This window comes from Lissotriton vulgaris, chromosome 3_1 (genome assembly GCF_964263255.1).
Source record: "Lissotriton vulgaris chromosome 3_1, aLisVul1.2, whole genome shotgun sequence".
In the NCBI taxonomy this organism is placed as follows: Eukaryota; Metazoa; Chordata; class Amphibia; order Caudata; family Salamandridae; genus Lissotriton; species Lissotriton vulgaris.
This window is the reverse complement of record NC_141689.1, coordinates 1,725,988,815-1,726,060,903: the sequence shown is the minus strand read 5'-3', so window position 1 is coordinate 1,726,060,903 and position 72,089 is coordinate 1,725,988,815.

Sequence of the window (72,089 nt, the reverse complement as noted above, 5' to 3'; positions counted from 1 at the left end):
CCCTTGTGTTTCTGGCACCTCCATTGTATCATCGAGATCTTAAATTATTCAATATTATTACTTTAAATCGTTATAAGAGGACCTTGAAAACTGATAATGTAGATCAAACAGATACTAACCTGCAACAATATGTAGATTTTAATTTAGGATTGTTCTTCTTTGTAGGTGTATTAAATAGTAGAAAAGTGCGACGATTAACCAGAGTTGTAGAAGCTGTTACAGATCAAGCAGCTGTAGCCCTAGGAAACCTCACTGAAGAATTGCAAATTGCTAGAATTGTTGCTTTACAGAACCGAATGGTTCTAGATGTTATGTTAGCAGATAGAGGTGGTGCATGTTGCATTATAGGTCGTATTTGCTGTGTGTTCATCCCAGATCATATACCATCAGTGTATAAAGCGATCAATAAACTTCATAAGATCGCTGCAGACCTTCATATAGAGAATGGTTCATGGACTTTTGCGGGATGGTTCTGGATTTTACTTTCTGCCTAGGGCTGGAAAGTACTAACTGCTCTATGTGCAATAACTGCAATAATCTTCACCTGTTGTGTGTGTTTCCAGTGTAGTCCGATGATATGTTCTATGTGTATTACTGCTTGCATACCGGCCAAAGGAAATGTTGCAGAAGTCAAAATGCAGAATAATTTGAACAAGGAGATATGATGATCGTTGATATAAGGGATGAGTATCTAGCTTATCCTAGGAAATCGAATGTCTTCAGCTAATGCTGAAAGGGTCGTCTGTTGTAAATCAACTGCGATTAGGTTAAGCATTAGCAGAAGACATGCTGTATTTGACCATTATCGTAGCAAATGAACCGACTCCATTTTGTATTCAGAGCAGCCATTTTGTATGCCACACATTGCCATGTGCTCATCATGTGCTTTGTCCTACCTCCTTGTTAACTGCGCCTAAAATCTGCCCAGCAACAGGCTATATTTAGCATCCGCCGCTTTCAACATACCCAGGCATGCCCAGTACAGTCTGAAGCTGTTACTAATTAATTCCAGATAGGAATGTGCCTTTGGGAGTCTCAAGAACCGTTAACTCCACCCATGTATCGATTGTGTTCAGAAATGGCCTTATATGGTCATAAAACTGCTCTTGTATTCTGTACTGCCTTCTTTTGAGCCCCTCATTGTGTATAAAAGGGGCCATGTGCTTTAGTTCGGTGTGCTATTCTATACAATACTGAAGGGTGTTGTGTGGACTGTAGTACCACCTTTAAAGGTTTAATAAACTATGCTTTTGTATTTTCCATTTTCTGTGCCAACTTCTTCCTATGGTCTGAGGACTCTGTGCAGAGAAGGGCGAACCCCTTGCACTAGTTGGCCTTGCTGAGGCTTGCTTACTTCACTCTAAGCAGGCCTTACTGCCCACAAAGCGGTATGAATGATATTTAAAAGTAGGACATGTACAGTTTGTATGTTAAATATGTCTTTAAAGTAAAACAGCCTGAAAATATATTTTCACTTTAGTGAGGTTAGCTGTTCCATTGGGAAGAACTGAGATGAAATATTAAACTTAATAATAGTATCTCCTGTTATGAAATACTTAGAAATTTTATTCTTTGACTGTTTGTTACATATATTAGTAACCCAACTCACTAGTGAAGCCAGATTTTGTTACATATCATTTAAAAAGTACTTTTTCACCTTTTAGGTACCCAGAGCCTCTGAAGGCATATTTGCATTAGCTGTCAGATGCAGCCCTGTTAGTGCTTTACCCTGAATGAGGTGTGGAAATTCTTCCAGTCTTGGAGATAAAGACTTGAGTGTGGGGAGGTATTCTGTTACTCTGTCAGGATGACCAAGTGGGCAGGTCCTAGGAACTTAATTAACTTCAAATTGCCTCCCCCGTCACAGGCGGATGTCTGACACCTGCACAGGTCCTTTCTTTGTTCCTCAGTCAGCCTGACTCAAATCACAATAGGGAAGGAGCCAAACCCTAAAATAGTTTGAAATTACAACAGAAGCGGAGTTGCTCATTTTCCTGGCAACACCTCTTGGGTGGGCTCACAGGCTCTACATTAGAGTAGAAATGTTTCACCATATGGGGTACACAGGAAATGCTCAAAAGTGAATTGGGTTACCGCAGGGATCTTTTACCTGGTTGGTTAAGGAGGAGCTAGGAGTCATTCACAACCAGAGGCTGATGCCATCCATAAATGTGTCATCAGAAGAGGACTGAACCTGCTGTCTGAGACTTTTTGAAGAGCCCTGGAGGACTGGTCCTGCCCTCTCTCTTTTACCCATGACACAGACGTGAACCCTGGGGGTCTTAAGTGTGACCCTCTGTTGAAGGTAAACAAACACAACAAGCTACAGCAGGAACCTGGTGAGAGGGGGAACATGGCGGCCAGCTAGAGAGCGCTACTGCGACCTCCGACACTCCAGCAGGGAAATCTGCATTTTTTATATTATGAGCAAAATCTAAAACATTTAAAACCTCCAACACCTGAGCACGAACACCTGGCATTAGTTTATGGCCCTTATTTTTTGTGGTTCTGTGGGACTCGACCTCGGCCCCTCCGCTGCTCTGGAGTGCTCGGCTGCACTGCCGGGGGTCGGCTCTCCTCTACTATGTGCTGCATACCAGCTGTGGAGAGGTCGGCGGGCAGCAGTGCGCTTGGGATTCTGGGTCGCTGATCGTCCAGAGCAGTGGGCGCTGTGCTGGAGACTGGGAGGAGCCACAACATTGATAAGTAGGTGAGGGGGATGAAAAGGGAAATAACCTCACCGAGAGGTCATCTAGCACTCTAGGCCCCAGCCTAGAGGAAGTTGCCAAATGGGTGGAACTCTCGTGCCTTAAACTCAACGAGGATAAGACCAAGCTTATGCTCCTTGGCAACTCCCCCTCCTTTAATCCTGTTCTGCTCTGGCCTAATTGTCTTGGTCCGGCACCAGATCCAAAGATCCAGATTAAGAACCTTGGCATGTGGCTTGATCACTCGCTCAGTTTCGATCACCAGGCTGCTAAGGTCTCAGCCAAGTGCTAAGGCCTTCTGAGGATGCTTCATAAGATCCTACTCCTTCTCCCTTTCTAAGCGAGAAATCCAAGTTCTCATCCTCTCTCGCTTGGACTATGGGAATTACCTCTATCTGGGAGCTCCCCAATCTGCCATCCTTAAGCTTCAGATCATTCAGAAGTGTGCTGCTCGCCTGCACCTTCAGATCCCTTGTCAACAATCTTCAAAACCAGCACTAAGGAGCCTTCATTGTCTGCCTATCAAGGCAAGTATCCAGTTTAAGGTCATGTGCCTGACTCACAGGGCCTTCTGGAAGAAGGGCCCAGCTACAATCCAATCCATTATTACCCACAACCAACCTCCCAGAGATCTCTGCTCTATGTCCTCATTCCTAGTCGCCAGACACAGGATAAGGAAAGCTAGATGGGGTGGGCGCCCCTTCTCTTATAACGCTGCTAACTCTTGGAACGCCCTCCAACTGAATCTGCGGAAGAAGCCTAACTTGCCGTCCTTTCGAAAGCTCCTAAAAACCGTTTTTTACAATGACTGTACCTAGTCCTCTCCTTTTCTGCCTCGCTGTGTTCGTCCGCAGCGCTGGGAGGCCTCAGGGTAGCCATTGAGCTACATACATTTTATTTCATTTAATTTCAAGTTTGGAAAGGGGGAGAGTGAAACAGAGCAAAACTGCTCAGTTCCTGTATTTAAACCAAAAAGAAAGGCTTGACAGCCATATGACCCCATAGAAAGGTAGCAGAGATTGCCCTAAGAAGAAAAAGAGTCTTCATAAGGCTGGTGACTCAGGCTTACAAAGAAAGGTCGTAGCAGAGGCAGGACACGATCAAATAAGCACTGACATAGTTATTAACACTCCAGGGCTTAATATTGCAACTGAAAACGTGGAAACTGTTAAAAATAGGTATTCCTTGTGAAAGACATAATGTATACATGCATAAGCTCAAGGAAAGGGGAAACCTAACAAGGATTTAGGGGCAAGTGTAACACTAATCTCGCCCCACCCCCCCTGGTAGGGCAAACAAAGCCTGCTTCACTGCAGCAAGACAACAAGGGTAGATGGAGAAGGATCTAAGGAGAAATAACATTTACCCAGGGATACCTAGAGTCACACCATCTTTGAGTTCATATTTTAAAATAAAAGAAACAGAACCTCTAAAAAAAAAAAAAAAAAACCTTGCCGGACCCCCAAACAGCTGAAGTAATCATGGCTACTCTAATCCCCTCTGCCGATCAGCAGAAGCAGTCAGTAGCCTCAACCGACCTCCCCATTTCTAACAGGTATACTGCTTTGTTCGAAGACGACCAGGTCGGGGAGACGAGATTCCCCTGACACATACTCTTTTGGAAAGAGATATAGTCCCCAGTGATCATACAATAAATGAACAACTGTAGCTACAAACAAATGCACAGATTCCAGACAGGGGATTGATGCTAATCCAGGTTTCAAAGGAGATTAAAGATAAATGTGCTATTTCAGAAAGCAACCAAGTAAAAATACAGGAGTCATGTAAGAGTTTGGTTGCTGAAATGGCAGATATAGCATAAAGGTTAACAGCAATGTAGACAGTGATTGGAGGTTTGCAGGAGGAGGTTAAGGCTAACCACAGAGAGATTCAAACTCTAATAAGCAGTGAAAAGGAGATCAGAGATATGCTCAAGGTATTAGAAAATAACTCTAAGCGGAACAACCTTAGGCTACTAAATGTTCCGGAAGGACTTGAAAAAGCAAACTTGAAAGACTTTCAGCCCGATTCATCATTGTGAAGTTTTGCGAGTCTGAAATAGCGATTAATAAGGAATCGCTATTCCCGACTCGCAAAACGTGATTCATGTAGGAATCGCAATATTTTTTGCGATTCCTACTGGTTCCTTATTTGCGATTAGCTAATTGCTAATCGCAAATAAGGAATAACTCCCCATTCATTCCTATGGGCCTAAAGGCCCATAGGAATGAATGGGGAGTCATTCCCTATTTGCGATTAGCAATTAGCTAATCGCAAATGAGATTGCGATTTCAAGGGTGCAGGGGTGTCCAAAGGACACCCAGTAACACCCCTAAAATGTAGATTCACACAGATGTTACACACACACATGTCCAAAGGACATGTGTGTGTGTAACATGCAACTTAGAAAAATGCATTTAAATGCATTTTTCTAAGTTTTCGCTATTTACCACGAGGTTTGACTTCGTGGTAAATAGCGGTTCTAAATTGCGAATTCGCAATTTTTAAATGTTTCAAGAATAGCATTTAAGGAACCTCTAATAGCGATTCCTTAAATGCTATTCCTCGCAAATTTGCGAGTTCTTAAATAGCAAATTTTGCATTTGGGATGATGAATAACAAATGCAATAATTGCACTCGCAAAGGGCCAGATTCTCAGAATCTGGTCCTTTGCGAGCGCAATTTTGTTTCATGAATCGGGCTGTTTGTGGTAATATTTTTAAGGAGTCAATGCCAGAATTTTAAATGTCGGACTTGGAACAGGACATACAAAGAGTGCATAGAGATCCGTTTAGACAGGAGCCAAAAAGAGATAAACCAAGGAGAATTCTCCTGAAGTTTCGCACCTACATTATAAAAGAGGCAATTCTCTCAGCTGCCCTCAAAGCAAAAATTTTCCAAAAAGATGATTGGTCCCATACCATAAGATCAGATATAGCGAGAACAATACAAAATCGCCAATGGGAGCTTGGAAAGCACATCAGAACCCTGGAAACATTGGGGGCAACAGCAAGGCTGAAGTTCCCTACCACTTTAAAAGTTATGTGGAGAAATAAAATGCATAACTTTAGGGAGCTTTCAGAAGTCTAAAATGTGATTGATTACATAAACGCACAAAAGGTAAAATAATAGGTACATGGAATGGGCTGGAGCGTCAGAGCACCAGGGGGGCAATGTGCTATCCCATTTGGAGTAAGGGAGGGTTCGGCAGGGTAGGGGGGTGGTGGGTTAAAGTTCAAGGGTTGCGCAGTTTCACTCATAATTAAGGTCACTGGGTAGGGAGCATTAGGGGAAAACAGAAACAAAAAGATCCTCATAAATGACATTAGCAAATACACTAAAAGGAGGCATCAAAGGCAAGGGGGAGAAGAACATGAATACAATTAGAATACTATCTTGGAATGTTAATGGCCTGAGGGTACATAGGAGAAGGAGAAAGATTCTAGAAATAATTAAACTCTCTGAAAACAGTATAATAATACTGTAGGAGACACATCTTCAACAAGAGGAATGGGAAGGGGTTCTCAAATTAAATAAGTGGATAACACAGTTGGAGTAGCTGTATAATTCAAAAAATCTGCAAATACAAAAATAGAAAGTTACAAGGTGGATAGAGGGGGTAGATGGGCAATAGTCAAGATTAAACATCGATAAACTAGGACTTACATTGGTAGGATACTATAGTCCCAATGTGGATGACCAGTCCCCCCTCAATGAGCTATATAGGCACCTCTTAGACGCCAAGTATAACATCATCATGGCAGGGGGCTTTAATATTTGAATTAATCTTGCCCTCGATAGATCATCAACTAAACACTGGGGGCCCGATTCACAGAACTAACTTAAGACAAAATCGTAAACTTACTACCATTTTGGTATTCACAGAAGGCACTTACTCATTTTAGTATTAACAGAAGGCACTTACTCATTTCGGTATTCACAGCAGTTAGTCCTAACTTTAGGACTCCTAAATGCCTTCTGTGAATACCCAAAGTCTTAAAATTAGGATTTTTCTCAGTTTGGGAGTAGTACAATTTGGTCTTGAACGCTGTTCAAGACCAAACTTTTGCAAAGGAAGTATCTAAATGGTACTGGATATTGGTGGAAACAGAGGATAATTACCAGTGCCAGAGGAGATATGGAGATCGAACATGCCAGATTCAGATATACAAAGTCTATGGCAAGTATCAAATGCTACACTTTGGTCAACTGTCAGACCTGCACCTTTGAGAAGAAATCATAATTTTACTCTATACAGAGCCTATTGGTCTCCGAAGAAGGTATCTAAGATGGGTGGAAGTAGGAGAAGACAATGCCCCAAATGCATGCTGGAAAACGCAAACGATGTTCACCTGCTTTGGCAGGTGCGAGGTGGGTGAGTTTGCCTCTAGAACGCTTGGGGCCAAAATAGAGGTAAGCCTTGAAATGGTAATATTTGGAATCACACTTAGAGGTGATAAAAATTATGTGCTGAACAAATCCCAGACACATCTGTTATTTGAATTGATGATTACAGCACACAAAGGAATTTGTACGAAACGGGTAGTCCAGGTTGCACCGTCACTAAGAGAGTGGATTGTATATGTAAGAAACGCCTGCTGCGCCGACTGCATAAGGGGGTCCGTTAAAAGAAAAACAATATGGGGCCCAATATGGTCAATCTTGACAGAAAACATTGAATGGGGGAGTCATGATGGGGAATATAATTGAGATGTCACCCAACATGTCCGACGATTAAGGCATATCTAAACTATGTTGAAGAATGGTGAGATCATGTATATCTCCAGATATATAGTTGGAAAAAGGCAATACGGATCTTATAGACCAAGCTACCCGGTTTGTCTACCCCAGTGAGATTGTACACAGCTTCAGATCTTGGGCCAGTGAGTTGTATGAGGACAAAACATATTTTTTTTAAAAACATAACAAGCTACAAGTGGAAATCGTGCAACTGGCAAGTTGAAGAGTTGCAACTGAACTTGCAGGGGACCCTGTCTCTGGCTTCTGCTGGAGTGAGTCTTGACTCCAAAGTGCTGCTACTGACATCCTGGAACTCTTGTCTATGTCAAAGTGTACTCCTCTTAAAACCCTAAAAAACCAGGGATGTAGAAACATTTTGAATTCAAAGGCCTATGAAGGACTGGGACAAACTTACCAAACCCATCATACGAAGTTGCTTTGCTACGGGCTGAAGATTAAGGTTTCCTCTACTATTAACTTTTCCACAGCAGCAAGTCTTATTCCACTGGACCGTGCAGAGAAGGTATGGGGCCTTGTGGAGCCCTCTCCATCTACAGGCTGATCCCTGCCCCACTATAGTGATTTGAGCAACAAATTGTAACTAAGTGCGAATGAAGAAATATTCACTCGCTGAAGGTGCCAATAGTATCCGGCCAGCAGGGCACCTTCCTCGGATCTGAAATTCAAATTTCTCCCACATTATGTGTTCCCGCTCAAAGTCAACTGCTTCTCTGGGACCCTGCCTGACAGTTGTCTTACGTTGTGGGGGTCCTCTTAATCATAGCCTGTTGTCTTGCCCAGCTGAAAATGTTGTACTTCCATTTCAGAGACTTAGGGCCCGATGTAGGTAGGCCGTTACCGATCGGTAACGGCCGAAAATACCGATTTTCGGCCGTTTCCGATCGGTAAAGGGCTACCGAGATGTAGGGGCACATTTTCGGTAATTTTACTGAATCGGTATCATTACCGAATCGGTAAATATACCGATTCGGTAATATGTACCGAATCGGTAAAATATTTACCGATTCGGTAATATTTACCGATTCGGTAAAATTACCGAAAATGCAATGTAGGTAGGCAATGTACCTTCTGCACATGGCTTACAGAATCGGTATTTTACAAATCCATGGTAAAATACCGATTCCGGTGTGCATGCACATGTGTGCATGCACACCTATGTCATGTGACAGGCAGACCTGCCCTTAGGGCAGGTATGCCTGCCACATGGCACCTGTGCCTGTTTTGGGGGTGCCAGAGGGTGTCAAAGTGACACCCCCTGCACCCTTGTGAATTCTTTAATTACAGATTCGGTAAATACCGAATCGGTAATGCCTAATCATTCCTATGGGCTTCAAAGCCCATAGGAATGAATGGGCATTACCGATTCGGTATTTACCGAATCGGTAATTAAAGAATTGTTAAGGATTCGGTAACGAATCCAGATGTTGGGACCTACATACCATTTACCGATTTTGAAATACCGAATCGGTAGGATTCGGTATTTTAAAATCGGTAAATGGCATTTACCTACATCGGGCCCTTAGTGTCTAATTCGGATTTTAGTGGATTGGATGCTCTGTATATTCCGTCTGTCATACTACACTTGTTGATATGGCAAATGTTTGTGACAGTATCGCCTCCGCCAGACTAAAAATCAGGCTTTGAGATTATAAGCGCTAGTGCCCTTGCTGTTCTGGGACGACTTTAAACAGGAATTATGCAATCTGCGGAGAGATGTTAAGGTGTGATTATCAGTCATGACGCAATACATACAATTAGTTGTTTGATTGTATGTTGAAAAAAAAAGACGCTGTTACAGAACTCCTTGGGAGGCGTGTTTCTTTGCATGCACTTGGGCTTAGGAGGACGCTACTAAGTCCAATGGCAAAACTTCCAACTCGGTTGAACCTGATATCTCTGGCTGACCAGCACTTCATTGCAGTCAGTCACAAATCATGTCTAAGTCCTGGTCCATGGCAACAGTTGATCGTTAACACTTTTTGGCACTATTTGTAATTAAAACTTTCAATTCCATTTCTGTCAATTTGGTGTTGTTTTGTTTCCTAAAAGTTACTATATTTTTCTAATTTGGTTTGGGATTTTTTCTATGCTGGCTTTTGACTTTAATATTATTTTTGTACTTCATTCTTTCTTTACACATTGCTTCTAAGACAAGCCTGTCCGGTAAATGCCATAGCAACGAAGAGGCACAGGTTTGTTTAGTATCACTGGTGGTTCCCCCTGACAAGGATTCTTATTAATACTTGAGGTAAGTAGTTACCCCCAACTAATACTTCAACTTCTTACATACCTTGATACATTTATTGTGTACATTGCTATTTTCTGCCTTCATTGACACGTTTTGTCTGAAATGTTTGAGGCGCATCATCATTATTGTAATTTTATGTCGTTTTACGCCAGAAGGTTCCTTGATGTCCAGTGCTAGAAACTCTGTCAGCATATTGAAGAATTACATATGTATAGCCCCATGCTTTGACCAGTAGTAACGCTTCATTTTTTTATTTGCTTTATACACTGTGCATGGATGTTACACGCTTCAGTCACAAAAATTTAAAATATCATAGACAGCTATTCAAAGATTTTTTTGGGTAAACTTATCCCCTTTAGCAACCCATTTTTATCAATTATTTTAGAACATAAACCCATTATAAGCTTCTTGTGTTTCGAATATTGTCATATCTACAAGTGAATCTCAGGTTTGCTTACACCAGAGCAAAGGATAGAGTGTTGGGTTTCTTTCCGTTAATTCTTCATCACTAGCTGACAATTGTATTATTCCAATGCAAATTGTACAATGTGTGTTTTGTTTCGAAATAATCCATATATAATTACATCACGTAGGGCTATGTCACTGTCTCTAGCAATACAGATGGCCTAGAGAATTTTTTTTGTATTTGTAGCGAACAGAAATGATGAAAGACAACATTCATTAATTGCATGATAAACTTCAATATTAAGAATATTTCTTGATGAAACTTGATTATATCCTCCACAAATTAAATTCCATCTCTGTTTTCTATGGCCCCATACAGATTATCAACATTGCAGATGAATAAACAGTATTCAGGTTGTATCGCAGCATTTGTAGTAGATTTAAACAATGTGTTGTAACACTAATGAGTGACAGTATAAAAGTTAGAAATCGTTGCAAATGATAATGTAACAAGCAGAGAATCATTTACAGAGACGATAAGTTGTAATGGAAGGTGAATTATACGTTTATGTATTTTTAGTAAGCAATTTTATACCTGCTTCTGCAAAAATTCTGTCATCAAGAATGACGCAGCAGGATAATATTTTTTTCTGTGGTTGTTTTGTGATACCACTGATTACTTGCTGCATCTATGCTGTCATACTGTCATTCAATCATAAATATGAACTTTTCTGTAAATAAGGTTGCATTATAGATATGCACTTTTCCCAATCCTTAATGTTGGACTGTTAGACATGTCAGCCTCGGGGTGATCTTTCCCCAAACATTTTGCCTTCTCCCCTCCTGTTTTGCTGAAAACATTTGTGTCAGACTTAGGACCCTGTGCATTTTACCGATGACAACCAGTGCTAAAGTGCTTGTGGTCACTCTCTAAAACATGGTAAGTTTGGCTTACACCTGATTGGCACATTTAGTTTACTATTAAGACTCTAGTAAAGCGGTATACCATATACATGCTGGATATGTAAATGCTCCTAATGTCCCTGCATCACTTACGATGCCAGCCACTTACGTAGCCTAATAAGATATGTCCCAGGCCTGCCATAGCAACCTGTGAGAAATTTGAAATGGCCAAACCAACCTCTACTCTCCGGGACCCTAGGAAGTGGTGCTAAAAGTGCCCAGATAACCCAAATCCTAATCTTGGGACTTAAAAAATCTTCAGCCTAAAACTACTCTGAGAACAGAGAGGAGACCGAGACCCACTTGATCTGCCCAACATTCATTGCCGGTTGACCTGACTTCGCAGCAACTTCCACTATGTTCTTATCTGCTGCAGGAAATCCTGTTCCAAGGCTTCTATTAAATGGGGCATCCGGCCTCATGGAACACTGATCTACAGCCTGCAGCTTCATCCCTTGACTTCCATAAAAAAGACTAAGTCCGAGCATAGAAATCTTCACTGCAACTTAATCCCGTAACTGCCCAGTTGTGAGTCCTTGTCCTCTGACACCGCCGGCTGCCTTGCCCCTCCGACCTTTCCCTGTTCTTAAAAGATTCTTCTTAATCCAAAGGTAAGCGGAGTCCGGATTCAATCCATTTCATATATCCAAGCCACACTTAATTCAGGTCAGTCATACCTTTTGGCTTTGTTATGGTCTCATATGACTTGATCTAGCAGTTGACACTTTTATGCGCTATTTTTCACTAGAACATTTAAAAATTCCTAACTCCCATCCTACTGGTTGGATGTCGGTTGTTTTGGTGCTAAATAATTCATTAAGACTTAATCTATTTTTCTCCATTAGCGTCTGATATTTGATGTGTTTTCACTATATTACTGTTTAAGTGCTGCATAAAAACTTTCACATTGCCGCTAAGTAAAACCTGACTGCTTTTGTTCCAAGCTACCAGAGAGTTAGGAACAGGTTATTTCAGTGACTCTTTGTTGTTCACCCTGGCCAGGATTGTGACTGTTGATTGAGTAGTGTTTCATCCCCTCAACCAAGAACTTAATTTCTCATAAGGACAACTACTCTACATTTATGTTCCTCTTTAAATGTTATGCTTTTGTCAATTTAAGTGATTCAGTTGATCAAGTTCTTGTTCATTTATGTTAATTCTGACTTTATTTGATCTGCCTCACTACAGCTTGTTCATAAAGTATTACCCCTTATTGCTAATTTTTTGCCAACATTTTAAAATAAAACGTTTTTGGCCCCAGGCAGGGTGGCTGTGGGACCTCACCAACAGGCCTAGGGGGGTTGATTGATGAATCACCCCGAAACTTTACAGACAACAGCTGAAGTGACTGGCATATTAGTTTTGAACATTTTGTGATGATTCATCAAACCGAGCCAGAGTTACCAAAACAAAAAATGTGTTGTGTACAGAAACTAGGTCCTACCTATAACTACTGCCAGAAAGTAATATATAGCCTCCTTGCACAGTCCATCATTCATTACAATTTACTCATCTGCTCTCCTGGAAATTATGATCCAATTTTCTCATTCGTGGTTGGAAAAATATATTACAAACATATTGTTTAAGGAGAAAAAACATATTTGGAGTTAGTACTCTTCTTATAGTCCATTGAAGCAGATTACATGAGATATCTTTTAAGGAAATATGGATATGCACAGGATCTCGTTCTTACATCTTGTTTATGGGTGCAAGAGCTGGTTTGTGGAGTGGTACTAAACCTGCATCCTCTTGCTGCTGTTACTTTTTTGTTTGTATCATAAACTGCTCTTTGTCTCATATGACGGCTATGGTAGCAATGAAAAATTAATGTTGATAGGACTTTTACAAAAAAGAAGTAGTGGTAAAATGATGCCAGAATGAAGACAATACAAATTCTGAATGAGTCTACTCAGAAGGCACTCAAATACCATACCATGTTACTCCTTGGCAACAATTAAAATCTTTATGCCCCAGGTAGCACCTGTGGAAAATGTATTTTAATTTAAATGTTTAAAGCAATTAATAAAGTATGTTAATCCACTTTTCTTCCACTTAAACTGATTAATCAGCTCTGCAAAATATCTCAAGAGTTAGCAAATGAAAAATGTTCACAGTTTATCATGGAAAATATCTGAAACAAGAAATTCACCCCTGGGCAACAAACTAAAAAATAAGTATTAGTTGTGTGGGAAAGAATAACAAGCAGAACTCACAATGGCACAGGTTTTCAGCATGGCTGGCAATGTATTCAGTTATTGTTTGATTAGGAGCACTAAACAGGCACTTCATAAACTAGTGTGGAAATAGCAGCAAAAAAGGAGTTCAGTTTCAAGCCGTCAAGTTAGCCACCCACTAAATTGAACAGTGTAATGGGATGTTATTTGTGAGGATTTTGGGTGTACTATTTGATATGGCTGAACCATGGGTAGTTGTAGCTCCAAATCATCAGGCTTAGCAAAGGAACCGAGTGGCATATTCACAAGGAGCTATCGCCGAATTAACCGCAGTTTATCGCAGCCAAAGTCGTGACAAATTTACAAGCTGGTGTTAACAGCTCACAGCACCAGTTACCCGGGATAGCAGCCGTAAAAACCATCGCCATAGAGGACCCCCGCAACTATTGCTAATGAGATGCAGAGTAGGCGTTCCTCTGCTAAAAGCAGCGTCAACAAAACACCTCAACATTCTCAACGGAGCAGACAGATTGGCGATAAGAATATAAAACACGCGATAAAGCTGGTGTAAATTGGGACAGCAGCTTGCACCACAAAAAGGAGCCCAGCCAGGGCGTCATCAGAAGGGCAACAGATGCCATGGAGCCACTCATCATGGAGCCCGGACACCCAAGAGGTCCACAACACCCACCGCCACCACTCCAGGACCCCAAACACCCCCGACCACTACTGAGGCAGCGCAGACAAAGACAGCGACCCCCAGGAAACGCTACTGCCTCACAGACCCAACATCTGACAATGTCACTGTCCACTACAGGCTGAAAGGGACAACCATCCTACGCATCCTGACCATCACCGCCTAACGGGCCTACGGCACCAACACAACGGACAACCAACATCCCACCACACACCAAACGGCTGACTGTGCTGCACCTGTTGGCCCCTGGCACACCACAACCAACAACTGCCAGAGTCGGAGGAGTCTCACAGCCAGCCACATTCAAGTCCCCCACACCTGGCCTGGACATCACCATCAGCCTGGCACCCCAGCCCCCATACGTCGAACACAATGCGCAGGAACCGCTGTAGACCAAGCAAGGACCAGACACCATAGCCGGATGCACGCACGTGTTGGGGGCAATCCACAGCACACGTGTCCTACCTGTGCCCCCTGGTGACACAGCACACAATCACCACTACAGGAAGCACACTTCACACATCAAGGTGCAGGCAACATCAGAACACCGTGGGGCCTTCACCAAGATCGCCTCCAACTACACAGCCAGTGTGCATGAACCCTTCATCCTCCGACAGTCCATCAGCAACCACCGTTCCCAGGATGTCACCATGGGAAATGCACAGCCCCTTGGCAAGTTCCAAATTAACACCCCACTCACCTCAACTCCACAACCATGCCCTCCACAACTCCACAACTCTGGCAATGCACACATCACAAAATCACAACCAACATTCACAACAACAGGGCCACCCACCAGACAAGACAGAACAATTTACAATGGTAACCTGGGCAAGCCATGAACATGAGCCGTCAATGGCATGGCACCTTAGCCACACAATAGCCGAATGTGGGGAGAGATAGCAACCAGGCATGTGTGAAGGATGCAGTAGAACCATGATTAGGAAAGTACACCATGCCAAGAGTGGCGGCAATGGACTGGACAGACCGTAGTGTGCAGGAAACACCCATATCCACGGGAACATACATCTCTGGTGTATGGAGTGTAGGGGACAGTGGACGCAACCATGTCACCCCACCCAGTGGGGGTCCTCGCAGAAATGTTACCTGAACTAAACATCGAGTATGCAAAGGCAGATTACATATCATTGCACGCAAGGAGAGGTGTAAGAGGGTGCCGCATTGCATCTTAGCGTAAAAAAAGGATAATCGGTACAGAGGTGATCATACACTAACGACAACTGCCCTGATGTCACTAACTCTGTGGATCGCAAGCCAACTGCATGTGGCTGTGGGCCACTGCTGACTGCTTCCTCCGGTCTACACTGCGGTCCAGTAGGTCACAGATTCCTGATTTTGCAATGGCGGAGTTCATATCAGTGTACCGGCATCATCCGAGACTGCATGCCCGCTCAGCCCCAGTGCCACTAAGTCTGTTCCCTGACATTCATGGACACTCACTGGTTGTACATTGGTGGCATCTGAGCCTCATGTAGCTGATACCAAATTGGTTGTGCAAATGATGCTTGCGCTTTCCACCCCACAATTTGCTGCTTGAGGATAAAATCAAACCTTCCGTATCATGCCCTCAAGGACAACTTTCACTGTCCCCTGCAACCCTCCGCAACATACACCTTGGACATTGATGAGGACCCATCAGGTCACATAGCCCATCTGACTGCACCGCAAGTCACTGTTCCTTGGCTGGGTGCCGGTGTCGGCCACATTGCATCCGGGGCCACTAACTCAGTGTTGGTCCGGGCTAGGACCCCTTCCTCTGGCTATTGGATGGCACCTGAAGCATTGGCGTCATCAATGTCATTACTATGTGGCCTTGCGCTGTACGCAGCCTTCGGGCCCAAATGCGTCTCACCAGGGCTCACACACCAAAGTGAGTCCAGACCGGCCCGGACGTCGCATCACCGCAGGAGGCACACCACTGCAAGGACCACCTCCAAACGCCATCTGCCAGAGTTGAACCGGTGGTCCTGACAGACTTATGTAGTTGCTCGGACCTGTTGTGAATGCCATCATCCACCTGATACCCTGCTAAGCACTCCAGGTGCCAGTGACTCAGTGCACCGCAGGCCATTGTCCGTTGCTGATTGTCACCTCAAACAGTATGGGGGGCCTGAGAGGTTGACGGGGAAGATGATGCAGGTCTAACAAATACCACTGCATCTGCATCAGAAATATATCGAAGCCCAGTGCGCTGCAACCCACTGACATTTCTGTTTGCATGTTGGCTGTCCTCTGTACTTTCTCCGGCTCACTCCATGTTGCTCAGCTGTTGACTCTATTATGCATGGGTTTTCTGTTTCTGTTGCACTGGTTTCCAATGTTCAAGTGGTTGCCAGCACCAGACATTCTGTGCAGAATGGCTTACACTCACCCCACACACATCCAGCACAGGTGTCACTATACATGTGGCCCTGTGTTGGACGATGTCCTTTTGGCAGGTTCACCCCTAAACTTTCTGCTTTTAAAGGTGACTTGGTGTTGGTTGTTTTTGGCTTCTGCGCACTTTTACACTGTGTCCCAGTGTAAAGTGCGAGCGCACTCTGAGTGCATGTTGTGAGACTGGCCTGCCCTCCCATAGGCATACATGGGGAATGTATGTATCCATGGTAGTTCCTGATGTGTGGGGAGTGCAGGGGCCAGTTTAGTATGTGCGAACACGTGAGATTAAATGCTGCACAATGGTGTGTACAGATTTAATGTGTCTAGTGTGGAAATATATTTTCAAAATGAAGAGGATTGGACCAGGAGCATATTAATGGTCCAGTGCCGTTGCTCCAAATATCCCAAGTAGTTAAACCAACAAAAGAGCACTGTTCCATACTAGGTGAAGAATGGGGAATATATGAAATAGGAAGAAGTAGTGCTAGGTCGTGGACTCTGTGTTTAAAGGGAAACAAGTGCTTGGGAAGACACATCTTGTCTCCTGTTGCCCTCACAAACCTCGAAGGATGTCATGCTTCATCATCGGGCGGTTGCTCCTCGTTGGGTCGGCGGTGCAATGTCCTACGGGTCCCCCGAAGGGTCACTTTAGCGGAGATCTTTTGAGACACCTGCTGTATGGTGCATGTGGGTGTTTGGGTAGAGTCCTCAGAAAAGGTGCTGTTGTGCGTGTAAGTGAGTTTTAAAACTACCTAAGGGTGTACCTATAAAACTTTTTAATAAGAAAGGTACCCTTGGTAGAATAAAAGGACCCATAGGTCCGGGGTTACCGATGTAGGCGTTATGTGCCCAGGTAACATAATTTGGTCCAGAGGATCAGGATATCGTCAATATATCTCTTACAGGTCACCATGTTTCTTTTGAAAGGGTTGGTATCATTGAAGATGTATATCGCTTAAAAATGAGACATGTAGAGTCCCGCCAAACTCGGCGCGAAGGCACTCCCCATGCTTGTACCCTGTGTTTGTTGGTATATCTTGGTGTCATACTTGAAGAAGTAATTGGTCATCGCCAAAGTGATTAGAGCGATGATGAAGTGTGCTGGAGTTTTTGTGGGTAGCTCAGTGTCTAACAAAAGGTTCTCAATGACATCGATGGTGGCTTCCTGGGGAATGTTGGTATATAGGGCCTCCACATCAAGTGTGAGGAGTAGGCTGATCTCTTCTGTGTTGTTGTTGTTGATTTCTTCTAGCAGATTCAGTACATCCCTAGTGTCCTTTAGGTATGCTGGGGTCACTTGGACCAATGGTCTGTGTGTTTCACGTAAAACATATCACCATTCCCCCGTACGTTTATACTAATAGACTGGCAGATCACTCTTCCCAGCTCCATCAGAATGGACCACCAGCAGTCTAGCTGATGAATGGCATCAGATACCTTACTCACCGACACCGACCCACTGCGCAGACGCCAATATACTCTATACTCAGACGCAGGCGCAGCAGTTTGCATCGCTAGCAGTCTAGCAGATGAATGGCATCGGTCACATTCCCAACTGACACTGACCCACTGCGCATGTGCCAGAATACACTAGACTCTGACACAGGCGCAGCATACTGGCCGATGACACAGCATACCCGAAGAAGATGCCGCCCATCCCAGAAGATCGGGCTGATTATTTAATACGGAGCGGGCCACCAGAAAGGTGTCTTACTAGCAGACGTCAAGACGGGGCAGGTTACTCGCGCCGGCACCGGAGCACCTATGTGAGTATGGACGACGAGACTCTGGTGGTAGAATACTTGTTTCCAAGTAAGTCTGTGAACGAGCATTAGCACTAGACCAAGAGTGTAACTACTTCTTATTTTATGCCCCCCGTAGCCCTACTAAGGTGGAGGCACCCTACGCCTAAAGCTTATGGAGCATTACTCGGGCTCCTTTAGGTAAGAGTGTTGTTTTACTCGTTAGAATATTCAACCCCACCAATAAACTCACGGCACGGAGCATTTTCCAACGTTCACAGCACGGACGGCGCTACTGTCATCAGCTAATCACGTGCATACCGCGCAACACGGAATGATGACAGAGCGTTGGCATGATTTACGGGTGATATGTTACTATGTGTTGGGACCATACTATGAACACTTCGGTGGACTGAAACCCACGTGATGTTTGGTTTGTGTCAGGCGTGGATGGACGGCTGCTCGGCTTGAGTGACACTTTGTGCTACTTAGGCTTGTGTGTCAGGCTGTCCGCGCCCATGACTCTCAGACATGCCAGGGTCACAGCACTTGAGTGTTCTAGTGGTTCGTCATGTCTCTACTGTATTATACATACACGTGCCATCCCTAACCTATGGCAAGGAGTGTGTGGCGTATTAACACAATGATCCATATGTGTTACATTGCATCTGTCTTGTCTCTCCTTTTTTTCTGAACTAGGTCATGACCAACTGGGGACTGTCAGTAGCCACTATTTGACTATTAGCTTAGAGTGGCCACCGCCCTGATTATTCAGAGGACAATTATCACCCCTCTTGTTTTTAATTAAGAATCACTATCCTGCACCACACTAATCACCACTTGATTTTCGGTCCTGAAGAAACGCCAGGGACCCTTTGGGCCACTTAAGGCGTGAAACATGCCAACCTAATTCTGTTACCTGGGCACCTACGCCTACATCGGTAACCCCGGACCTACGGGTCCTTTTATTCTACCAAGGGTGCTTTTCTTAATAAAAAGTTTTATAGGTACACCCTTAGGTAGTTTTAATACTGACGCACACGCACAACAGCCCCTTTTCTAAGGACTCTACTCACACACCAACATGCACCATACAGCAGTTGTCTCAAAAGATCTCCGCTAAAGTGACCCTTCGGGGGACCCGTAGGGCATTGCACAGCCAGCCCAATGAGGAGCAACCGTCCGATGATGAAGCATGACATCCTTCGGGGTGTGTGAGGGCAACAGGAGACAAGATTTGTCTTCCCAAGCACTTGTTTCACTCTAAACACAGAGTCCGCGACCTAGCACTACTTCTTCCTATTTCATATATCCCCTCATTCGTCACCTAGTCTGGAACAGTGCCCTTTTGTTAGTTTATCTAGTATGGAAGTGCCATTTCTAGATAAATGTGAATTGACTGTCTGGCTTGTGATTGGCTGGTGCTGGCTGGTATGCCTGGCTCCAGGAGTCAGGATGGGTCTGCCCCGGTGGTGAATGGAGAGATCTGCATGTTGATGGCAGGGAGGAGTGCACCTGGGACCTGAATAGGGCTGGGCCTTCCCTACACAATGGGCTCCGCCCACTGTGGTGCGACTGATGTCCCTAGCCTGTCCTCTGACTGGGGAGAGGGGCTGAGCACAACAAAGTGCTCCAAAACCAGCTGCATCTGGTTTTTCCTTACCTCTGTGCTACTAGACAAAGGAAATATGTGTATAAAAAGGGGCTGTGACCCCATGAAAGTTGTTCTTCTGATCCTAACTTGAGGGGGGCCTGCTGCTGCTGCTGGGCGCCAGGAGGACCGCCACTGGGGACTGCCTCCCTGCTGGAGGGCCCTGTTAGCTGGCCCCTGGGCCCAGCCTTTGCCCCCCTACCTTCTGAAAGACTTGCCCTGGACTTGGTGACTACAGTGCCTGGGAGCGCTTTACGGCTCCTGCTAAAAGAAGCGCTTTATCTTTCCTAAGGAGCGCTCTGTTGTGGGGCCCTGAGGAGCAGCGCTTCGGTTTCCAACTGCAGCACGGAGCTGCGGTTGTTTTTGCAAGGGAATCCCCAGAGTGGAGATTCCCCCGCATACCTGCCATTTTGTATCCCTAGCGGGTGCCCACCCCGCCAAGGTCTTTGCCGAGGATTTAAGACCCCTTGCAGGTGCCCACCCCGCCAGGAGCTTGGTGCGATTAGTTCTTTTTTTATATATATCCCTGGCGGATGCCCACCCGACAGGGACCTCGTAACTAAAAAGGTGCCCACCCCACTGTCTATTCCTAACCTTGAGGGTGCCTACCCCTTGTTTTGCCCCGTATGAAAGTTGCAGCCGCAGCCCGGGCTTAGCTGGAAGTCATGCAGCCTCTTGCTGATGTGGGCGGGGCCGCGAGACAGGAGGAAGCAGGAAGCAGACGGGAGCCCAACCCGCGCCTCTGAAAAGTGAAGAAGAGCGGCGTTTGCACCCGGGGCCCCCGAGAGCGAGGGACACATGGAGAAGTACTGCGGTGGCTGGCGGGGCTCCCGTGTGGAGAAGAGAGCCCCACATGCAGCTGGTCCAGTCCCACGGTGTGAAGGAGGCAGACGGCCTCAGATGAGGGGAGGAGGAGTGCCGCGGTGGTTGGCGTGGCTCTGGTGCTGTGAGGAAGATCCCCGGGACGTGGAAACCAACCAACGCGATCCTGGAGGCAGGGCTCCCACAGCCACGGTGTGAGCCCTGCCGGTCCTGCCTGCTGAGTGAGCGAACCCCAAGCCAGACAGGCCCGGTGAGTGGGCCGATTGGGAGGCTGCCTAGTTTGGCAGAGTTTGGAAGTCCCAGAGGAGGGGTGGCTTCACAGCGTCAGCGCAGTTCCGGCAGTTCCATTTTGTTTAGTTCTGAGTCCCCGCAACATGCCAGCACCTTTCTGGCCTTCAGTTGCGCCGCCATAGCGGGCAACTTCTACGTGGGGGATAATTTCTTTACTTGAGAGTCACAGAGAGGCGCTCTGACGGCCCGTCTGGGCCAGTGCCATTTTCACCAGCTGCCCCACCAGACAGTGGGCAGCTGTAACATCTCTTTAGGGGCATTTTGAAGTTAGAATCCCTGAGGAGGGTCCAAAGGCACACTGGGGCCCTTGCGCAGTTCCAAAGATGCTCAGCAATTAGTGGGCAGCTGCAACGTTTAGGCGATGCACATCTTGGTGATCTTACAGCTGCCCAGCAAGTAGTAGGCAGCTGCCACGTTTAGGCCCTAAACCCTTGCACTCTCTTCTTTTGGCTGCCTGCGCAGCCTGCGCTGACTCTGCTGGACATAGGGCATTTGAGCCCCATGAGAGGCCAGTTGGCTTAGGGACAGTTTTCCTATGGTGTGCCCCCGCCTGGGGCGCACTGTGTCAGAACCTACTGTGATTCTGTGCCAGGTGATTGGTGATTTATGCCTATGTTGGTGATTACCTCATACCTAATTTGATGTATGCGTAATGTGCAATGCATTTATGCCTATATCTCTAACTGTGTTTTTATGTTTAGGAGGTTGTTTTGCGTAATATAGTTCATACTATTGAGTTTATGTTTTCCTGCAATTATTCTATGTAATACTAAGTGCTATTTCTACTAAGTGCAAATTCTGACAGTGGTCCATGAGGCTCTGTCCTGTGTATATAATCCCCTGTAAATATTGCCCAGTGCCAGTTGGCACAGTGTATCTGTGTGATTATGATCTAATGTGTTTATGGTAATACAAAGGCTATTTTTATATATAATAACAACGGACAAATAAACGGAGGGTCCTAGGGAATATTTACCGACCATGCAGTTACAGCCCCCTAACCAAATGTACAAATACAAAACAGAGTAACTGTGGGTCAACTATGTGTCAAATAAGATGTGTGTCTGGATGACTGAGTGTGTGCTTTAGGGTTGTTGGGAAAGCACACAACAAGATATCGCTCTGTATGGGAAGATATCCATCAGTTACTCACCCTATGCCGCCCTTTCATCATTTGAACCACTTCCCAGAGTGGAGAGTCTTGGTTGTTGCCACCTTCTCAGGGAAAGGCTGTTGTTGTGCGGTTGGGGACTAGGAGGGAAGTGCTGTATAGTAACTGAGGAGCAGTGCAAAAACGGGTTGTGAAAACCAAAAAGGAAAGAATGTGCTCTATAATAAAATTGAATAATGAACGCAAAAGGACTTTATTCTGGTGCCATTCATTTCCAAAACTAAAAACAGTTCAGTGCAAAGTTGCCAGTGATTAACCCTAATAAGTCACTGGCCCAATGTGGTGATGGACATGTTTCTGTGGTAATTTAAAGATCACTAAGTATCTCCTGCTTTTTCAGGACCTATAACATTTGCTACTGCTCAAGGGTGCGCTATAAAAAAGGATTTCTGATACAGATATCACCTGTTCAAACCTGGTAGTCCTCCTAATTGTGCAGGGGATGTCCCAGGAAAGACGTCATCAAGACACAGACAACATAAATAAAAGACACATACAAAGATAAAAATGACACACCTTTGTATTTTAATTCGGGTGAATATACTCCTATTACAGCTCAAATACTGCTAAAAAGGTCAAAGCCTAAGTGCTTAAATTTCGACCCTTCTCACTTAGCCATATCCGTTCGTATTCCGGTTCATACACAAGAAGACAGCCCAATGTACTTTGGGTCTCCGTGTGTCCAATTTGCATCACCCTCACCGAGTAACCACTCTTATCATTTGTGCTCTTAGTTCGCGATTCATTCAAACTGTACAAACATTCATTTACCTACTTTTGCGGGGTAGGGTGGGCTTACCTGCCCGTCGGTACACTCTGCAGCCCTCTGGGCTGTATGGGGAGGTGCCGGGGCTGCGTATGTTGACGTTATTTGTTTTTAGGCGCTCGAAGCGCGATTGGTTGGGAATGACGTCACTCATCCGCGACAAGGTATGCCGGGAGACGTAGTGCGTTTAGCGCTTATGTGCCGGTGCTATGTATGATCGTTATGCGATAGTGGCTTCAAGTCGGTGCTCTGTAAAGCTGTGGCGTGTGTCACGCAGAGAAATACGGCCTTGTAGTTAATAGGTTATAAGTGTATATAACTGCAGGACAGTGTACATTTGGGCTACATAATGGATGTGAGGTCCTACACATACATTTCCATTTCACAGTTTCCAGCTCTGTCAGATGTAGTAGGCATGTTTCTGTGCATGTGCGGAGCCGGTTGTGTCCTCTGTTCTGCAGTGTTAGCTATGCACATTGTACCACGTTGCCATCAATGTGGGTGTGCTGTTCTTGCTATGTGTGTGTGCTGCAGCATGCCAAGGGGATCTGGGACATGATCCTGGGTGATTGTGGGTATGCAATATGCTACACCTCATTGTGCAAGTGTGCTATTGTGCCCATCTCCCCCGTCCCCAGCCCCTGTTCGTTGCACTCCCTGCTGATGTTGAGTCAGGTCCTCTCGAACTGTGTCCGTACTCCCTACTCCTTGCACCATCTCCACGGTGATGACTGTGGCCTGGGTTTCCTCCAGCTCCTCCTGTGGCGCTGAACAGCCACCTTCTGTTGCCATTGCTGCCTTCCTGTTGGCAGCAGGTTTGTGCCTGGTTTACCTTGTCACATCATGCAGGGGCCTATTGGACTCCTCGATTGGCCTCCATGGCATTCCAACTGCATTCCAGGTGGTCTTCTAGTGGGTCAGTTGCTGGTAGTGTTCTGTCACCTCCATGATGTTGGTCTTTTTTTCCTGTGGTCAGCAACCGGTCTTCCTCTCCCCCTTCTCCTTGGCCTTCCCCGACCCCGTTGTTCCTTGCTGGTAATCTGTGGGGGTTGTGGGGTTTGAGTTGGCCTCTACGCTGGGTCAGGGTGCATCCATGTTGCTGCATTTTTTGGCTTGTTTCTGGTATGTTTTTTCTGTAGTATTTATGGTGCATTGTCCCGCCAGACGTGTGGGATTTGCAGGCCTGTGGCTGGTTTTCTCAGATTTTTTACCGCAGTTGGCCTCATGGAATTTTTTTGCATTCTCGTATCGCATTTTTGCGGCGTGGCGTTGATTTTCACGCGGACATTTGCCACGTTATCTACTGTCTATCGCATGCTACAGCTACTTCGTGAATTTCACGTTGGCACAGGGTTATTTTCCCGCAATAGGCTGCAATGTTGAAAGTTGTGTTACGCCAGTCTTGCGGTAGCTATCACGTTCTTGTGAATATACCCCTTTGTGTAAAGCATTTAACAGCACCAAACAATGAAATAAGTATGTCACACACCAAGAAAGATACACAACAACAATTTAAACAAAACTGCATATTTATATGAATGTTGATCACTAAAATACACTAGAGGTATCCAGATAAACAGATTTTAGAAACTTTTATCAGCCCTTAAATGAAACTGCAAACAGGCAATGGTCAACAAAAAATTTGTAATCTTTTCAAAGGATTAAAAGACTTGTATGGGTACTCTGGCCTGGGTTGGGAGAACAAATCTGGCAGAGAGAAGGTATAAGGGTCCGGAGAAGATGCTTTTTAATTCAAGTTCCAAACTGTACAGGATTTTCCGGTTGAGGTGCGGTCAATGGGGGTTTCTTTGTGGTGGTACCACGGTCCAGGGATAACGAGGGGTGACTCTGGACAAAGAAATCAGGGTCACTCAAAGTCCTCTACGTTGCAGTAGTGGGCCAGTCAATGCTGGCCTACTGGTCTCCTTAGATCCCGGTTGGGGCAAAATCCTTAAGTTGCGGCTAGTCTACCTTGAGTGCAATGAATCAAGTCTTCTATAGCACTCCCAGGTCAAGCAGATACAGCAATTTTTGGCTATCTTGGATTTTACCTTTTGTATGCTCTGTAACTGGTAGCTGCAAAACATTTGTGGTAGCTACCAACGTGTCTGTTTGGGCATCTTCAGCTCCTGTGTCCATGTTGCCGGTTCTAGGGGATCAGCAGACTGATTCTTGGAGTCACTACTGTAGGTTGGGGCTGGGAATCATCTTTTCCCATAGCCAGGAGCTGCATGCACAGTCCAAACTTTGCTAGCTGAAAGTGCAGCAGGTGTAGTGCTTCCGACAGTGCAGCCTCCCTTTGGGCACTTTCAAGGGCAGAAGATCAGTCCTTCTTTGGTCCTCTCACCAAATCCAGTGTGTTCTGAGAGGCAGGTTGCTAAGGCTGCCAAATTTATCCCTGAGGGGACCATGCGATCACTAGCCAATGGGCTACTGGGTCTGCTTATTCCTAGTGATGTGTTTCCTACAATGTGTGACATCTAGCTATCCCAGAGTGCCCCATTTGTGCCCCTTTCAAAATGGCACAACCCTTCCTTGGTCATCAGGAGCACAGTAGCCCATATAAGAGGTAAGGCTGTCAGTGGGCTACACACTCATGGGAAAACCAGTTTGGGGTGGGTTTCCCCTCTCTGGCTCTGTCCCATAATTGTCTGCAGGAGCAAATGACATCCGGCTCAGGGGTATTGTTGCAGTTGGTTCTTCAAAGGCAGATTCCTCTTCAAAAGCCGCAGAGTAATCAACCCATCTTCCCAGGTGGGCAGAAAGCTGTCTGTGTGTCAGGGCCTTTGTGAGGTCCCTGGACTAGCTGGAGTGCAGAGTGGCAAATTTCTTTAAATTGCTTTTTTTGTAATAGTGACAATTCGACCTGGCATGAAGTTGGGTTTAATGCCACAATTAATTTGATTTTGATACCATACTTGACCCACTTAGGTTGTCCCATTCAGAGGGTCAGCCAGGCTGGGGTGCTAGTAGGTAAATGTGTATTAGCCAATGGGGCTACTAAATGTTCAACAGCCAAACAACAATTTAGAAGTGTCTCTGTTAAGACATATGGGAAATGTATGTCCTACTAAATAATAGAGAGCTCTCTGTCATAAGGCTCAATAGGCCCTCCGTAGGGGAGACTTACATATGCTATTAAGGGAATTGGGAGCTTTGCCATTAGTTGTAGTAGCCAGATGCCAGGCTCAGTACGCAGAAATTAGTACAATTTTTATATTTCAAGGGTGGGCTCATTACCAAGTTCTTAGCTGCCTCTCCCATACCTCCACTTTGCTCAGATTAATATTAAATAAGGATTTACCACAGGCCCTAGACTTTTCTTTGTATGTCTTTAATGATGTCACCAAGCATCTGGCTATCTCTCCCTACCCAAATTGGGGGCCAGATACCACTGGGAAAATGTACAAAAAATTCAATCAAGGAATGTGGCAACTAAACTTGTGCTGTGTTGCGTGAAAGGACGGAGCACAATAGCACCATAACTATTGCTGTTACAGCTTGACTTTCTAAAATGTTAAGGTAAATGTAAACTAACTTGTTGAATTTAAATTTATCTAAGATGAGGTCGTACTCGATTCGCCACTACACAAACCAACGATGTAGCTGCCCACAACTGGAAAATGCTCACTTTCTCTATAGCTGTAGGTGCAATAAATCCTGGGATGGTTATTCAGCACATTCTGCTTCGGAATAGGCAAGTATTTAATGTCACTACTAACTCTGCCATATGAAATCTCTAAGAAGGACTCTGACATATTTATAAGCTCATTCCATATGACAATGTAAATATGTCAATTAAATCTTGCCTGGGTTATGTAAAATATAATCATCTTGAAGCAGCAGAGAACATCATGTCCCAGCTGCAGTTACTCGAGAATATGACTTCAGGGCAAACAGAAGAGCTCCACAGACATGACAAAATCTCTGTCACTTTTTTGGCCCTTTGTTGTTTCTGTGTGAAAAAGCATTTACAAACCCAATAAGTATGTTCTTTTGCAAGGTGTTGCAATGGTTCTTTTGTATTATCCTTTTCTTAAAAGCACACACCTAGGAAATAAAAACAAGAAAAACGGAACATGCCATTTCCTAAATTTGGCAGTCATGTGCTTAGAAAAAAATATTACATCTTACAAATTAAACACTGCATATACTTTTAATCGATCAGTACAGGTGACGAAGCTAAACCTAAGGGACATTTTGTTAACATCATGAGGAAGAGCCCACACGCCTTCTTTTATGCTTTCCTTAACTTTATAGCCTCCTTGTCAGGTTATACACCCCAAACCCTGACAGGATCTGAAGCCCACACATCAGGAACTCATGGATGTACAGACAAGACAATATGTGGGAATAAGAGGCAGGGCTTTTTTCAAGGGAGTAAAGGGGAATGGGACATTCCTAGCAAAGTTGGGGATATGTGAGTAGGGGTTCTACATGTAAAAAAAATATTTCTCTGTGGTGAAAATATTTAGCATATTGAGGTGTTGGGCAACTCTCATGAAGGAAACACCACAGGCGTAGGCTTTAGAGGTAACTTGCTTTAATGTAGCTTCATCCATAGAGGCCTCATCCCCCAAACAGCAGCAACAACTGAAACACTATTCAAGTGATAACATTCCTAATAAGAACATTCTGTTATGGAACAGGGAGCCTTGGAGACAAGGCTGAAACAGGATGACAAGCATGAAATAAGAGTAGGACACCACATCACCTCCCCGTCTAACAACAATGAATAAAAATAAGTAACATGAAAGCAAAAACAAAACAAGGGGAAAGCGGGAAAAGAGAAAAAAAACAAGTGATAATGACCGTTATGAAACATAATCTTGTAAAGAAGGAGGAATCCTCCTTAGCCTAACAGACCTCCTCTCAACAGTTTGTAAAAGAGGAGTAGCTTCAATTCGAGAATTATTAGCAACACATTTAGGAAGACACTTCGCACCTCTGTTGAGATTCCAAATCCTGTGATCTTGAGTTTTGATGGCATTATCCAAGAGCTTAATAACCTTTATAGGTTGACCAAACTTTGACTTACCAAATCTCCTTTCAGGAACTTTCACACAAACCCAATCTCCAACCTGAACAACAGTATTTTTTTACAGCTTTTCCCACGTCAAAACCAATTTCCTTCCTCACCATTTTCTCCAACTCTCTGTTTTTCCATCCCTCAGTGCAGTCCACCATGGCACCAGCTTCCATTCTCCTAGACCTCACCCAAAGGGGCGTGACTTGGGTATTGGCAACTCTCCCTTTAAACAATATAAAGGGCGAAACTCCAGTGGAGGAATGCGGAGTTAACCTGTACACACTTTCTTCTTAACCGCTTCTTCCCAGTCACCACCAGAGACAATAGCTAACTGCATGGCCTCCTTGAGTACCTTTATGAATCTCTCAACGACACTGTTGCACTCAGGATGATAAAGGGAGGCGCGTTTATGAACAATACCTATCTCTTAAAAAACTTTCCACCACCGTGGAGGTGAATCGGACACCATTGTCCATCAAAACAGACCCTGGTAACCCTTCACTAGCAATAAGGTCATCCAGAAAATTGACGACTGCCCTGGAATCAACTAAAGTAACGATTTTTACTTCTGGCCACCTGGAAAACATGTTGACACTGTCTAAAACATAGCGATCCTTCGTTTTTATCTTCAGAGGACCTAAAATGTCTACTGCAACGTCAACTTAGGGAGCATCACCTTGTTTCCTGATAACCATTGTTTGAGTTCTACACTTGAGTACCTTATCACTATTCGCACACTGGGAACAACATTGCACAATAATTTCTGTGTGCACATCCATAGCAGGTCACCAATACACCTCCCTAATCCTTTCTTTAGTCATGGCAATACCCATGTGACTCGAATGGCATACCCCACCAATTTGTCACGTAGATTCTCTGGCACTACCAGTCTGCTTCCTCTCAAGAGTAAACCATTCGAGACAGCCAACTCTTCTTTCATACACCAATACCCCTTGAGCTGTTCACAACAATCACGTTTCTCACAGCAACTGCTCCATACGTAGGTAATCACTTGTTGTAGAGCAGGATCAGCATTTAGACTATCAAACCACTTAACTTCTGTCAAGTCTCCTTCACTCACCACACACAACTTCAAATCATCCTCAACAACCACACCATCAAAATTATCATTGTTGTCCAAAGAATCCAGAATGTCAGATCCACCAAGTGTAGAGAAACAATCTGCTAGGATGTTGCTTGATCCTGGTAAATAGGAAACTACTAACTCAAAGTCCTCTAGGGCACCTACCCATGTTCGTATCCTGTTACACAATTGATACCCTTCTTTCCAAACACCTCCTTCGAAGGCTTATGGTCAGACACAACAGAAAAACTTTTGCCCCACAGAAACATGTTTAGTTTGCAAATAGTCCAGTAAACCCCTAAGTCTTCTTTCTCTATGACTGAGTAGCTGAGTTCAGCTCCCCTAAGAGATCTAGATATGAACAAGATGGTTTTGTCAAAGTCTTTACCAGGCTGCAGCAAAACAGCGCCCAAACCTCTACAACTGGCATCGGTCATAATGTATGACGCTTTGGAATGGTCAAAGCTGGCCAAATTGGGAGCTTCTCTCAAGCACTTCTTAATTAGATCAAAGTCCTCACAACAAGCTTGACTCCAAACAAACGTGTGTCCCTTCTTCAACAGTTCTCTCATGCATTCAGTCTTTTGTGCAAAGCCGGCACAAATTTGTTATAAAACTCTGCATTTCCCAAGAATTTTACAAGTTCATCTTTGTTTTCTGGAAAATTAAGGCAAGATATGGCATCAGGTAAAGAGGGTCTGGGTCCAATGCCAGCATATGACACAAAATGACCCAAGCATTCTATCTATCTCACACACATCAAATGTACATGTATCCAATCCTAAAGTGATACCAGAGTCTTGTAGCTTGGACAAGACCTCCATCAACTTCTTATTATGTTCTTCCAAGTTCACTCCATGTACAAGAACATTGTCTTGGTGAATTTTCACACCATCAATGCCACCCAGCAGATTTTCCATCACTCTTTGAAATACTGATGCAGCAGAGATAAGCCTAAACGGCATTTTAGGAATTAAAAATTCCAAAGGCGATTAATGAACGCCGTGAGGTCTTGACATGAGGGCTGAAATCTGACTTGATAGTAAGCTGAAGAGGGATCCAACGTTAAAAAATGTGTGGCACCACCCAAAGAATGCATCATCTCTGATATGTTGGGAATAGGGTAGGGGTCAGCAACACAGCTTTATTAAGATCCCTCAAGTCAATACATAACCTGGCCTCTCCGTTGGCCTTGCAAGCCATAACCACCGGAGCAATCCATTCAGTGGCTTCAACCTCTTGAATAACTCCATTCTCTAGCAACTTGTCCAATTCTGATCTCTTTTTCCCTTTGACCAACAGTGGTACATTTCTGTCCTTCGCTACTTTAGGCATGGCATCATATTTTAGTTTAATTAGGTGTACATAATTTTTGAGACAACCTAACTTATTACTAAAAACTTTTAGAAATATTGTAATCCAAGTCTCACCACCCGTAACTGTCACAACAGCAGGCAAATCGCTTAAACAAACTTAGGGAGACTGATTAGGATCTAATAAACATGTAAGTCACTTTGGTTACTCCAGCTGATGAGGGAATCACCTTTCATAGAGACAAATATTTTTTCTTCAACAACCCTTCCTTTAAAATTAATTGTGTCCCAAAAATAACCCAACAAGTCAATGATTTCCCCCCATAACCTTTAGGTATGTTATCAGGTTTGAGGAGGTCTACCTTCCCAGAAAGTTGTTTCTCATAGAAGGCCTTTTGTATAAGGGTAATTCTAGCTCCAGAGTTGAACAACATTTTCACAGAGTTATCATTGACCAAAACATTTTCAAATGGACCATCAACTGTTTGTTCCCGGATTTGACACACTATAACATCTTGATCGTCATAGTCATAAATGTCAACTTCCCTGACTTTCTTCTGGTCTTTATTGGATCTGAAACACTTAGAAAGGTGTCCCATTTTTTGCATATGGAACACACAACCTTCAACCCTGGACAATCCTTGAAGTTGGCCATGTGGCCCGGATTCCCGCACCTGAAGCACATACCCTGAAATGTTTTAGTGCTTTCGTAAAGGCGAGTAGATTTGGTTGCATTAGAAAAGGCCATCTGACATAGGCTTGAGAGATTTGTTTGAGGATTAAATCTTCATCTCCTTGACGTCACCATGGTCGCGCTTAGGGTTAACAGTATCTCTGCGGATTGTCTCATCACAAGCTTTGAAAGTTCATACATTTTCAAAGTAGTTAAAACCTCTTGAAGAGGAGGATTGTCCATCTGCCATAGACTTTCTATAGCTTTATCTAAAGAACAACCCAACATCAACTGATCACGTAGTCTTTCCTCAAGACTGCCTGCAAAGGAGCAAGTTGAAGCCAGTTTGCGCAAAGACAATATATATTGCTCAACCAACTCTTCCTGCCTTTGCATTCTCTTCTCAAAGTAATATCGCTCCAAAATCATGTTCACTTTGGGAAGATAATGCAAGGCCATCTTTCTTATGCAGATCGCACATTCATTCAATGTGGAAGCTTCACTGTCAAGAAGATCTGGGAGGTGTTCTAATATCTCGTGTCCCTCGGATCCTAGACAATATAAAAACAGAGAAGACTTCCTTTCTGCACTCAATGAAGTGCCACACATTTCAGCCAGGGAATGGGAGGATCACCAGGAGCTGAAAAGGAAGAATGGAGGAGGGGTGACGTTTTGCATGATGACAATCACAATAAACTACGTAAAACCAATAACAAGGTACTAAACCAACATGTAAGTACTGACACGGTGTTAGGCGTGACATAAGCAGAGCAAGGGAGAACTTGCACTGAAACTGTGCAGATCAGCTTGAGTGCAAGACACAGTCAGTTGTCAGTGAGTAAAAATTAGAGCAGAGTTGTGCAAATCAGCATTGAGAAAGGACGAACCTGCACAGAAGCTGTGCAGATCAGCCTGAGCGTCCTACTGGCAAGTAAGTAAAATGGAGTACAAAATATTAGAGCTGTGCAGATCCTCATTGAAGAAGACACTCCACAGGATAAAAATGGTGAAATTATGCTGTGTAGGACATCATTGGAATGAGCAGGAACCTGCACCAGGGCTGTGCAGATCAGTGTGTAGAAAAACCCAGCTCACTTATCGGTGTGATGTCAATGAGCTAGAGGAGGGTCGAATCCGACGAGTACCAAAGTGCGGAAACGAAAAGCTCACTGAAGTTGAATCAATGTAGAAGCAGAGGCAAGCAGGGTTCGAAGAAGAGCAGGCCAGGCAAGTCAAAGTAGAGCAGGTCAGGCAAGGATAAAATGGCCACCATCATGGGAAGACGTCAAGACGTTGCGATTGAGACATCAGCAGGCTCAAAATAGCTGCAAATGTAGCTCGACATAGGAGGGTTACGCTCAGCCTAGGCAGAGTCAGGCAGTTGACAAGTAGGCGTTGCGCTAGAGAAGTCAGCAGGCTCAAAATGGCCGCAAAGGCAACCTGGGGTAAGAGGGTTACGCTGAGGCCATGCTGAGTCAGGAAGTAGACAAGTCATCTCGTAGAAGAGTCATATTATGAAGATGGTCGCCAGGTGTGCTCGCAGGAGTGCAAACAAAGCAAATGAGGAGCGTGGAAATAATGGAGCCCAGCATTGAGCTCCGCAGCAAACAGGGCTGAGGCAGGTAGCCAAGCACAGGGCTCCCCAGCATATAGGCTCCTGGTAGACACACAAGAACCGTCCTCTGGCAGGAAAATGCATACAAGACTGCTCGAAGGGTTGAAGAAGAAACATAGGGTCCTTAAGGTAAACGGCTGCAGGCTGAAGATAAGGAGAGGATCACGAAAGATAACAATGTCGAGTTGAGGTCTCTTGGAGGGGATTGCCAAAATGAGGTGTTTGGGCACCTCTCATGAAGGAAACACAACAGGCCACGCGTAGGCTTTAGAGATAACTTGCTTTAATATAGCTTCTTCCATAGAGAGTATCAACAACTGAAACACTGTTCAATCAATAACGTTCCTAATAAGAACATTCTGCTATGAAACAGGGAGCCTTGGAGACAAGGCTGAAACAGGATGACAAGCATGACATAGGAGTAGGACACTACAGACATGCAAATAATATTTGGTAAGCATTTTTAAAATACATAATTATACACCGAGTACAATGCTGTAGGTGTATCTGCTCACACTTTTGAATCCTCTTGGAAATTTGCAACAGTGACTACACTTAGCAGCACTTTTTTTAATAATTCTTCAGGTGTACAAAACATCATAAATACCTCTTGTCTCTCGGATCCTAGACAATATAAAAACAGAGAAGACTTCCTTTCTGCACTCAATGAAGTGCCACACATTTCAGCCAGGGAATGGGAGGATCACCAGGAGCTGAAAAGGAAGAATGGAGGAGGGGTGACGTTTTGCATGATGACAATCACAATAAACTACGTAAAACCAATAACAAGGTACTAAACCAACATGTAAGTACTGACACGGTGTTAGGCGTGACATAAGCAGAGCAAGGGAGAACTTGCACTGAAACTGTGCAGATCAGCTTGAGTGCAAGACACAGTCAGTTGTCAGTGAGTAAAAATTAGAGCAGAGTTGTGCAAATCAGCATTGAGAAAGGACGAACCTGCACAGAAGCTGTGCAGATCAGCCTGAGCGTCCTACTGGCAAGTAAGTAAAATGGAGTACAAAATATTAGAGCTGTGCAGATCATCATTGAAGAAGACACTCCACAGGATAAAAATGGTGAAATTATGCTGTGTAGGACATCATTGGCATGAGCAGGAACCTGCACCAGGGCTGTGCAGATCAGTGTGTAGAAAAACCCAGCTCACTTATCGGTGTGATGTCAATGAGCTAGAGGAGGGTCGAATCCGACGAGTACCAAAGTGCGGAAACGAAAAGCTCACTGAAGTTGAATCAATGTAGAAGCAGAGGCAAGCAGGGTTCGAAGAAGAGCAGGCCAGGCAAGTCAAAGTAGAGCAGGTCAGGCAAGGATAAAATGGCCACCATCATGGGAAGACGTCAAGACGTTGCGATTGAGACATCAGCAGGCTCAAAATAGCTGCAAATGTAGCTCGACATAGGAGGGTTACGCTCAGCCTAGGCAGAGTCAGGCAGTTGACAAGTAGGCGTTGCGCTAGAGAAGTCAGCAGGCTCAAAATGGCCGCAAAGGCAACCTGGGGTAAGAGGGTTACGCTGAGGCCATGCTGAGTCAGGAAGTAGACAAGTCATCTCGTAGAAGAGTCATATTATGAAGATGGTCGCCAGGTGTGCTCGCAGGAGTGCAAACAAAGCAAATGAGGAGCGTGGAAATAATGAAGCCCAGCATTGAGCTCCGCAGCAAACAGGGCTGAGGCAGGTAGCCAAGCACAGGGCTCCCCAGCATATAGGCTCCTGGTAGACACACAAGAACCGTCCTCTGGCAGGAAAATGCATACAAGACTGCTCGAAGGGTTGAAGAAGAAACATAGGGTCCTTAAGGTAAACGGCTGCAGGCTGAAGATAAGGAGAGGATCACGAAAGATAACAATGTCGAGTTGAGGTCTCTTGGAGAGGATTGCCAAAATGAGGTGTTTGGGCACCTCTCATGAAGGAAACACAACAGGCCACGCGTAGGCTTTAGAGATAACTTGCTTTAATATAGCTTCTTCCATAGAGAGTATCAACAACTGAAACACTGTTCAATCAATAACGTTCCTAATAAGAACATTCTGCTATGAAACAGGGAGCCTTGGAGACAAGGCTGAAACAGGATGACAAGCATGACATAGGAGTAGGACACTACAGACATGCAAATAATATTTGGTAAGCATTTTTAAAATACATAATTATACACCGAGTACAATGCTGTAGGTGTATCTGCTCACACTTTTGAATCCTCTTGGAAATTTGCAACAGTGACTACACTTAGCAGCACTTTTTTTTAATAATTCTTCAGGTGTACAAAACATCATAAATGTGATTCCAAAAGTAGGAGTAAAGTTGTAGTATGAGTTAAGTTCCCATGTAGACTGAGAATGTGAGCCTTGAAGATGCAAGTGGAGCCTGTTGCCACATCAACGATCTTCCCCTTTCTTGCAAGAAAGATATTATGAGAGTATCATTGGCTTGATGGTCATGAATCTAATGGGAGGTTACACGTTGAGGAAGTCTCTTTGGTGCTCTTGAGGCACCAGCATTATTGTGTATTTTATATTTGGTGATTTTGAACACTTCTGAGAGTAGTTCAATATGGGAATAGCTATTGATAGGGATACTAAAGCAGTGTTTGTAGTTGTCATCATATACGTGAAAATCAGAATCTGATATTATTTTTAGAAGATTAACTACAATTTACAAGTAAGCATTTAAAATGTTCAGGCGGAAAATGGATATGTGTGCTTCTAAGCAAACAGCAGTCTCCTGGGCTGCCAGGAGCCACTCCATCTGAACTTGGATTTGTCAGCAGTTAGGGTGGGAATTAGACCATTGTATTGGATTAGCTGGAATCTTGGGCCATGGTTTAAGGTAAGACAGTGATAATGTTGTAGTAAATACTGCCACACATAGAGCTAAAAAAGCCAAGGAGGATCAGTAGGGTGTTTATTTCCACTAAGGTGGGCAGATCATCAAAGACTGCCTCCATGGGCATTCAATGATATAAGGCGGCAATTAATGGAATCTGGCTTTGCTCTCAAATGAAGTCTGAGCTGAGGATGACTTGAAGCTGCTAGGAAACAGAAGTCTCTAAGATTGTGCATATAAGAGTGAACGTTTATCTGGCTAGTATTTTTCTGTACATTTTTGATCCAGTAAATGTTTATTGAGTAGATTTTTGAACAATGTATTTTCGAGGATGTGAGGGGAGGATATTTTATGTATAAATTTTGTTTATTGCGCTGCACATTCAATTTGACATACCAACATGCTTTACAAGCTGGCGCGGCGTCAACATTCAGCTCGGCCAGCGTTAATGCAGCTTTTAATAACAGGTTTAAACAGGAAAAAGGGAGGGTGAGTTGCATAGACAATTGCGTGTTGCAGACCCCTGTAATTAATGTGCCAGTAGAAGGCCTCCCAAGTACCATTGACCGTGGCTCAGAGTAGTGGAGTGCCACATCAAGGTAACGGCTTCAGTGACCGGGTCTGCATCGAGGCTACTTAGCAGCGTCCAGAAAAAGGAAAAAGAACAAGAACCAAACTGAATGACCCCATACCCGCCACACCCCAGCCTACCAACCACCCACCCCTGTTCCAGGTACAACTTTTTACCACTGAGCAGTGATCTCTCAGGCCTCAGTTTTTTCGACATCAGGCTGTGACAGCCGGAGCAGGCGTAAGTATCTAGGGCAGGTCACTTCTCTGAATTCAGAAGCTAGAAGTGTCAAGAAGGGTCACCATAATTCTGGGTATTTGTCTCCCTCCCCTTTGGCAATTAGTGACAATTTCTCCATCCCCAAAACGTGCCAGAGACGGTGCAATCAGCCCTGAAAAGTGGGGACATGTGTAGTGCGCCAATAAGTGAGAATATTCTGCTTCGCCGATCCCAGGGCTATAGCTATCAACCTTCCTCTGTGGGAGCGCAGCGGGTAGGTGATGGGATTGGGAGAACCCAGCAGCACATATGCGGGGAGCCTTGGGATGGTAGTGTCTAAGTGGAGGTCTACCTCATCCAGCACCTGTTTCCAATACCCCTGCAGGTGAGAACAGTCCCACAACAGGTGTACTAGTGTACCCTTCTCCCCACATCCCCGCCAGCAGAGTGTATCTCGTGTGTGGTCCATCTTGTGTAGCTTTTCAGGGGTATAATACCAGTATGTGGTAATTTTAGTGAGGGTGTCTGTTAAGCCCATATGATGGGCAGAATGACGGGCCCTATAACAAATGCCCTCCCACTCAGCGCGCGCCCGAGGTCCTTCTCCCACCTTGCTCTCCCTGCATTGTGAATATGTGTGTACCTGCCCAACAGCATGCGATAAAGGTCCGATATTAAGTTGCAGTCAGATTTTCTCGAGAGAAGCCAGTACTCATATTCGTTGAGTCTGCGGTCAGCCCCGGCTCTAGTGGTGGGATGGAGTGCCCAGTGTCGCACCTGGAAGTAACGAAGACGTTCCCCCTCAGGCAAGCCAGATTCCCGATGAAAGGCATCAAAGGGGATGACCCCCTCCTTAGCGTAGATATGGGACAACACCTTACAACCCGCTGGGCCTCATTTCGCGAATGCCACCACGTCCATGCCAGGACCAAAGTCTGGGTTGGATACCAGAGGCGTCAGTGGGGATGGGAAGGACGTTAGTTTGTGCGGTATGCTCACCTGATCCCACACCTCCAGAGGCGCTCTCGTGATGAAGGAAGCATAGAGATTCGGGGGTCGATGTTGCCACCGCAGGAAAGGGACCTCCTGCAGAGTGCGACCCGCCACCGCCTGGTCCTGGAAGAGCCAGTGCTTCTCCGACTCCCACTTGCTCCACTCCACGAGCGTTCTTAACTGCGCCGCCTGGTAGTATAGTAACAGGTCCAGGAGGCCCAACCCTCCATGTTCAGGAGGCAACATTGCCAGGCGCAGTTTCATGCGCGGGCGCCGTCCATTCCATATGAATTGGGCCAATTCAGCTTGGGTTTGACTAATCCACCCCTCCGGCGGTCTCATAGGGATAGCCCTGAATAAATACAAGATTTGCGGTAGAATCGTCATTTTGATCGCTGCCACCTTACCGAGCCATGACAACGGAAGGTGTTTCCACCTGCCTAGCTCCGAACGAATCATTCGCCTAAGTTTCGCGTAGTTAAGGCGGACCGTGCCTTGCAGAGTAGGTGCTAGCTGAATACCCAAATAAGGGACAGCCTCCGATGCCCATGGGAAGGGGAAGAGGCCCTGCAAGTGCGCCCTTGTGGACGCTTCCAGAGAGAGGTCAAGTGCTACGGATTTACTGAGATTAACTTTAAAACCAGCCACCTCTGCGAAGGCATCCAAAACCGCCACACAGACCGGAAGTGACTCACGGGGGGAGGAGAGGGACAGCAGGACATCGTCCGCATATAAGCTAATAGTATGTTCAAAGGCCCCCATCTTGATTCCACTAATCCCCGGGGCGAGCCTTACCGCCTGTGCCAGGGGCTCCATATATAGGGCAAATAATAAGGGGGAGAGTGGACACCCCTGCCTTGTGCCACGTTCTATGGGGAAGCGGGGCGAGGAGCATCCATTGACCCGAACCGTCGCCGAGGGCCTTGAGTAGCAGTTGAGCACCCAAGCGCAGAAACGGTCACCCAGTCCGGCCCGTGTCAGGACTTGCTCCAGGTACGGCCAATGGGCGCGGTCGAAGGCCTTCTCCGCGTCGATGGATAATAACATATACTCCCCCTCTGTGCGTGTGGCCTTTTCTATGAGGTGTAGCGCCCTTTTAGTGTTGTCAATGGTTTGACGTTCCGAAATAAACCCCGTCTGGTCTGGGTCAATTAGTCTCGGCATCAGTGGGCACAGTCCCGCGGCAAGGATGCTCGTGTATAGTTTCAAGTCTATATTGAGCAGCGAGATGGGCCGATATGCGTCGCATCTCGAATGGTCTTTCCCTGGTTTAGGGATCACGGAAATGGTAGCATCTAACAGGTCCTCCGTGATCGCTCCCGGTTCTGAGAGATGATTGAACAGAGTGGTAAGCAGCGGCACCACTTGCGCACAAATTTTTTTATAAAAGAGGGCCGTGAAGCCGTCCGGCCCTGGGGCTTTCCCCAACTTGAGCCTGGAGATGGCCGATATGACCTCCTCGGGTCTGATGTCGCCCTCCAAAGCTTCTGCCTGATCCGTAGTGAGCGTTGGGAGCTGGGCAGTGTCCAGAAAGACTTCGCCCGCCTCCTTTTTCCAACGTAGCCCCTGAGTACAGTGAGGTGTAAAAATCGCTGAAGGCTGTCGCGTTCTCCCTATCTTCTGTAGCCAGGCTTCCTCCAGGTGTTCTGATTTCCTTTACCGCTTGACGCTGGCGTTTTTCCCTGAGTGCCCGCCCCAATAGGCACCCGCATCTATCCCCCCGTGTAGTACATGTGGGGCACCCTTAGTGCCGCGAATTCCGCTCTGTCCTGGTCCAGCGTGCTCAATTGTTTTCGAACTAGGGTCAGCTGCCTCCAGATCCTTGGAGCGCAAGTCCTTTGGTGCATGCCTTCCAATTCCCTGACTTTCTGTGTCAGCTCATCCCTTTTCTCCTCCCGCGCCCTGTTCTCCGCTGCAGATAAGGCTATAAATTCACCCCTGAGGACTGCTTTTAAAGCTGCCCAGTGTGTTGTCGGGGAGGTGTCCGCAGTGTTGTTATGTAGCAGGTAGTCTTGGATCGCGCCTATTATTTTCTCTGGAACCTCCTTGAGGTGCAACAGCGTGTCCCTGAGGCGCCAGCACCGGGAAGGCCGCTGCACTGGAGGGAGAAGGAAAGTCGCCAGCAGGGGAGCATGGTCCGAAAGGGAGGCTACTCCTATCTCTACGGTGGATGTCAGCGCTTGCAAGGAGGTAGAGGCCAGGAAGTAGTCCAGCCTGGCATAGGTGCGATGCGCGCTTGAGAAGTATGAGTAGGCTCTGGTGCCAGGATGGAAGCTGCGCCAGAGATCCACCATACCGAGCTCCCCTAGTCTCGCCAGCCCCCCCTCGGACAGAGACCCAGCCTGTGTAGAGCGCTGCGCTGACCTATTGAAAGTGGTGTCGAACCCCAGGTTAAGATCACCCCCCATTAGGACATGCCTGTCTTGAGGTTCCGTGATAATTGTAAGTGGTGTTTTCGACTCGCACGAATATAGTCGAGTCTGGTATCTATGAACCGCAAATGACGAGTTTAGTGGGTGTACGCAGTTTCGCTGTGCTAACCTAAACCGTTCATCTGTTACGTGGGTATTCCTATCTGTACCCACGGGTTCCATCTTAGATACGCCATCCATTTTGTCTCTTGCCCTCAAGTAGCCAGCGAACGGACGTTGTCCGCTTCGCGACCCTGGGACTCCCAAGATATTTTTGGAAGACACATGTCTTTTGTAAGTGTCTTTATGATGAGGGGGATGATACTGTAAGGCTGATGGCCCCGCTCGAGGCTCATCTTGTCGTGCCGGTTTATTGTCTTAGCCGTGCATCTCATTAGGCACGTCCCTTTGATGCCTGTATCTCGTGTTTCTCGATACCCCCTTTTTTTACACCCTTCCCGAATTCCCCACTGTCTCCGTCTTCCTCTACACCTGTTCTTGTTCCTATTTCGATCTGTTTATTACCGATTGGAATGCAATAATGTTGGGAAGATGGGTTTTTACAGTTGGGAACCCCCAAATGTTTCCGCACTTATGTTCCGGGTCTTGTGTGTATCGAAGTGACCAAAGCGGCCCCTCTGGGGGATAATTGTGGGAACCGGGTCATAAACATTTGTGTTTAATGTAACTCTATGGGAAAACCATGTATAAAAGGAGCGATCCGCAGAACCAATTTGAAGCAGACACTCTGAACTACACTGGTTGTACTTCCGTGATCTCTGTGTTTCCCTGCAGCAAATAAACCTTGAATCTTTGACGCCGAAGGAAGTGTCCCGTGTCTCTGTGATTGGTACGCCGGAGCAGGTTACCCACGAAGGTTTCAGGTGTTGTGCCCTGGCACCGCTGGGTTCTAAATAACCCAGTCCTTCAGTTGGCGCCCAACGTGGGGCTGCATCAGTGGTACCGGTCCAAGCCCGACGATCGTGAGGAACTTCGTGTGAAATCTCCGAGGGAAGGTGCACCCCGCTTCATCGATCCTGTTGTCGAAATAAGTGGCCCGAAGACTTTTCCCGCGAAGATTCCCGCCTCCTGACGGCTGCAACGGACTGCTGCCCTGACTGTAGACCTGTTTTGGCGCCTGGCGTAGACCTTGGTAAGTTATGTTATGTTAGGGACTTTTCCTTGATAAGGGACTTTCCAATTCTAACTGGCCCAAATACTGAGGATGTGACCAACCACATCAAATTGCCCTATTAGCGTTAATGAAAGCGTTCTTCTGCATCTGCCCCATGAATACACATTTGCTTATATCTTAATTGTTCATAAAGGGACCTGTCTGATGACATAAATTCTAGCCAAATCTCTGTACTGTAGATTTGTTTGTTAATTCTTTTCAAAAATATCATGGTTACCTCAATTATGACTTAAGGTCTGATTTAGAGTTTAGCAGAAGGGTTGCTCTTCCACCAACATGAAGGGAATCTTGTCTGCTGTATTATTCCTGTCATTGGATATAATGTACTTGTAATACGGCGGAAAAGATATTCGTCACAATTGTGGCATAGCAACCCAGCCACCAAGCTCTAAATTGGGCCCTTATTTTTTTTCAACTTTTCAAATGAGTACCTAATGATAATTTAGAAAGTGGCTGTTAGCTCATTCCTTACAAGGTTTTTTACTAATCATGATCAATAGTTGAGCTTCTGGCATATCACAAACTTTCTTTTTCAGAAAAAAATGCAGACGCAGAGAGTGAGTTCTTTACACTTACAAGAGCCCCTTTAAGCTGAAAAATGATTGGATATATACAGGCATGAATAGGGTCAATCATGGAATAAAGACATTTTCAGCAAACAGTGATTCTAACAAGCGAAGGATGCCAATCCGCTGTTATTGATTTTTGTTGTAACCTTTCAATATTTTTACTCACCATACTCAGAAAGATGTTCTACATTACTTACTACAAAAGAAGGTAACACTTGAAAGCGGTTTTCATCCTTTCTAGCTGATATAACTCACTGGACTGGCGTTGACACTTCTTTTTCATTATCAATATCTTTTGTGTTTGCTCAGACATCTTTCGCTTCCTATTATTGTAGGAAGGTGGATATCTGACTATATGGTTACCCCAACTTTTTGCCTAGTGTTTAGCTGGTTTTCGACTTAGTTGGCCTGGGATCATGCTATTCAGGGCCCCAGGCTATCTGCTCTCACTGTAAAATGGACTCCATGTACCTTAGGTACATACAGATTGGATATTGGGTCCCCTTTGTGAGCCCCTGTATAGTGTACAATAGGTACCCAGGACATAGGTGCATCCAAGGCCTACCAGGGGCTGCAGCATGCATTATGCCACACCTGGCTGGCCATCTAAACTGACACCACAGGCTGATCACTCAGCTTGGGTAAGGTGGTGTAATGACTTCTTACTTAGATATCGTATATCTATATCTACCTTATATGTAGACACGGATTGGTGTCACTACAACGCATGCTTTTACATCTCATGCCTTTACAACGCGGTTTTTACCACGCAGTCCATTACAACGCATAATGCTTTTAGGCGCTGGATAGTGAATTATTTAATTTACTATTCCAACTCCAGTCCCCGTGGATAGCAGGGAAGGTGTTGGATAGTAAATTAAATATATTCCCTATCCTAGAGCGCCCCCCAGCGCAATGCGTTGTAATGGTATGCGTTGTAATGGTTGCGATGTAATGGTAGTGCGTTGTAAAAAATGCGTTGTAAGTGATGTTCCCCGTAGACACATAGTAACCTATAAGTCACTCCTATGACAGGCCTTAACAATCTGGGAGGCAGAGTGCTTAGTTTTATGTGAAAGTGTCCCCTAGCATGAGCTGAGCCCCTCTGCAGCTTTCAGAACCATCCCCTTATAGATTTTCTATGATATAGCCATACCATATACTCTTAAGAGCATTATAATCCTCGCTGTTAATGCTAACTTTGGTTTGACTTTATCAAAACATGTTGTGTAAGGTGTCAAACACTTTGGAATACTACCCCACCCCGCCAGTTCTGGTGGCGGGGGTAGAATTCCACCCTTCTAGAGGGAAAAGACATGTATGTTCCAGCTTTACCCGGTTAAAGTTAAACAGAGCCTCGGCACCACAAAATGGATGCTGCTGCCACAGAGATGAGTCTGACATCCTGCTGCTGGGGGAAAGCTTGACGCGTCTTCCCAGTTGCTAGCCTGCTGGCTAGTTAGCCCCCTGAAGACTTCTTTTTAAATTTACACTGCTGGGCTAGTTGCTCCAGTCTTGCTCCAGCTTCCCTCTAAAGGAGAAGCTCCCCAGACCTTGCTGGTCTGATTCAAGGCCAATCTTTACCTCATGCGTGGGTCGCAGTTGATAAGGCTTGTTGGGTCCAATCCAGATACCGACATTACAGTCAAATAGATCCTTTGTGGGACAGCTCGAATCTAGCTCCTAGTTGTCGTCGACGCCTCCTGGTCCTAGTGGTTGCAGAGACAAGCTTCACCTCTTCACCTGGAATCTCCTCAACATCGCCTGGTTCCTTCCTGGTCACTGGTTAGTGACCCAGACTCTGTCTCCTTTGCTTTCAGGTTCTTCAGTTCCTCGATTCACCCTTGGATCCGCCTGGACACTTTTCTTCTGGTCGCCTACAGCACTACTTTGCAGATCTCCATTGAAACAATCGACTAAACCCGACATCAAAAGACACCTATGCACCCGGCTTCCCTGGGTGAGGGAACTCGATTACTCCTGGTGCTCCCGTGGGTACTGACTATCCAAGTGTGCTAGTCTAAAGTGGTTTTGTTGTAGTCCATCCGGAAGTACCCTAAATCTTTAACTTTGTAACTTCTTCGTTCTCTATTGTAAGTTAATGGTAACTCACGACTGTGTTTAGACACTGCACGCGTCTCCCGTGGGTCTCCTACTTCCTAACCTTTGGTTGTCCAGTGTAGCCCCTGCGATTCCCTAGGCCCTAGACCTATTCACTATTTCTGAAGAGGTTCTTATACCACTTGCATAGTATATGGTTTGTGAGGCCCCTAGGGCAAAACTGTATTTGTGCAACTTATTGTATACTATTTAAGTAACTTGTACTTCGATCTCTGACCTCATAAAGAGTTCAGAGGGGTTGTGTTAGAAATAAATACATATATATTTGATATATAATTTGCGTGGTGTCCTTTCATTTGGTATTCAAGGGATTATAATTGGTAAAACAAACAGCTTCACATGCTCTTTGGAGTTTAACCTAAGACTGCTGGTCCATGCTACCACTAGGATAGCTTGTCTATACGGTTGGCTTTACAACCACCATCAATAAGGGTCGTTTAGACTGGTGCAAGGAGCCCACTAGAATAGTGGACATCATATGCCAGGCTAACTTCTCACAATTATTACTCAATGTTTATTTTCAATCCGCCTTGATTCTTATACACTATTGTATTTCATTCTATTTTATGCAGATTACCATTCTCTTGCAATCTGTGGTTATAGCAGAATGATTCTCCAATAGTTATTCGATTTCAAATGGCAAAGGCGAAAGTGTAAGTCCTGGGTCAATGATCCCTTTAGCAGGGGTACAGCTATCAACACTGCAACTGGTGCTTTGGCGCTGGATCCCCCAGTGGTGAGGGCCTTCTGCATTCTTCTTCTGTCTGCTTTTCAAAACCAAACCATGATATTGGAATCTCAGTTTTCATGCTTGCACTAGGGCCCATTGTATCCTTGCTTTGCCACTGTACCACATTTCTTATAAACTTTGTGACTTTACTTAGTAGACTTCACATGTCTGTTTGGATCTAATAAAGCAGATAAGCTGCTGAACTTTTAACTGGCGCATAAAACCGGTTATGACACCTTTGAGAGAAAAAATGACAAACATGCACCAAGTGTGTCAACTATTTGTTGAAGAAACATGAAGGAAACAGGAGACTTCGTTATTGCATAGTAAAATTGTAAGATAGATAGAAACATATAACATTAAGCAATATAAGTTCATGGTTTAGTCAGTTTTTAGTTGTTAACTCAATGTGTATGAATCAAAAGGTAATTCTGATTTATTTAGGTGTCACAAGATTTCCAAATATTTTGATCAAATATTGATATCTGTGAAGAATTTAATCAATTTTAACATGAGTTAGAGATATTTTCACTTGATATTGAAAAGTTTTCATTCTAAATTCCATGTTTTGTACATGTGAAATTGTGCACCAAATGAAAAAAGAGAAAATGGTGCTGCACGTCTATACAAACTCTTATTGCTTTGAAATTTTCTGTGAATAACTGTTGTAAGTGTACTAATATGAATCACTAGAAACAATATTATTAAATTATGTTTTAAATACTTTTGCACATTGGTAATTTAAAAATGCAGTAATATGTAATAGTTACATGTGCCATTTAAAACAAAACTAAAATGTTTCATGAGTGCAATTGAGTTGGAGAAAGTAAATAGAATCCCACAGCATATGAATGAAATGTAGCCTTTCAAAGGGTTCTCAGACCTACCACTGCAGGGTCTGCACACAGTTTTACTGCCATGTCGACTTGGCAAGTTCACCCACTTCTCAAGCCCTAACCTTCCCTTTATTATTACATGTGAGTCACCTCTAAGGTAAACCCAGAGTACCCCTATGGCAGGGTCCGGTATATTCAAAGGGTAGAACACCTACTGGTGTGTGTGTTTGACATGTCCTGATAGGAAAATACAGTATATTTCATTTTCCCCAATTGAAAGGCTATCCGTCCCATAGGATAAAATATGAATGCGTGTTAACATTTTACGAGTATATCTTCCCAATGGGACAAGATAGAGAAATGGAGATTAGTATGACTGAACTCAGAATGTAGAAATGCCTCCTTTAGTAAGGATGATTAGTGTGTTCTGTGTTTGAAAATACAACTTTTAGAAAGTAGGTATTTTCTTGCTTAGCCATCCTTTGTGCCTCTGTCGTTTTTTTGTTTTTTTTTTATTCAGAGTTTTATATAGCGCAAACTTGACCCAAAGGCATAGGGTCAGAGCACATTACATGAGCACCAGTTGCTTACACAAGGGCACTTTAGGATGTTGAGTGTCATTGCCAAGACTCAAACCTGATTCCCTAGGTTTAAGATCAACTGCCCTAGCCATTAGGTTACATCCTTTCCCCTCTCTTGTGGATTGACTGTCTGGCTTTGGAATGACAGGGGTTGGGGATATGCATTCTCTTCATACAGCCACTAGGGGGGTCGAGGTGTGTCCTGCAATTCCTGGCTGAGTCAGGGCTGGGCTGATTAGACCTGGCTGCATTTAGAGTAGTGGGAGGAGAATTCCTTGCACCTGAATAGTCCTGGTCTGCCTTGGACAATGCTGTCTCCACCTCCTGCCAGGAAGCCGGGCAAGAGAGGACCAAACTGGTTTAGACTGACCCCGGACATTCACCCCAAGAGAACAAAGAGAAACTGAGTATAAATATTGGGGCCTTGACTCTGGAACTTTAGAACTCACTGGGATCAAGAAACCTGCCAAGAAGAATGTCTGGAAGAAATGCCAGGAGGAGTACTGACCCGTTGCTGTGTTGTTGATATGCTGGGTTGGGCTGTAGATGCTGCTTTTGCCTTGGGAGGATATAATATTCCTAACTGACTCAGGGAACATGGTGAAATTCAAGTTTAGTATGCCTGAACTCAGAATGATAAAATACATCTTTTAGTGAAGTTGGTTTTAACAAACTGTGTTTGAAAATACCACTTTTAGAAAGTAGGTATTTTCTTGTCTAACTATCCAAAACCTGCCTCTGCTAGGTGTGTATTCCTTGTCTGGAGTTTGAGTGACAGGGCTGGGGGATTCCAGGAGACAGGGTGAGTCCGCCCAGTGATGAATAGCGGGATCTGAATCTAGATGGGAGGAAATAATTGCACATGGAACCTGAATAGGACTGTGCCTGCCCCCTACAGTGCTGTCTCCATCCCCTGTGGTGCGTCTGATGTCTCTGCACTGTGAAAGGAGAGAAGGAGTCATGTCAACAGAGTGCTCCAAGGCTGTGCCTATCCTCCACAATGCTGGCTCCACCTCCTGTGGTGTGTTAGACCTGACATCATTGGCTTGAGTCTCTCCTCCATTTTTTCTGTTTGCCTCCACTGTTTTATGATGTTTTGCTGGTATATGCTTTGGGCACTGTGCCACTGCTGATCAGTGCCACAGTGCAAGTGCTCCCTATGTTAAATTACTGTATCGATTGAATTCCATGTTTGGCTTATTTGGTTTACTGTCAGTCCCTAGTCTAGTGCACCAGGAGTGCCAGGGCGTGTAAATGCACATGCTGCTCCTGGGCTCGCAGCACATGTTGTGCCACCCACAAGAGCGGCCTAGTAAAAGTATGTTATGTTATGTTATGTTATGTTAATAACTTTTATTCAGCGCACAGCTGCCCCAGCGAAGGGGCGTCCTGGCGCCTGATCAAGTACCAAAACACAACAAATCGCCGCAGGAGAGAGAAGAGATCAGTCAACAGAGGTGAACAGATGAGTTTTTATAGCACGTCTGAAGAGAGTCAGGCTGTTAAGGGCACAAATATGGACAGGAAGGGAGTTCCATAATCCAGCCGCCAAAACTCGGAACGAACGACCTCCTATCCTACTCAGTCTGAACCTAGGCGTAATCGCCAGATGAAGAGATTCCGACCTGAGAGACCGCGTGGGGACATAAGGGGAAACAAGACCCGCAAGGGCAGGGGGAGAGGAGAGTTTCAGAATCTTAAATGTCAGAGAGCCTTGAATTTGATTCTCTGTCTGACCGGCAGCCAGTGAAGGGAGGTCAGAACTGCAGCGACAGAACAACGTCTCGGGAGGCCAACAATGGCCCGCGCAGCGGCATTCTGCACCCTCTGTAGTCTGGTGGTCTGAGGGTCTGCGTTGCCAGACCAACGTGCAGTCTAGTACTGTCACGCTGACTGCGCAAGTACACCTACTTGCAAGTCCATAAACCTTCCCTTAACTTCATGTTAGTCACCCCTATGGTAGGCCCACGGGCAGGGTGCGTTGTAAGTATAAGGTAGGACAGGCCTGACCAAGTTGGCATGTCCTGATAGTGAATTACAGCCATATTCGTTTTTCACTATTGCGAGGTAACCTGCTCTCCATTAGTTAGAATGGGCTGCCGGGATTATTAATGCTATAATCCTAGCTGGCTCGGGGAGCATGGTGCAATGTCGAGTTTGGTATCCCTGAACTCGGGGTTTAATTACGCATCCGTTGGTGTGGATGGATTTTGGACTCTGGATTTGAAAATAGCACTTTTAGAAAGTGTCTATTTTCTTGTCTAACCGTTTCTGGTTTCTGCTGGTTTGGTGTGTGTGTGACAGGAGCTGGGTGGCTCCAGAGGTCTGAATGAGTCAGTGTGGGATGAGTGGGACATTTGCGTTGAGAGTAGGGGGAGAGTAGTTGCTGATAGCCTGCCCTGCCTGATACAATGCTGGCTCCACCTCCTGCCAAGTGACTGATGGCTCTGTGCCTGCCATGGACGATCCTAGCCCCACCTCCTACCAGGAGGCCGATAGCTCTGCTCCTGCCAGTGACAATGCTGGCTCCACCTCCTGCTGGGCATCTGAGGACCCAGCCCTGCTCAGTGAATAGGCCAGGTGCCTCTGCCCGGCTCCACCCACTACCGACCCAGGATGTTGGGACAATCCCCTGCATGGACAAAGGGATCAAAGCCAAAAAGGGGTATAAGAGAAGGACCCCTGAACCAAGACTTTAGATCACTTCTGACAAGGAACCCTGAAACCAAGGACAAGAAGCCTGCTGATCCAAGGACTTGCCTACCCCTTCTGCCAGTATGCTGTTTGCTGGGGGGAATCCTGCATTGCTTCTTTATTTTTGCCAAGGAACCAGGAGAGAGGAACTGTGTGTGTACTCTCTTGCTTTGCTAAGAAAATCTCCAAGGACTGGAAGAGTGCCAGTCTCCTGTTGAAGTCATAGGGCTAAAGGACTTCATCTGCTAAAGTGCTATTTTCTGGAACCTGTGAATCCAGCACCTCTGAAAGAACCAGCAGTCTCGACGCCGACGGACGTCGCCGAATCCAGCTCGACATCCTGAGTAACGGCTCCAGTGTCCCGCTTCCTCGACGCCGGCCGCTGGCCCTGATCGACGCCAGCAGCAACGCCAGTGAGTAGTGAGTTCGGCTCCAGCTCCAAGGGACCTCGTGTCTGCACCGCTGCTGATCGCATCAACTTCGTGCCCTCTCGATGCCGTGGGCACTGCTCACTCTTGCAACAGCATCATCGACATCGACGACTACTGAGGCCCGATCGACACCGAAGACGCGACGCCGGATTGCTCGACGCCGCTGATCATTGTGTGCTTCCTTTTCCTAAGGTACTGTGTTGTTGAGGGGTCCGTGTGACTCCGGGCTCGACGTAGCGCTCCTCGCGGTCGACGCCGAACCTTTGGATTAACTTTGCCTCGACGTTGTGTAACTCCCGTGTGGGTTACATTGTTGCCAAGAACTGTGTCTTAAAGAAGAAGAGTTGCTTTTGTTACTGAAGACTTTGTGATAAAGAAGAAACTACACTTGAACTATTATTTCCCCTTCCAAGAGTATTTATTAAGATTGTGTATATTTTTGTCGTTATTTGGTCTTGTGCTAAGCCTTATATAAAAATACTTATTTTTATAATGCTACCGTGTCGTGTCCATTTGTAGTGTATTCACTTTATTACTGCATGTGGTCATAAATGCTTAACGCACAGCCTCGGAGATAAGCCTGTCTGCTCTGCCAAGCTACCAAGGGGGTGAGCAGGGGTTATCAAAGGGTGTGATCCCCTTGCCCTGACTAGAAAAGGCGTGTCCCTATTTGTCAGAAGTGTATACCTCTGCCAACTAGAGACAGCCGGTTCTAACATGGTGTTTCTGATGTTTCTGCCCTGCACTGTGAAAGGAAAGAAGGAGTCATGTAAACAGAGTGTTTCAGAACTGGTTTGGACTGGGAAAAAGCCCCTCTGCCCTCAGAGGACAAAGGATTTTTGGGTATAAATATTGGGACCCTGATCCCAAGAAAGTAGATCACTTTTGGACTACAAGAATAAACTTCTGCTGAGGAGAGGAAACTGAAGTAACTGAGGAGAGACTATTTCTAACCTGAAGTGCTGCTTAGGGGATTGGCCTACAGTAGTTGCCTGACTGCCAAAGGGAGGAGAGAGAATTTTGTGTACTTTACTTTCAACTTGTGAAGGATCTCCAAGGGCTTGGAAAAGAGCTTGCTTCCTGCTGAAGTCTCAGGGACAACAGACTTCAACCCCCCAGCTCCCCAGAGTTCTTTGGAAGCTGCTGCTTTGGGCCTTCTGAGGGACTGCCTGTCGCAAGGAGCTGCAAGCGCAACTCAACAAGGAAGGAGCGCGTTGCCATTGCTGCCTTCTGCCGTCGCATCTCTGAACAAGGGTGTCACCGCTGTAGCTGTCATATTGCACTGCATCGAGAGAAGCGTTTCGCAACGAAGAGGAAGAATGTCACCTCTGCTGCTGCTGCTGTGGCATCTCTGAAAAAGGGTGTTGCTGCTGTAGCTGTCGTATTGCACTGCATCGAGAGAAGTGTCTTGCAACGAGGAAGAAGCGTGTCGCCGTCGCTGCTGCTGCCGTAGCATCTTGAATGTTGGCCCTGTAGCTGTCGTATTGCACCACATCGAGGAAAGCACCTCGCATCCCTGGAGAAGTGCGCCGCCGCCGGAGATGCTGCCGATGCATCTTGGATGTCGCCGCTGTAGTTCTTGCATGGTGCGAAACCTTCTCGCAAACGGAGGAGAGTGTCGCAGCTGAAGTTGTTGCCGTCGCATCACTGAACAAGGGTATCGCCGCTGCATCTGACGCAACGAATTGAGACTTCTCGCATCATCAGAAAAGTGTACCGCATCTGGAAGATCTTCACAAGCGCAACGCATCGTAAGGTACATTGACGCAAAGTGTTGCATCTTAAGAACTGAACAGAACTAAGCCAAAACTAGCATCTTAAGAATAGTATTGTGGATTTTTGTTGTTTATGGTCTTGTGTTAAATCTATATGAAGAATACTTATTTTTAATATACAACTGTGTGGTGTTCATCTGTAGTGTTGTCACTGGGTTACGGTATGTGGTCACAAATGCTTTACACACTGCCTCTGAGATAAGCCTCTCTGCTCATGCCAAGCTACCAAGGGGGTGAGCAGGGGTTATTTTAGGAGTGTACCCTCTTACCCTGACTAGAGGCAAGGGTTCCTATTTGTCACAAGTACCTACCTGTGCCAACTAGAGACCCCCCAGGAGCCACTTTGAGAGGCCGGAGGTAACCATGCTCCTGGTGATAAATTATGGGGTGGGGGAGGAAAGTGAACCTCTCCTCGACCTCCTATGTTCCAAGGGGCAGGATGGGTCAGTGGAAGGAGTTTTCCTTTACCCTACCCTGACTCTGGAGAAGCTGGGGCAGTTTGCCTATCTTTTCCCACTTACCAATGAGCTCACCACTTGGTTCACCCATGAAATTGACACTGAGAGGAGCATGCCTGTCAAAAAAATAAATGTACAGGCTTTTCTGGAAAAATGGAGGGCCAGTATTAAGAATAAGTAATAGAAAATGCGTGGATGTTAGCGAAGATGAGCAATCCACCAGTCTGGTCCAGTTGTGTGGTTCTAGTACAGTGCCACACCATAACTCCAATTTTGTGTTGACTTAAAAGGGCTCAACTCAGTCACCAAGACTACACTAACTCCATCCCCTTAGATGATGAGCTTGTTGACCGGTTGGGAACTGTAAAGAATGTGTGCAACATTTAAATAGTTTGTTCTGCTTTTGGTACCAGCTGGGTAGTCCTCCACACCAGTGGTGCAGATATTCGCCAATGGGGTGGAGATCTGCACCACAGCAGTGGAGAACTCCAAATGGAAGGGAATCAGAAACACCACATACAAGGTGCAAAGCACAATCACCTGACAAACAATAACACTCCCAATACATAGATTTAGCACACAAACCAGTCTCTGCCTCTTCCCCTTGGTATACTTAGCTAAAACGATCTGCAGGTTTCATGATGAAGGCAGCTCCTCTGAAGAGGAAGAGGGACATTAGTGAGGTGGCGATAGACTTCATACTAACACTTGTGTTTGATCATTACAGTGAATTACATAATATGCCACTATACACTTTAAGTAGAGCAGAGAGAGAAGGTAGCCACTTGGAAGGAGTTAACAGACAAGCTTATTGGGGACTGCAAGGGAAAATTGGTGGGATAATAAGAGGGGAGTGAAGGCGAACTTCTCCAATATGAAGATGCCAATTTCTCTTCCTTTAGGCCATTACTTCTTAACCAATGTTCCGAGGGCACTTGGGGGTCCGTGACTACTTAAAAAAATAAATATTATTAACAGATTAATAAAGTGCATGCAAATGAAGATGCGAAATACAAAGTTGAATATTTTAAAACGTTCTGTAAATGTGAAGTAATTTGAAATTGGAGCCTTAAAATTAATTCAGTATTCCTCAGATTGATTTGTGGGAGCAGTGCAAGTATAACAAATAGAACATAGTATTGCTGAAGAGTGGCCTCAACTAAAGTTAGAAAAGTTCCAACCTTCCCATTAAAATGTCAATTTTGATTTTTTTAATATATTTGTCTGAGAATTAAAGAAATATTTCAATATTTCTATATTTTTTAATGAATGCCTGTTACTGTGCTTTTGTGTATTATTTTGCTGTTCAAATCTTCAAAAATGTTTAGTCTGTAGTCCCTGGATTCTTTAATGACTCAGTTGGGGTCTCCAATTCAAATCATGATTCAGTAGGAGTCCTTGGGTTTCATTATTGATTAAGTGGGTGTTCACAGAACTCTAAAGGTTAAGAACCACTGCTGTAGGTGGACCAATATGCTATCTCTGTCTCATTCCCCATGAGGAGCATGTTCTCACCACCCGGCATCCTGATTTACAATATGGTCTGTGTTGGGAGACCCCAACATAAAACCAGGTACAAAATTAACACTCCTCTCTCTGAACTAATTCTTATATCACCACGTATGCCACTCTGTCTTTCCTCTTCTCCAATAGGAAGATATCACATACAGCTGCCTATCTGAAAGCATATCAGACTTATCAACAAAGCATTGTACTTAAAAGTAGGCAGACTACAACTAATCCACCTACTTAGTGATGCACTTGTTAGTAAATTCTCTCAACCCTCCTTTCTCTTCTCTTTCTCTTTTCCTCAAATACATGTTCTTGGAGGAAAGCACATGTTTATTTTGGTGAATAACTTGCTTTCCATTGTGTACAAGTTTTATGTGATTGGTCGCTGTTGTAGTTAGTTAAACTGTTGATGGGTGTGATGGATGACGAACTGTTCATTCGCTTTCCCCTTATGCTCGCAGGTGTGTTGCATGTGTATCACACCTAGTTCGAATATGTTAGTAATATTACATGTATTTAAAAATGTTGTTTTCAAAATGGTATTAAAATAAATATAAAACATACAATTATAAACAGTACATTTTTAGGAGTCTAGGAGTATAAAAGATCAACTGGACTCAACTCACCCAAAGAAGACTGCTGAGTAACGCAACATGGTACTGAATACTGGGGGCTTGCCCAATACTACGGCACACTATGCATGTGGTACTTGCAGTGTGTGCCACTTCACCTGCACAAATTAGACCCTTGATCTTAAACTCAATAAGACCTGGGTCCTAAACAAACACACTAACTTCAACTTGGTAAATATATTTGACATGGTTACATGCCACTGCCAGCTGCTTTACATAGACATGACCAGCAGGAAGATCAGGACCAGGATCTGTGACTATCACAGTAATATTGAGATGTAAACATAATGCCACAAAGATGACAGATCATTTCAGTGGTGGCTGGCGCAGATCAGGGTGGGGCGGCCCAGGAGGCAGGTGGTAGTAGAAACATAGAAAAAATGTACCTCTTATCTGCAGCCTCTGCATCCCTTCTTATCGTCTCTCCTCATTGTCACTCTGCTCCGGTCGGAAGCAGGAAGCCCCTTGGCATTCCATGAGATAATCACAATGATGCAGAGCAGCATTGTGATTTGTCTGTGTGCCGTTGTTTGGCGGCCAGCCAGGTACTGTGAGCCTGGGCATGCTCTCCACCCAGGCTGTAATGCAGCCTGCTTGGAGAACATTCAAAGTGTGCATGTTGGTTTGGCTGGGCTGAGACGTCCGGCCAAACTGTCATGGGCACTGATAACAGTGCATGCCAATCCCCGTGTTTGCCTGTTATCCCCCTGACCCCACTCCCAAGATTCCAGAACACAAAATAAAATGATAATAAACCACAATTTATTATCGTTTTATTTGTATTTTCTTTACACTGCTGGTGGGGGGGCAATGCTCCTCCACCATAGCGAAGGAGTCATTGATGGATCATTTCTTTGAAGAAGGACACACTACTAATGTCTTACAGTAATAGGAAAACAGCTTGAATCCAGCCTAAAAGACCTGCAGAATCACCTTTTGAAAAAGAACTGAGATGGATTTAACGCTTATTCTTCACATTGGTGAACTAAATGATAATTTAATATGGAACGCGATAACCCTCAGCTCAACTGCACCAATATCCTGGGGACTGTCATGGGTAGGGACCTGACAGGATAAGGTTTCCACTACTAATAATCCCCCATATATATAAAACAACGTAACTTCTCAGGATATTTCATGCCATGCCATGGTTCTGTAGTTGCATCTTCACCCAGACTGACACTTTTTGCAGTGCCAATGTTATTTTAATGTACTTGTTGCTTGATTTTTTTTGTTGAACCATATTTACACTTTACTTGACTCTAAATAGATGGGCTAAATAAACGTGCCTCAGCCTAGGGTTCCCCCTTTTTTCCCCATAATATAATAATTCTAGTGAACCAGTAATACCCCCTTGAGGCTTGTCATTAATCTAATCCATGGGGTATTACAATTTTCACTCCTTAACAACTAGATCAGTTGTGACAAACACATTACACCTGAACCTCGTAATTAGAGCTAAATGTTTTACAACCCCCTTAACTGTATGACATCCCTAAGTAACTCCCAGGAACCGAAAGGGTTACAGCTGCCTGGAGGCCTGGATATATCGTCCATTGGGATGAAGCATTCACGTACCATGAAGCCACCCTGCGCAAGAGCATGGAGTCACGGCAACATGTACACCACTACTTAGCCCTCAGCAGCCGGGACCACAAGATTGCTGGGATCCCTCTCATGGCCACAGTAGGTAACTGAGCAGGTGGAAGGTCTTGAGAAAGTAAGTAGATGTTCATCTGAGTTGATGAGTCCTTGGCCATAGCTCTTTGCCTTTTCCTTGTGCTTTACTAACATTTACGTTAACTTTTTCCAAGGAGTGTGACTACAAACACCGGCTCCCACCAAGGTCCATGTTAATGAATAACTATTGTAACTCTAGTCGGTGCAATTTATTTTTGCAAGTAAAGCGATGACCACTCAACCCCTAAGGATTCCGGGGGATTTCACAATGACTCCCAGTTCTTTTTCTGGCTTTGAGATTCTTATGTTTGATTGCATGATTTCATGACATAATGCTTACAGTCACTAATAATGGCATGTCATGGGCATGAGTACTGACCCTTATTCTTCAGGGTCCCACCTGACTGACGCATACAGTTTGACTACACTGTAGCAATTCAGGAACACATCTTAGTTTTCACATGCAATGCTGCACCTGTATAGGCTAAGGTTGCAGGCAGCTTCTAAATTCAGGACTCATGTATGGTCGATTTTCAGACCTCTAGCCAGTGGCACAAAGTTGGTGCAGGACAATTCACATGCTGTGCCATACTCTGCATCCATCGAAAATGGTTATGTTTCAGGAATGTACATGTATGTCAGGTCTCAATTTCCTCGTACAGCTATTTATTTCAGGCGTAAATCATTAGTTACAAATTCACCCTCACTCATGCATATCCTAGGGTGTTTGTGTACAGTACACCTGCTTAGTTCACTTTTGACCCTAGTAGCACTGGTCCTGAAGAAAGTCTTCTCACACAATATTGATTGGCTGAAATATGTACGCCATTTTTTACCTCCTTTGAATGCGTGAGCTAATTTTTTCTCTTCCACATCCACCCTTCTTTGAATCCTGCCACATGAATTTATTAATAAGATTATCCTTATCTGACCGAGTATCCTGGAGGTAGTTTTAAGGTCCAAATTCACTAAAATGCACATATCCCATCAAACAAATCCCACTCTCCTATAATCAGGCATCTCAGCACACCTAGGAGACACTCGGCCCCCTAGGTGGGAACCCGATGTTGAAGCATGCCACCAAGTATGTTGGTGGGTGAGGGTTCTTTAAAAAACCTAATGGGTTTTCCTTTTTGGAGACACTGGCATCGATGACCGTACACATCTCACCCTAGGGTTGTGCTCGAGATCCACATGAAGGATGAGGCTTAGCAGGAATTTCAGAGATGTCTTCCGTACAAAATCAAATTAAGGGGTGAAATGTTCTGTTATTTTCAGGATCTTTTTTGCCACTTTTCTTATGAAACAGTACTAGTACATATGTCTTGCATAAGGATGGCATGATATCCTTTTCTAAGACTCCATTCATAACCTGCATAAGTACGGGAACCCCATTTTTGAATCTCTGGTTTAAACTATTCCTGTGGTATTTAATTTGGGACACGTGCCTTATTTCAGTTTGTGAGCTAAGGAATGTATTGAATTCATCCACGTAAAAGGGGCTCAATTCTTCTATGTGAAAGGGACTAACAGTATCGGCCAAAGTACTGCACACCATGTGGTCACTATTAAAAATAAGAGCTGTATTTTCGGAGTTTGATGCAGCGAGTAATCTAGCTATCTTCATTAATGCAAGCTTCCTTACAGAGCACAATTTGATATGCATGGTTCCTATCTCCCCGAAAATGTAGATACACATCTATTGTTTTAGAGAAACTGCCCAAATGCTTTTTTGCCAAAACATAATTATCCAATATATTTACGTTTTCCTTGGTGCCAGATGTTAATATAACCGGAAAGAATCAGACTCATAAATCTGTCGTGTACTGAATCATTGGCACCATTTTAGAAATAGTACGTTACCAGTGAGTTCAGACCAGAGGTATCTCATGGACTAGTAGTGCTGCTACTAGATAATAGTTACAAGCAGCGTTTAGTTATAAAAAGTAAGTGCTACTCCCCAAAATTAGGAAATCAAGACGTATCTTCCTCAATTTGACATCAACTGCTGAAGAACTACTATAGGCTGGAGCACCTGACCTATTTTGCTAGTTGCTAGCCTATTGGCTCAGTGTGCATATTGTCTGGAAATGTGAAAAACAGTATTTCTTTTATATCCACTATGGTTTGAAGAAATAGAAGCAGGTCTGCCAAAGCACCGAATGGTCTCTTCTCTGGAGTTCTTTCTTCTGTTCCCATGGTCTTAGTGTAACAAAATGAGTGACAGATGATCTGCTGCCGCTTGCCTTTCTGCAGCCTGGGGTTTGCACAGTGTAGAAGGTGCCAAACAGTCCTGGTCGGCTGAAGTAAGTCCTGATGGTGCCCACCTGCAACCACCAACACAAATTAAGTTCTGGTTTCCTAGTTGAACATAGGGCCATTTTATCAAGAAAGGGCGATACATTATCGCCGCTTTTATTGGCAGGAAACTGCCGCTAAAGCGTCGATAATGGGCTTGATAATATGCCCTTGTAAATTCCCATAGAAGCCCAGGTTAACATCAGAACCTGGGCTTCTATGGGAATTCACAAGGGCATATTATCAAGCCCATTATCGACGCTTTAGCGGCGGTTTCCTGACGATAAAAGCGGCGATAATGTATCGCACTTTCTCGATAATATGGCCCCCAGTATTTACAAGATTGTGTGCATTCTCTGGACGCACTGTTAAATACAAATCAATGAAAACCATTCTTTTGCGTTGATAGTGCAATCTTCTATGACGATTTTACTGATAATTGACCTTTAAGGCTAGCAGTCTAGTCTCAGAGGTTATGATAAAAATACAAAATAGATCAGCAAACCTTTCAAGTAATACCGCAATTACATGTTTTATTCAATTTTAGGTTGTTCAGCCATTGACTATGCACACAAAATTTAATTTCGGCATCTCCACCGAGGTGACCGGGATCTTGATACATCTAGAAGGAAACTTAAGGTTTGGATTCTCCCAAGCAGCATCTTTTTTAATCAAGTTCCCTATATATACAGCTGCATCGTTAGAATACTCTGGGGTGTGTTAATGGTTACGTTTTCTCCTTTTGGAAGGACTGCATGACTTCACCCACATTAGAATTACACACTATCTATTAGAGTATATGTTGTCAATCCGAAATTTCATTTTTCTTGACTTCAATGTTGCGTAACCAGTGTTACATTGTGTGGCAGATAAATCAAGACACAAATGTCCCTTTTTTATACAAAGATACACATTAAAAGTTAGATTCCAACTCTGTATCTAGCAAGCTTGTATTAATTGCTGAAAACGCATAGATCACCAGTGCTGTACCAAATATTAGTTTGCATGAGAGCGAGTAAACATTTGCCCAATATTGCAAATCTTGAGATTCACAAAATGCAGATATGCACTCAATATTTACAAATGTGGATTTCATATCAGAGTGTGTCTCTCAGTTGCAGCGCATCCATGTCCTACAACCATGATGAGGTGCATTTTTTCGCAGCGTCAGATTGTGTTCAAGTAACAGCCTGCAGTGCCTCGCTGCAAAATTTGAACCCATATGAAACATTCTCATATCTAGTACGAGTCACTTACACATCTCATTAACACTGGCGGACTTAATTTACCATCTTGAAAATGGAAAAAAGAAATATGAAGGCAGTCATGGCAACCCTGGGCATGAACCATCATGGGCCTCTTTATTTTAACTCCGCCGTTTTAGCATCAGGACCTGCCCTCCCCATCACTCCTCTGAAGCGGCCTCGACGTGCTTGGATTGGTCCTTGAATGTCCATTTGCTTGACATTCATTAGTGGGCATTGTTGAACTGCAAAATCTGACGCTTCCCTTATTGACTTTTGAGCATTGTATCTATTTCTGCTGACGGCTGCATTGCGTTTTGGTGCTTCACATATATGTGCAAACTTGGTATTTGGACAAATATCGGAAACACAAATGTCGTGGGACAGACTATCGTGTCAGAAATATCGAGGGCAGGAATAGCGTGTAGGTAATTTTCAATGGGGAAGTAAAGTTTTACTATATACTCCTCATACATGTACCTTGACAATACATATATATCTTCAAGGTACGCAGATCTAGAGTTAAGAATAGTAAATGTATACTTACCTACTTGGTCTTCCCTACTCGATATTCTTGCCCTCGATATTTTTGACACGATATTCTGTCCACACGATATTAGTGTTCGGAGGGCCTCATTTATGACTTTTTGTCGTAGGGAAGCGCAGCAGGCCTTCCTGCTGCGCTTCCCTACGGCAAAAGAAAAGGGCAGGAATGCGCCGTATCTATAAGATACGGCGCATTCCTGTCCTTTTCCCCTGCGCCGGCGCACAATGGGCTGCCTGCGCCAGCGCAGGCACCCTTGCACAATGGTGCAAGGGTGCCTGCGATGCGGGGAAGATTATTTTTGTACAGGAAGGGAAACCTTTCTGTACAAAAATAATCACAAGAGGCTTTTCCTCTTTCTATGTGTGCTGCAGAATGCAGCACACATAGAAAAAGGAAATACGAGGAGAAATAAAGACATTTCTCCCTGTTGCGCCTCCCTTACGCCTCCCCTGGGGAGGCGTAAGCTTTTGGCACTGCTTCAGAGTTACGATTTCTGGTAAATCTGGGGCAGTGTCAAAAGGCCATGGATGTTGCTGGGAACGCCCCCAGCAACACCCATTGCACGCCCCTTTAACGCAGAACACTGCGTTAAAGGGACTGATATTTATCAGGCAGCAGTACGCCACAAAAACTGGCGTACTGCTGCCTGATTAATACCACGCAGGCTTCTGCGCCACGGAACTTCATGAAAAGTGAAGTTCCGATGGCGCAAGGGGCCTCATAAATGAGGCCCCGGGTATTTTGCCACTGATCGGCGCAACTCACAATATTTAGTTTAACAATTGTGCTAATAATCTGCGAATGCATCCGATTAATGTGCTAGTTGTTAGACAACAGAGTAATGTATAATCGGACATTTGCTACACAACTGAATCTATTTTCGTGTGTGCATACCAAAACACGGCAAAGGCTTTTTGGGCCATATTTTCAAGGAACGGCAATAACATTATCGCCGCTTTAGCGCCAAGAACCTGCTGCTAAAGCGGCGATAAGGGCTTGATAATATGTCCTTGTGAATTCCAATAGACGCCCATGTTCACACCAGATCCTGGGTTTCTATGGGAATTCACAAGGGCATATTATCAAGCCCCTTATCGCCGCTTTAGCTGCAGTTTCCTGGCGCTAAAGAGGCGATACTGTTATCTCCGTTCTTGATAATACGCCCCAAAGTGTCTGTCTCTTTACTTTTCTTTAATGGTCGCAAGGAACGCTGAAGGCCTTTTATGGCAAGCAACAGCATGTCTTCAGGTCTTTACAATTTGGTCCTTTAAAAAAACTATGAGGCCCTCTCTAAAGCAGTTTTCACAGTGTGAAACATTTCTAAGTGCTCTCCTTGCTCCGTAATGCGGTCATTGCCGGCCAGTTTCTCTGCATTGAGCATTCTGAAGTGTGCCAAGTGAATACAAGCTTGCACAAACATTTACTGTTAGAGCATCTGCCTTAGGTGGCCCCACGCACGATCAAACACTTAGCAACTATTCCAGTAAAATATATTTTGCAGGTTAGTGCTGCTTCAGAAATTGAATTATCAGCAAGGCAAGCCCAAAATATTTATTTGTATGATAGAAAAAGAGTGACTCTTCTTTTACTGGTACATGTTTTTTTCAGTTCTCCCATGGTAAAATACCAGCAAAAATGTGTACTTCATAATGCACATCAATTGCCCACTTGTGATGGAAGGTACATTGGGTAATCATCAGTGCTGGGATTGGAAAAACATTACTCTAAGAACCCATGGGCCTCATTTATGAGGCCTTGCGTCAGTTTTGCGCTGCGGATGCGTCACTTTTTGTGACGCATCGGCGGCGTAAAACATGCGCCCTGTTGCGCCATATTTAAAAAGTGACGCATCTAGGTAGATGCGTCACTTTTTAAACCCCTGCGCTTCATTATGCCTGCGTCAGGTTTAATGTATGCAAAGGGGGCGTTCCCCCGCAAAAAGCCTCGTAATAGTGACGCAGTGAAATCTATGAGATTTCACTGCGTCACTTTTAGGATGCGGTTGCGTCAAAATCTTGCGCCTGCCTCACAGCAGGCGTAAGACTGACGCAAGCCCTTTCACATGGGGCTTTCCCCATGTGAAAGGACGCATTGCTGGAGTTGCGTCACTTTTGTGACACACTCCAGCAATGCGTCACTTTTGCGCTTACAGATGCGTCAGAAATACTGACGTATCTGTAAGTCCTTGCGACATGATGCATCATACATTAAATATGACGCATCATTGGTGTCGCAAGGAGTGCGCAGTGAAAAGTGACGCATCGCTGTTTTCACGCAGCGATGCGTCACTTTTCATAAATGAGGCCCCATGAATGGGAGGTGGTCCCGAGGTGCGAAGTCATGAAAAGCAGTCTCACTGTCAAGTTGTATATATATATTTTTTAAATTGGCAACAAGGAGAAACGTTCTGGCTTAATTGGATGCAAAGGCTTCATTTTAAAATACATTGAGGCACCTGCTTCAGAAAGGTTTGTGTGCCCAGTAAATCTCAGAGAATGATAATAACAATAATGGTAAGATAACTGGGGTGGTTAATCCATTCGCTGGAGATATCTGTGCTTTGTCTACTCACAGTTTTGAGTCATAGAATAGCATAGATGGCTAAGGTGTCTTGCCATAATTGCTGTATTGTACACGCAGATTATATTTTTTGGTAGAGAGCTACTACTTTTGACACAGACATCCTCTTAATACTTGTATTTCGTAAATTGTAATCCTTCTAATATAGCACACAGAACTATGAACCGGTTTCGATGACCTGCATTGAAACTGGAAGGCATGGGTTTGAAACCTTCTTGTTTTTTCCTCTATCTGTTGATATTATAAGTCTACTGGGAAGGGCTTTTTGGTAGCAATTAAGTTTTATAAGTGCAGACAAGCCCAAGCACTATGTTCCATTTTAACACCTTTTTCTCGATCAATGGTGAGGGAGGAAGGAATTCGTGATCCGTTCAATTCCCTTGTATAAACATCAACTAATCAAAAGCGGAAGGATCACTTGTCCTACATTAGAGGATCACTTGTCCTGCACAACATTGGGTATGCGGTCTCGGTTCTAGTCCCAATGAATGTGCCCATAAAAGAGAAATGATATACGCTTTTTACTTAACATCGATACAGTCAATATCCATGCATAAACCCGACTGTCGATCAATATTCAGTTTGCCTAAGCCACCGAGAGAGTTGACCTGACCCATTATACAGGGGTTGGAGAGCCAGTACGAAATCGACCATACCCTACCACACTGGATAGTGTATGTCACTGTACATAATGTTGCAGTTTTCCCATATCCCTTCCCTTTGTTTTGTTTTATTTTAGTTATTACTTTCTATACATCCTTCTCTCATAGGTACCAATAAAGGACCTTATCAGAACAACAATAAATGATGTTCTGAAACAAGATACACCAAGTAATTCTTAGGAGTATCCTTCACCTTTTTCACCTCACCCTGGTCCTGAAGAAAGCCCACCCGACCTTTTGGCGAACAAGGGCTGAAACATGTCGACCTTTTTCACAATTGTTGCGTGATAGAGCCATAACAAGCTCCTCAATCACCTACATCAGTTTTATTGTCTCAAAAGACCCCGGAACGAATAAAAAGTTATATCCGGAACCAAGAGACTTTTAAATTCACCTCACTACCTCACGAGCACCATTTCTGGTCACTACTGTTATAACAAAGGGTATTACCTCCTGGTGGAGGTTGCAAAACCACTAAACCCCATGATTTTGCGAAAACGTGTGTAAGAAGCGGAGAACGTAAATATACCGCTCAGAGACAACCACCAAACAACACGTTAATGACCATTTTAACACCTGACTTTGGTCCTGATTACTTGTATGGTGGTCCATAATACCGCTGTACTCGTGGTGGAGTGGTGGGAACTGATGCACTGGCTGTCACTTAAATAAAACTTGTAGCAATAAATAACTCCAGGTAGGGTTATGTGACCAGTGTAAATCTCAAAGTACGGTGCTGACCGCAAGGTGCATGGTGTCAGGCCCACAGAGAACAGTACCTTGGAAATGATGACAATCAAAGACAGTTCACGGCGTCATAGAGAGGGAGCTTCGTTGGCGCTGTGCGGCATCGGTTCCTTACGACCCCAGGAGAGGTGAAGCCTCTGTTCCTTACTGCAGTGCAGGGGAGGCTAGACGACTGTTCCTTACTGTTTCAGGCAGGTGACAACACAATAGCGCTACAGCCACTGTTTCTTACGATGGTGCGCTGTCGATGGACTCGGGGGTCACCCACGTCAAGGATCGGCTCAGTGATGATGAAGTCGGCTTTGAAGTCGATAGGAATTGGTTGTAAGTGTAACCCCTTCCTTCTTGTTAGTAAATAAGTAAATTCAACGAATTCTCAGTTCATTTTCAATGAGCAGTCTATTTAGTGGTCAATTTGACTTGGGTTTTCTCAAGTCGTCTCCATTGAGACGTGACGTTATACAGATGGATTGACCCAGGACTTTCTAACTCATGTAGGACGACAATAAACTCTGTTAAAACGAGAAACATGTAATTGATCTGAATTAAGAATGTTTGAAACAGACTGGATTATAACAATGTTCTTATAAGCCTTGAGAAAGCCCAGGTCTAATTGATCCGTTTGGGTGAAACATGTGTCGGCTGGTGCAGCTTTAGCAATGTGGTGTTAGTAACACTTTGAATAACAAGAAAACAATCTATGTAGTGAAGTTCACAAACACATCAACAAGTACAAAAAGACCACTTAATAAACTGCTCATTGAAAATGAACTGAGACTTCATCAAGTTTACTTATTCACTAACAAGAAGGAGCTGGTTACACTTACAACCAATTCCTACAGTTACAATTTAGAGGCTGGAGAGGTCCAGTGCCTCGAGTGACCCCCCTCAAATCTACTAATACAGAGCACCATACTGGGCAATACCATCCGGGGCTGGGATCCCAGGATCTTCTTAAAACCCTGGTGATGGCTTCGGAATCGATGCGGCACTGCAGCAGGCCTCGGGCCTACGTCGCAAGTCGGAGCAGCGCTCGCGACTTCGTGCAGGTTACGGCATCACTCGCAGGCGTCGGTGTTGTAATTTCCTTCTGTAGCCGCTGAAACAGCAGTTCCAGATACAGAGAGACAGAAGCGGTAAAGTCCTGGTGTTCCTGAGACTTCAGAACATGAGTTTAGCTCAGTTTCAAACCCTTGGAGATCTTTTCTTCAAACAGGTGAAAAAGCAAAACAGAAAAGTCCTTTTTCTCATTTTCTTGGCAGCAAGCAGCCACTGGAGGCCAACCCCAGACAGTGAACAGTACAGGGGCAGTATTCCTCCTCAGCTTCTCCGACTCTTCTCCTTGGCAAAGGTTCTCACTTGATTTCCCAGAAGTGATTTAAAAGTCTGGGGTCTGGGCCCCACTTTTTATACACGCAATGTTCTCTAAATGCAGAGAGTATCTGTACCCAACCAAAACCAGTTCTGTCCTCACTGGTGCAGCTTCCTGGTTGAAGGTGGAGACGGCATTGTTGAAGGCAGGCCAGGCCCATTCAGGTGAAAAGGAATTTTCCTCCCCATATTCTAAATGCAGCCCAGCCCTATTCAGCCCAGCTCTGACTCATCAAACTTCTGGAGCCACTGCCCTTCACCAACCCCTGTCGATCAAAAGCCAGAAGAGCAATACACAAACTTAACACTGGATGGTTAGGCAAAAAAATACCCACTTTCTAAAAGTGGTATTTTCAAACACAGAATGTAAAAATCACCCTCACTAAAAGATGCACTTTAACATTCTGGGTTGAGGCATGCTAAACATTTCTTTTCTATCTCGTTCCCAGGGTCAGTTATATTTGTGTTATAACAAACTCCCATTCCGTTCTATGGGAACAGATAGCCTTGCAATAGTGAAAAACGAAATTGCCAGTTTTTCAATCTCAGGATATGCCACACACATCAGGGCATGTCCTACCTTTCACATACAATGCACCCTGCCCATGGGGGTACCTTGGACCTACCTTTGGGTTGACTAACATGCAGAAAAGGGAAGTTTGGGGCCTGTCAAGTCTGTGCACTTGCCAAGTCGACATGGCAGTCCCAGAGTGCACACAGGCTCTGCACTGTTAGGCCTGAGTCGCAGTTTACAAGCTGCTTCTGTGGGTGGCACAATCAATGCTGCCAGCCCACCAGAAGCATTTGATTTGCAGGCCCTCTGCACCCACAGTGCACTGTACTAGGGTCTGACAAGTAAATCAAATAGCCAATCATGGAAACACTTATCCATAACACAATTTACAAAAGCGAGCATATGCACTTTAGCACTGATCAGCAGTGGTAAAGTGCCCAGAGTCATAAAACCACCAACAACAGGTTTGAAAAAATACAGGAGGAAGGCAAAAAGTTCTGGGATTACCCTGCAAAAAGGGCCAAGTCCAACAATTGCAATATCTAAATTTATGAAATATTCATTTAATGAAAGTTATTAGTGACGTTATGACAAAGTCAGCATGTTTGCCTCACTTAAACATTTACACCCATTATATTGTTAGCTATGGGCACTGGCAGGGGTTTATGTATGGGTCCGATGGACATCTTTATTTATGTTAAAAAAATGAACTTCATTGATAAAACAAATGTTAAAGTGACATTACAGTTAGGGATGGTAATAATATCTTATTTTGCATTAAAATCCTTTGACTTCACTGAAAATTCCAAAGTTTAAAGATATGTTATAATTAGGTGAAAAGGACACTTTAAAGGTAAAATTTTAAATATATATATATATATATATATATATATATATATATATATAAAAATGTTACTATCTCACAGGACTCCTTCACAACTGCAATTTTGTTTGAAAGAAATGGACACCTGTGCTTTAAATAATATATAATTTAAGGGACAGAGGCATGCAGCAGCCCCCCTCCCTCAGCAACAGGTGGGCCCTGTGGACCCCATCCCCAGGGTAAAAGTATACTTTAAAGAGAGGGGCGTCCGTCCTCCCTCCTCTAGTGCCAAAATGCCCCAGGGACCCGGTTGCCCGGGCCAGCTTTATTGTTGTGTCTCAGGGAGCCCACCAATTTGACACTGTTCCCTTCCCACAAGAGCTTTGGTGGGAGGAATAAATGTGTGTTCGTACCCAGCCGGAGATGCAAAAATGCTCTGCCTGATAGGAAGCACATATTTTTATTTTGCTTGCAACAGAAATGCGCCAGGGACCCCATCGAAACAGGCTGAAAATATATATTAGGGCAGGGAGCATATAACCCCTTCACCGAGCCTCTAGATGCCCTGGGGACCAATCCCCAGTGGCAAAAATATACGTATTAGGAGAGGAGGCATTCAGTCCCTTCCCTGAGCCCAAATGTGCCCAGGGAACTCACCATCCAGCACCAAATAGTAATTATAGGGCATTGGGGCACATAACTCTCTCTATGAATTGCTCCCACGCAGTGGTAACAAGCATAAGCAACCTCTCTCACCTGGGGAACCAATGCTGGCTCCCATGTGGGTGGGCCTTGGAACACCCTTTTATATATAAGGCCCTGGGGATGAGGTCCCTGGGGCCACTAGAGGCTCAGCGAGTGGGAAAGTGCAACCCCCTCTCCTTTTAAAAAAGAAAAGGCCCCAGGGGATGGGGTACCCAGGAGCAAAAGTAATTTGGGTGGAGGGCCTGCATGCCCCATGCCTCCTCCCCTTTTTGAAAAGGCCCCTGTGGTTAAAAAGAAATGGCCCCTCGGGATGGAATCCCTGGGGCCAATTCTAGCTTGGCGAATAGGGGCCATGCACCATGTCCCCTTTAAATATATGATTAGGCCTGGGAGTATGGGCTCCCCTGGGCCACTATTGCTCTGTGACTTGGACACACATTCTGTGGGGCTGCTTGCCTGTAGCCAACCCTCCACTATGCACAGCTTTTGGCCATTCGCAGTGGGAGGTTGGCTTTACGTATGATAATAAAATATTACTGTATGTTGAAAAACACCCTAGAAATTAAATGAAAAAAACAAATGTTGAAAGGTTTAAAGTTAGTTATGTCTAGTAACTATACCTCATGCAGTAAGGTAAATATAACTTGTGCCCTCACCATGCAATGCTGTTAGCCCCACACATTACTCATGACTTTTTCTATGACATCTTTGATGTTATGTTATGTTATTAAAGCTTTTAAAGCGCACTTTTACCCAAGGGTGTCCTGGCGCTGAGCACTGTCTAACCAGTTTCCATGGGTGCAGAGGCTTATTCAGAGAACAGCCATGTTTTCAACCTCTTCCTGAAGGAAAGGAGCTCAGTAGAATTCCTGAGATGCACTGGTAGGTTGTTCCAAGCAATTGTGACACAGGCGATGAAACTGCTGCCGCCCCAATTAGCTTTCTTCACTTGGGGATCGATCACTTGTTTTCCTACCAAGGAGCGCAACATTCTTTCGGGGACATACCTCTGAAGGTATCTTCTCAGATATTCTGGGCCACTGCCCACCAAGGACTTAAAAACCATGCAAAGCGGTTTGAATTGTGCACGTTGTTTTACTGGAAGCCAGTGCAGGTGGCGGAGTCCATTTCTAACTGAGACAAACCTTTACATGCCCATTAGCAGCCTGGCTGCCGCATTTTTCACCAGCTGGAGTCTGTTCAGATGTTTCTTTCGAATGTTCAAGTACAAACTGTTGCAATAATCTAGCTGTGACAAATGATGGATGAGACTGCAGTCCTAAATAACATCATTGCAACATTTAAAATAACATAATTGATTACAAAACTCTGCATTGCTAGACGTAAGTTATTGTTACCTTAGGGCACAAGTTACATTAATTGATGAAAAGTGTTGCCATGTAACTTCAAATAATAGACCGATCTGATTGGCCGGGGGACTTTTTTATTTTTCACATGCCTCCACATTGTTCAAGGTGTTGGATCTTGGTGGGGGCTACATTTACTATTTCCACTGTAAAAATAAACACATTCATGAAAGTGTATGACTTTCATAGGGTCATACTTATTGTTCCCATTACAATCAAACCTTATTATGGAAATGTTTGACACTGGTAATTCTGATTTATTATTTACACTCCAAATGTAAGGTGAGAGAAAGTGCAAAAATATGACAGGATTGCATTAAATATTCTCACTCTAAACTTAGCCAAAGTGGGGAAAGTGTTGGATTTGGGAGGAGGTTAGATTTACTAGTACGACTCCAAACTTAAACACATTAGGGAAAGTTTGGGACTTTTTGGGGGGCTACATTAACTATTCCCTCTCCACAACTAACCACATTGAGTAAAGTGTGTGACTTTGAGCGTGGTTACGTTATGTTATGTTATGTTATGTTATGTGGTTTTTATTAGGCGCACAAATGCTCCAGCTAAGGAGCGTCTTGGCGCCCGACAAGGCAGCTACACAACACAACTAAATAAAACAGCACAGGACACACTAACTAAGGGAATAAAAATGTTTTTAAGGCGCGACGAAAAGAAAGCAAATCGCTCATGGCGCGAATTGGCGGGGGTAAGGAGTTCCACAGAGCAGCGGCCCGCACTCGAAATGAGCGACCACCGGCCCTGCTTCGCTTAAAGCGCGGTACCACTGCCAAATCGAGATCTGACGATCTTAAGGGTCGTGCTGGAATATAGTTGGCCATGAGGGTCGTGAGGATCATTGCCGGGGACCCCTTCAGGATCTTATGGGCGACGCAGAGGACCTTAAACTGAATCCGCTGCGCCACCGGGAGCCAGTGCAGTGCTCGAATGGTGCTGGAGGTGGGACAGAATCTTGGAAGGCCCACCACCGCTCTCGCTGCTGCATTCTGGATCCGCTGCAGGCGCCCTATCTCCGCTACATTCAGACCGGCCAACAGAGAACTAGCATAATCCAATCTGGAGATAACGGTAGCTTGGATCATGAGTTGCCGGGTGGGGGCATCGAAGAACTTTAGCACAGGACGGAGCCCACGCAAGATGCCGAAGCAGCAAGCAGCCGTGCGTTTAGTGTGGCATGCAAACGTAAGGGAAGGGTCCAACCAGACCCCGAGGTTTTTAAGCTCGGTGACTGGGATGGGAGCGGAACCCAACTCCTCCGGCCACCATCTCTCTCCCCACAGTTCCGGTCGCCTACCAAATACCATCACCTCGGTCTTACTAGCGTTTAGCTGGAGACAATTAAGCGTCATCCACCTAGCGACCGCCCTCAGTCCTTGTTGAAACCTAGGAGCGTCGACCTCCGCATCCCCGCTGATCGTGACCGCTAGCTGGGTGTCATCGGCATATGACACCATGGTCATACCCCATAGTTTGACAACCTCAGCTAGCGGCCTAACGTACAGATTGAACAGCGTAGGACTCAGCGAGGAGCCTTGGGGGACGCCCAGGTTCAACGGGTGGAATTTTGACTGAAAGGGTGGGACGGTCACGCTAAAGGCCCGGTTTGATAAGAACGACCGGAACCAGTCGAGCGCAATGCCGGAGACACCAGCATCCTCTAAACGCTGCAGAAGGATAGGGTGCGAGACGGTGTCAAAGGCAGCGCTTAGATCTAATAGCACCAGCGCTGCCGTTTGTCCCGCGTCAAGCACGGAGCGGAGGTGCTCCACCATATAAAGCAGAGCCGTCTCCGTGCTATGACCTGCCCTAAACCCATTCTGCGTAGCGTCGAGTATGTCAGCTCGACGGAGATGTTCCGAGAGAGCGGCATTTACGTGTGCCTCCATCACCTTAGCCGGCCACGGCAGGAGTGAAATAGGCCGATAGCTCTCCGGCTTGCTTCCATCCAGGCTAGGTTTCTTCAGGATCGGACGAACCATGGCTCGCTTCCACTTAAGTGGAACGACGCCAGATGTCAAAGACGCATTGACCAAGGAACAGAGCGGAGAGATGTCATGAGCCGCCAGGTCCTTGAACACTTCGGGGCAAAGTGGATCCTCAGGGGACCCAGATTTCACTTTGCGAGCCAAAGTGCCTAAGTTACACTTAATATTCCCACCCCAACAAAACAACATTAGTGAAAGTGTTGTGGTTAGGGGTGGATCCGATTTACTATCCGACTCCAAACTTAACATTGGGGAAAGAATTAGACGTTGGATGGGTAGGTTTGAATAGATGTACTTTTCACATTGCAATCCTAAACACTTCAGTGCAATTGTTGAACTTTGGAGGGGATGGTGGCTGGCTTATTTACTATTCTATCTACAAACTTAACCCCATTGAGGAAAGTGTTGGATTTGTGGGGAGTACATTTACCAATCCCATACCAAACTTAATCACATTGGGGAAAGCGTTACATTTAGGGGTGTGGTTCAATACAAATTCAGAGTTCATTCTTGACCACATTCTATAAAAACACTTAAAATTAGCCCAATTGGTTACAATTAGAAATATGTAAGGCTTTCTACTTACAAACACATTAAATAAAAACAAGAACAGAAATGTCATGCTATCCAAAAATTATCAATTACAAAAAACTGAAAGTACAAACAACCAAACAAATCTATGTAAAAATATTTCTATAACTTTAAAATTCTATAATTCATTGAATAACATTTAAAAACAACTTAAAATAGAAAATCACTTATCAATAAAAATGTCAAGAATTAAAAATAATATATACAAATCATTAAGAAAACGTAAATACATTTTAAAATAAAATACAGAAGGCCGGATTCCAAAGGTAAACTGAGAAAAAAGTCTAATTTTATGACTTTTGGTATTCACAAAGGTCATTTACTACTCGTACATGCCCTTTGTGAAGATTAAAAGTTGAACTTTACGACTTTCAGTATTCACAAAGGGCATTTGCGAGTATTGAATGCCCTTTGTGAATGCCAAAACTTGTAAAGTTAAACTTTCGTCTCATTTTAACTTTATGAATTGGGACCAATACCTTTAACAAAATAATATTATCATCTATTATAACATGTCCCCTATTGCTCCTACAAACCGCTCCTAAAATATTTAAAGTAAAAATAGGATACACAATATATTTTTTTAAATTACACAATAAATGACTTAAAAACATATACCATTACATACGACACCATTACATACAACAATATTTTAAAACCTATTTACAACATTATTAAAAAACTCAATGTTATATAAAACAATAGTTTTACAAAAGGGAGATAACACTAATGATCCCTTGATATAAATTATATCATGATATTTCAGCAACAATATTAATGACTGACAATATTTTTGACACTTTTTTTGGTCGTGCACCATTCAGACATACAAGTGCTAGATCAGGTAAAGCAAATAAAGCTGTGCAACAATCATCTCCTTATGCACATTTATAGACAAGTCTTATATGAAACACTGCTGCCAAAACACTTACAACCATGAACTGCACATGGAGGAGGTATTTACTTGTCCAACTTTAAGGCACTTTTGCCTTTCAAGGGGTAACAATGACATTCACAATTCGAACAACACAAAGTGCAACATCACAACAAAACAATAGAACATGATACTACACCAAAATAACATACACCCAAAATAATTCAACAATGATGCAAATAATTAAATTGTGTTTTTGTGATGTGTTGTGTTAGTTTGTGTTGTGATCTTCTTTTGAGTTTATGTTTTTTCAGTCGATTATAATTGCTTTGAGGAAGGATGCTTATTGTGTTTTGATGTGTTGTCATTTCAAGATGAACATGTAATGCGTTCGATTCTATTGTGATTGGCTAGAATGTTATAGTGTTTGTGATATGCAGTTGTTTTCTTTTTGTGCTGAGTGATGGTATTGTATTGTGGTGTGTTAGTACTTTGCATTTTTGTATTGCTGTCATTGCACTGTTGCTATTTTGGTTTATTGTACTTGGTGATGACTATTTCAATGAGTTGTGCTTTGCAATGGTTTGTGTAAACGTTGTGTTGTGTGATGTCACTGCATTCTTTTCAGATATGTAGTTCAGTTGCATTCTTCAACAAATGTTGTAAGGTTTCCGGGTGAAAAGCAGCACATTTCATAACAGAAAAGCAAGGCAATAATCTAACACTATCAAAGATCGTAAAATACCACAGCTAATACATCCTTCATCCCCAACACATAGCACAGCCATACTGTAAGAAATGTGAGTTTTAGTTGTGCGGGTGAGAACCCATCTCAAATAATATGTACAGTCCTTGTCAGTCTGAACCATAAAGGTCACTTAATAAACCTGTGCTTAGCCCACTGGCAGCTTGGCACAAAACAGTCAGGCTTAATTTAGACACAATCTGTAAAGTATGTTTGCAGTACTCAAACAGTAATAAAGTGAAAACACAACACAAGAA